The sequence below is a fragment of the Vicugna pacos genome, unplaced genomic scaffold, assembly GCF_048564905.1.
Source record: "Vicugna pacos unplaced genomic scaffold, VicPac4 scaffold_20, whole genome shotgun sequence".
NCBI classification, from domain to species: Eukaryota; Metazoa; Chordata; class Mammalia; order Artiodactyla; family Camelidae; genus Vicugna; species Vicugna pacos.
This window is the reverse complement of record NW_027328741.1, coordinates 95,690,254-95,762,342: the sequence shown is the minus strand read 5'-3', so window position 1 is coordinate 95,762,342 and position 72,089 is coordinate 95,690,254. Positions and strand designations below refer to the sequence as shown.

Here is a 72,089-nt window from a genome sequence, read left to right as displayed (position 1 = left end):
ATGGGACATATTGGTAATCTCAACCACGTGACCAGTTTTGATGCTTTATCATTGGTACACATTTTGGTTTGCTCTCTTGATTCGACCCACCACATCCCACAATGCACTCCAGATCCCTGAGACTCAGCGTGTGCCATCATTCGTAGCCCTATCCCTCACAGAACGTTGCCTCTGCTACCTCAAATGTGGCAGCTGGGATCTTGGACTCCGAATCAACTGTGGGGATATTTTGCGCTGATTTCTTTGAGTTCTGTCAGCCAAGCATCTGCTGTGCACTCTTGTAAATCTCAGCACATCACCTTCTATCCCATGTCTCCTGTCCGCTTGAGAGTGTGCGTCCAAGTTAAACAGAGTTTCACCCTTGTTGCTCCATCACCAGGGGTCAGACCCTCACTGGATTCCATTTCCTGCTTTGCCTTCTCCTGCTTCCAGGTGTCCTGAGGCCTCATCCTGTCTTTGGAAGTAACAGACCTCTCTTCGGCAAGTGTCCTGTGCCAAGGGCTGGGTGAGTGGATGTTTCCATTGCTCTGTTCATGGGAGCGAGTGAGTGCAGGTTGCACTTCTTCTCTGCCAACTGGGCATCGATGAATCAACACTATCCAGATACATTTCACAGAAATGTGATATTTGCTTAGCTCTTTGTTTCTATACAGCCGTGGTGGGAGGGATGGTCCGAATACACCTGTTTTGACATTGTGTTGATATCTCATTTGCAGTCTTTAAGAAGTTTAAAAGAATTCATTTACATGTTTTGGGAGTTATACGGAAATGAAGTTATTTTTTGAAACACACTCAATCGACCTAGAAGCCAGACTTGTCAATTTTGGTAACATTTTGTCAGCTCGACGGAAAACCTAGACAGATAGAATGCAAATTGGCAGTCCAAACTGTTAAAGGGTTCATGTCGGCTCTTTACGGTTGAAGCCTCCGAAACCAACAGGAACCATGAAATAACTATTGGAAACTTGAAATAACCCCCAAACTTGGATACACTTGTGCATTGGTGCCCTTTACTCCCAATGACACCTACTGGCCAATATTGGCATTTCAAGGGGTAACATCCCTCTCTAGGAAAATACAAGAGGAAAGAAACCAAATATATACATTTAGGTTTGAATCCAAAAGCACCTAGAGGCATTCTAGCTAGGAGAACCCTGCTGCAATTATGCTAGTCTATGGAGAACCAGGTGTTCTTCTATCAGTGATGAGAACGCTTAATCATCCGATCATGTTGGGTAAAGCCATTTAACGCAACCAAGTCTGCACCCGCATGATATAGGGCCCACGGGGGCTTGACTCAAGTGAAAGACGATCCACATAAGCTGTGTCTTTTATATCATTGGCGACTTTTACAGTACAGTTCTCTTTCTGACTTGTACTATTTACCTATACTGTCTTGAAAAATTGAGGCCTAATACAGATTCAAGTTCAGTCAGATTCCCCTCTCTTACCACACTCCCTTCACCCCAGGGAAGACATAAACACAACATTTGCTGAATCTAGCGGAAGGCCATCGTTTCTAGGTGTGAGCTAAGTATTCAATTCCTATCTATTTCAGCCAAGTTTATTGGACCTTTAAGGAGTTCACTGTTGTTCACAGAGTGTGAAGCTGGAGGAACTCTGATTCTAGGAGGGGCTTGTTTTACTCGTAATGGCTTCATTGCAGCTCAGCTACTGATCCTTCAAAATGGATGCCTGTGTGGAGGGGAGGGAAGGCAAGTGCTTGCTAGCTAGGCCCAAACCTGGGAAAAGGCTTACCTGGGCTTGGTGAATTCTGGTCTGAATGGCTTGGGAAGGCCCCTTGGGAAGTGTGGATTCCCATGACCTCTTCCAAGAACAGGAGCGTTTTGATCATCTCTGCCATCTCTTCTCTTGCAGACGTCAGGGACCTTGGACCCGTTCTTGGAGAAGAGAATTGAGGAACTTCCTCAAGTCCACGTTGGCACTCCGTATGTTTCTGCCAGTATCAGCGAGGTTCAATATGTCTCATGAATGTCTTTTGAGCCTGGTATCCTCTACAGCTGTCTCCACGCCAGTATTCTCCATTGTAGCAGAACATCTCTCATCCATGTGTTCGCATCTCTCCTCAATCCGTTCAGCCAGCTTTTCGGCCAGCTTCTCTTCGTGTCTCCCCTAAAGTTGACTTCACCAGGACTGGGCAAGTCTGAAAGTACCTCGGAGCCTCACCAGTAAGCTGATGACAGGCAGATCTTCCACTGTCTGCCCTTTCAGGTTCTGGAAACTGACCTGTGACCTCAGGTCTTTGGGCAGCAGCAGTATCTCGAACTTACACAGCTTCCCGGACCAAACACCTAAGCCAAGCTCCACAGAGGGCGGCAGCCCCTCCATCACACTGATCCACCCACAGAACTCTGCCCGGTTACCTAGGATCCAACAGCCACAACAAGCCTCGCGGTACACACCAACATTCCACCTGGAATCCAACCGCTAACTGCCATCCCCAATGGCTGCTGCATCTTGTCAGTGTTGGGGGAGGGGCTGCATCCGACGAGAAGTTCCTAAGGTAAATGTGATTCTACCCACTAGCGTCCCATGGGCCTTTCTTCTTCCCTCTTTCCTTTTGTTCAGATCTCTATGCACAGTACCAATGGAGGGAAGTGTGTCCCTTTTCAGTTGATGGTTTCACACGTCTTTAAACTTTCTAACAGTTCACAGTACACAGAGACCCACTAAAGGAGACTTATGTTCCTATAATATCCGTACACCCGGAATACATATGCGTCACCTGATTTCTGCTGAAACACCCGCACTCTCAGGACATGGATCCATTGGTTTCATGGGGGCTGAAATTCCAAGAAATGAAACCAACCCCAATGTGCACTTTGCTGTCAGTCTCTTTTGCCCTTAGTACACTTTGGCAGAGCTACTTGCCTTTGTTATAGGCTTCTTACAATTCTTCTCTACGTAGCCTAGAATATGGCATTCCTTCATCCTGTTGGAAGACATACAAGTCTACATCACGGACTAGGAATCCATTTGATTCCAAATCGGCATTAGGGTTAGGTCACGATATGTTCTTATGAATCAAAATTTACGAATATGAATGCACGCCTCCGAATACAAGTGTGCTGAGTACATGCAAGCCGCGATAATGGGTCGATGCATGCTGAATGATCCTTGACATCACCTTAAGTATTTTCTTTTGAATAATCATGGTTCCCTTGGTAAATATCAGCCAACCGTACCATTTTGGTGTTTGTTTGTTGGTTTGATTTTTTGTTGGTCTGCTTCTCGCTTGTATTGCAAACACGACAGGCCATGCATCTCTCCTTAAGCTTGAAACAGAGAGTCAAATAAGCTGATTCACTTAAGAGAGTGCTTCCAATCACCTATGATTTCCTGCTTCCCTCTCCCATCTTTAGGGTTTTGATGTCCTCCTTGCCTTCTTCTTGTTTCTTCTTTGCCACTCATGCTCTTCTTGCATTTCCAATAATGGTTTCTTCTTTCCATTTCATCTTGCTGCTTTTCTATTCAGGGTAGATTTCTCAGCCATTCTGGTAGGATAAGTTTTGAACTGCTGAATTCTTTTAAGATTTGCCGGTTTGTGGAATTTTCTAGCTCTGCCGTTATTAGGACTGGCGGTCATGTGGCATAGGCTCCCCTAGGTGGCAGCATTTGGCCATTCAGGATATGGTCTGTGTCCTGGCACTCCTCCCTCTCCTGCAATATTGCTGCCGAGATATCAGCTGAATCCCCTCTTGAGGTTCCCTTGTGAATATGTTGTTTCCTCCAGGTGCATTTTAAATCACTGTGATATTCGTGAGCTTTGTTGATTTGAATCATACAGCTGCTGGTAGGTCTATTGGGATTCCACCTCCTTTGGATGCTGTGTAATTCCTGAATTCGCATACATGATTCTTTCTTGGCTTTCAGGAAGTTTCAGTCTGATTTTTCTACAGATAAATTTTCAGACATTTTTTGTTTCCTTATCTCTTGCTTTTCCATCTGGGACCCTTATGAATTCTAGTCTTTCATGCCCTGTCTTAACCCAGGGTTCAACAGCAATGTTTACATTGCTTTGCACTTGTTTTCCTATGTCTGCTTCTGACCGAGGTTTTTCTGATCCCATGTCTTCACAGTCATTCACGCGTCCCTCTGCATTATCTAGTCTGCTTACGACTAAATTTTAGCCCTGATATTATCACATCCATTGAGTTTCCTGATATTTTTTGGCTCGTCTTTAGACTTTCTCTTCCCCTTTTCCGGTATTCTGCCTTATGTGATTCTGAGACACTGTTGTTTTTCAGTGATTTCCTGACCTCCATTTTCAACACATGGTCTGGATAGCGTTTTGCAGTCTAGTTGTTTGAAAGCTTATCTTTTGGGCCTTCAATATCTTTGGAACTGAAAATGGTACTTCCTGTTTCTTTTACTGTACTTCTTCACCTCTACTGCTCAGGTAATATCAGGTATGTAATGTGGACTTCTAGGGCTTTGTTAAGTGAAAATTTTAGACTTTTGGCTCTACGCAATTCCATGGGATTTCTGTGCGGACAATTTCTCCTAGACATTGATGCCATATCGTGTTCCTGTGTGTGTTGTCTGGTATATCTCCAATTGCTGTTGTTGCATTAGTTTTGATGAAAAACCAATACTATTTCGATTTGCATAACTTCATTTTGATAATGCTTATCTCACAATTCTGAAAGTGCGCAGGACACTTCCTCTTGTGGAAATGAAGCTTTTAAAGGTTCTCAGCTCTGCATTCTGCTCTATGTCATTTTGGAGTGTTTCCAAAACAGCAAACTGAGAGTGCGCTTGTGCTTTGTAGTTCCACGGGAATGTCCCAATGAAAGCAGTTCTTCTCAGAGCTTCTCTGTCTACAGAAACACCAGTGGAAGCATATCTATGGATGTCACATATCAGGGCCTGCTGGAATGATCCCGCAGACCTACCTTGGTGTCCTCGGTGCCGTACCGTGCTGGTGCCATCCAAAATGTAGCATCCGCTTTAGGGAGATAATGCTGTAGGTAATGCTTCCTCTTCTAACGCTGTGGACTTGGACCACTCTTCCTTGTCCTCTCATCCTTGTGGCACGGGTGCACGAAGGCAACCACACAGCTGTTGCGCATCCTGTGCCTCAAACCAAACCATAATCCCAGCCCAGGTTATGAATGTAGCAGATCCTAAGGCTTTTCATTCTGATTTCAAAACCAAGGCCCCCTGGATCCCTCAGACCAGATGAACGATATCTCTGATTCAGCCCCACACGTGCTCTATTGGCAAAATGCCCAATTGGTCCCTGGTCCTGCAGATGCACTGGGTGTGGCCATGGGACATATCGGTAATCTCAACCACGTGACCAGTTTTGATGCTTTATCATTGGTACACATTTTGGTTTGCTCTCTTGATTCGACCCACCACATCCCACAATGCACTCCAGATCCCTGAGACTCAGCGTGTGCCATCATTCGTAGCCCTATCCCTCACAGAACGTTGCCTCTGCTACCTCAAATGTGGCAGCTGGGATCTTGGACTCCGAATCAACTGTGGGGATATTTTGCGCTGGTTTCTTTGAGTTCTGTCAGCCAAGCATCTGCTGTGCACTCTTGTAAATCTCAGCACATCACCTTCTATCCCATGTCTCCTGTCCGCTTGAGAGTGTGCGTCCAAGTTAAACAGAGTTTCACCCTTGTTGCTCCATCACCAGGGGTCAGACCCTCACTGGATTCCATTTCCTGCTTTGCCTTCTCCTGCTTCCAGGTGTCCTGAGGCCTCATCCTGTCTTTGGAAGTAACAGACCTCTCTTCGGCAAGTGTCCTGTGCCAAGGGCTGGGTGAGTGGATGTTTCCATTGCTCTGTTCATGGGAGCGAGTGAGTGCAGGTTGCACTTCTTCTCTGCCAACTGGGCATCGATGAATCAACACTATCCAGATACATTTCACAGAAATGTGATATTTGCTTAGCTCTTTGTTTCTATACAGCCGTGGTGGGAGGGATGGTCCGAATATACCTGTTTTGACATTGTGTTGATATCTCATTTGCAGTCTTTAAGAAGTTTAAAAGAATTCATTTACATGTTTTGGGAGTTATACGGAAATGAAGTTATTTTTTGAAACACACTCAATCGACCTAGAAGCCAGACTTGTCAATTTTGGTAACATTTTGTCAGCTCGACGGAAAACCTAGACAGATAGAATGCAAATTGGCAGTCCAAACTGTTAAAGGGTTCATGTCGGCTCTTTACGGTTGAAGCCTCCGAAACCAACAGGAACCATGAAATAACTATTGGAAACTTGAAATAACCCCCAAACTTGGATACACTTGTGCATTGGTGCCCTTTACTCCCAATGACACCTACTGGCCAATATTGGCATTTCAAGGGGTAACATCCCTCTCTAGGAAAATACAAGAGGAAAGAAACCAAATATATACATTTAGGTTTGAATCCAAAAGCACCTAGAGGCATTCTAGCTAGGAGAACCCTGCTGCAATTATGCTAGTCTATGGAGAACCAGGTGTTCTTCTATCAGTGATGAGAACGCTTAATCATCCGATCATGTTGGGTAAAGCCATTTAACGCAACCAAGTCTGCACCCGCATGATATAGTGCCCACGGGGGCTTGACTCAAGTGAAAGACGATCCACATAAGCTGTGTCTTTTATATCATTGGCGACTTTTACAGTACAGTTCTCTTTCTGACTTGTACTATTTACCTATACTGTCTTGAAAAATTGAGGCCTAATACAGATTCAAGTTCAGTCAGATTCCCCTCTCTTACCACACTCCCTTCACCCCAGGGAAGACATAAGCACAACATTTGCTGAATCTAGCGGAAGGCCATCGTTTCTAGGTGTGAGCTAAGTATTCAATTCCTATCTATTTCAGCCAAGTTTATTGGACCTTTAAGGAGTTCACTGTTGTTCACAGAGTGTGAAGCTGGAGGAACTCTGATTCTAGGAGGGGCTTGTTTTACTCGTAATGGCTTCATTGCAGCTCAGCTACTGATCCTTCAAAATGGATGCCTGTGTGGAGGGGAGGGAAGGCAAGTGCTTGCTAGCTAGGCCCAAACCTGGGAAAAGGCTTACCTGGGCTTGGTGAATTCTGGTCTGAATGGCTTGGGAAGGCCCCTTGGGAAGTGTGGATTCCCATGACCTCTTCCAAGAACAGGAGCGTTTTGATCATCTCGGCCATCTCTTCTCTTGCAGACGTCAGGGACCTTGGACCCGTTCTTGGAGAAGAGAATTGAGGAACTTCCTCAAGTCCACGTTGGCACTCCGTATGTTTCTGCCAGTATCAGCGAGGTTCAATATGTCTCATGAATGTCTTTTGAGCCTGGTATCCTCTACAGCTGTCTCCACGCCAGTATTCTCCATTGTAGCAGAACATCTCTCATCCATGTGTTCGCATCTCTCCTCAATCCGTTCAGCCAGCTTTTCGGCCAGCTTCTCTTCGTGTCTCCCCTAAAGTTGACTTCACCAGGACTGGGCAAGTCTGAAAGTACCTCGGAGCCTCACCAGTAAGCTGATGACAGGCAGATCTTCCACTGTCTGCCCTTTCAGGTTCTGGAAACTGACCTGTGACCTCAGGTCTTTGGGCAGCAGCAGTATCTCGAACTTACACAGCTTCCCGGACCAAACACCTAAGCCAAGCTCCACAGAGGGCGGCAGCCCCTCCATCACACTGATCCACCCACAGAACTCTGCCCGGTTACCTAGGATCCAACAGCCACAACAAGCCTCGCGGTACACACCAACATTCCACCTGGAATCCAACCGCTAACTGCCATCCCCAATGGCTGCTGCATCTTGTCAGTGTTGGGGGAGGGGCTGCATCTGACGAGAAGTTCCTAAGGTAAATGTGATTCTACCCACTAGCGTCCCATGGGCCTTTCTTCTTCCCTCTTTCCTTTTGTTCAGATCTCTATGCACAGTACCAATGGAGGGAAGTGTGTCCCTTTTCAGTTGATGGTTTCACACGTCTTTAAACTTTCTAACAGTTCACAGTACACAGAGACCCACTAAAGGAGACTTATGTTCCTATAATATCCGTACACCCGGAATACATATGCGTCGCCTGATTTCTGCTGAAACACCCGCACTCTCAGGACATGGATCCATTGGTTTCATGGGGGCTGAAATTCCAAGAAATGAAACCAACCCCAATGTGCACTTTGCTGTCAGTCTCTTTTGCTCTTAGTACACTTTGGCAGAGCTACTTGCCTTTGTTATAGGCTTCTTACAATTCTTCTCTACGTAGCCTAGAATATGGCATTCCTTCATCCTGTTGGAAGACATACAAGTCTACATCACGGACTAGGAATCCATTTGATTCCAAATCGGCATTAGGGTTAGGTCACGATATGTTCTTATGAATCAAAATTTACGAATATGAATGCACGCCTCCGAATACAAGTGTGCTGAGTACATGCAAGCCGCGATAATGGGTCGATGCATGCTGAATGATCCTTGACATCACCTTAAGTATTTTCTTTTGAATAATCATGGTTCCCTTGGTAAATATCAGCCAACCGTACCATTTTGGTGTTTGTTTGTTGGTTTGATTCTTTGTTGGTCTGCTTCTCGCTTGTATTGCAAACACGACAGGCCATGCATCTCTCCTTAAGCTTGAAACAGAGAGTCAAATAAGCTGATTCACTTAAGAGAGTGCTTCCAATCACCTATGATTTCCTGCTTCCCTCTCCCATCTTTAGGGTTTTGATGTCCTCCTTGCCTTCTTCTTGTTTCTTCTTTGCCACTCCTGCTCTTCTTGCATTTCCAATAATGGTTTCTTCTTTCCATTTCATCTTGCTGCTTTTCTATTCAGGGTAGATTTCTCAACCATTCTTGTAGGATAAGTTTTGAACTGCTGAATTCTTTTAAGATTTGCCGGTTTGTGGAATTTTCTAGCTCTGCCGTTATTAGGACTGGCGGTCATGTGGCATAGGCTCCCCTAGGTGGCAGCATTTGGCCATTCAGGATATGGTCTGTGTCCTGGCACTCCTCCCTCTCCTGCAATATTGCTGCCGAGATATCAGCTGAATCCCCTCTTGAGGTTCCCTTGTGACGATGTTGTTTCCTCCAGGTGCATTTTAAATCACTGTGATATTCGTGAGCTTTGTTGATTTGAATCATACAGCTGCTGGTAGGTCTATTGGGATTCCACCTCCTTTGGATGCTGTGTAATTCCTGAATTCGCATACATGATTCTTTCTTGGCTTTCAGGAAGTTTCAGTCTGATTTTTCTACAGATAAATTTTCAGACATTTTTTGTTTCCTTATCTCTTGCTTTTCCATCTGGGACCCTTATGAATTCTAGTCTTTCATGCCCTGTCTTAACCCAGGGTTCAACAGCAATGTTTACATTGCTTTGCACTTGCTTTCCTATGTCTGCTTCTGACCGAGGTTTTTCTGATCCCATGTCTTCACAGTCATTCACGCGTCCCTCTGCATTATCTAGTCTGCTTACGACTAAATTTTAGCCCTGATATTATCACATCCATTGAGTTTCCTGATATTTTTTGGCTCGTTTTTAGACTTTCTCTTCCCCTTTTCCGGTATTCTGCCTTATGTGATTCTGAGACACTGTTGTTTTTCAGTGATTTCCTGACCTCCATTTTCAACACATGGTCTGGATAGCGTTTTGCAGTCTAGTTGTTTGAAAGCTTATCTTTTGGGCCTTCAATATCTTTGGAACTGAAAATGGTACTTCCTGTTTCTTTTACTGTACTTCTTCACCTCTACTGCTCAGTTAATATCAGGTATGTAATGTGGATTTCTAGGGCTTTGTTAAGTGAAAATTTTAGACTTTTAGCTCTACGCAATTCCATGGGATTTCTGTGCGGACAATTCCTCCTAGACATTGATGCCATATCGTGTTCCTGTGTGTGTTGTCTGGTATATCTCCAATTGCTGTTGTTGCGTTAGTTTTGATGAAAAACCAATACTATTTCGATTTGCATAACTTCATTTTGATAATGCTTATCTCACAATTCTGAAAGTGCGCAGGACACTTCCTCTTGTGGAAATGAAGCTTTTAAAGGTTCTCAGCTCTGCATTCTGCTCTATGTCATTTTGGAGTGTTTCCAAAACAGCAAACTGAGAGTGCGCTTGTGCTTTGTAGTTCCACGGGAATGTCCCAATGAAAGCAGTTCTTCTCAGAGCTTCTCTGTCTACAGAAACACCAGTGGAAGCATATCTATGGATGTCACATATCAGGGCCTGCTGGAATGATCCCGCAGACCTACCTTGGTGTCCTCGGTGCCGTACCGTGCTGGTGCCATTCAAAATGTAGCATCCGCTTTAGGGAGATAATGCTGTAGGTAATGCTTCCTCTACTAATGCTGTGGACATCGACCACTCTTCCTTCTCCTCTCATCCTTGTGGCACGGGTGCACAAAGGCAACCACACAGCTGTTGCGCATCCTGTGCCTCAAACCAAACCATAATCCCAGCCCAGGTTATGAATGTAGCAGATCCTAAGGCTTTTCATTCTGATTTCAAAACCAAGGCCCCCTGGATCCCTCAGACCAGATGAACGATATCTCTGATTCAGCCCCACACGTGCTCTATTGGCAAAATGCCCAATTGGTCCCTGGTCCTGCAGATGCACTGGGTGTGGCCATGGGACATATTGGTAATCTCAACCACGTGACCAGTTTTGATGCTTTATCATTGGTACACATTTTGGTTTGCTCTCTTGATTCGACCCACCACGTCCCACAATGCACTCCAGATCCCTGAGACTCAGCGTGTGCCATCATTCGTAGCCCTATCCCTCACAGAACGTTGCCTCTGCTACCTCAAATGTGGCAGCTGGGATCTTGGACTCCGAATCAACTGTGGGGATATTTTGCGCTGGTTTCTTTGAGTTCTGTCAGCCAAGCATCTGCTGTGCACTCTTGTAAATCTCAGCACATCACCTTCTATCCCATGTCTCCTGTCCGCTTGAGAGTGTGCGTCCAAGTTAAACAGAGTTTCACCCTTGTTGCTCCATCACCAGGGGTCAGACCCTCACTGGATTCCATTTCCTGCTTTGCCTTCTCCTGCTTCCAGGTGTCCTGAGGCCTCATCCTGTCTTTGGAAGTAACAGACCTCTCTTCGGCAAGTGTCCTGTGCCAAGGGCTGGGTGAGTGGATGTTTCCATTGCTCTGTTCATGGGAGCGAGTGAGTGCAGGTTGCACTTCTTCTCTGCCAACTGGGCATCGATGAATCAACACTATCCAGATACATTTCACAGAAATGTGATATTTGCTTAGCTCTTTGTTTCTATACAGCCGTGGTGGGAGGGATGGTCCGAATACACCTGTTTTGACATTGTGTTGATATCTCATTTGCAGTCTTTAAGAAGTTTAAAAGAATTCATTTACATGTTTTGGGAGTTATACGGAAATGAAATTATTTTTTGAAACACACTCAATCGACCTAGAAGCCAGACTTGTCAATTTTGGTAACATTTTGTCAGCTCGACGGAAAACCTAGACAGATAGAATGCAAATTGGCAGTCCAAACTGTTAAAGGGTTCATGTCGGCTCTTTACGGTTGAAGCCTCCGAAACCAACAGGAACCATGAAATAACTATTGGAAACTTGAAATAACCCCCAAACTTGGATACACTTGTGCATTGGTGCCCTTTACTCCCAATGACACCTACTGGCCAATATTGGCATTTCAAGGGGTAACATCCCTCTCTAGGAAAATACAAGAGGAAAGAAACCAAATATATACATTTAGGTTTGAATCCAAAAGCACCTAGAGGCATTCTAGCTAGGAGAACCCTGCTGCAATTATGCTAGTCTATGGAGAACCAGGTGTTCTTCTATCAGTGATGAGAACGCTTAATCATCCGATCATGTTGGGTAAAGCCATTTAACGCAACCAAGTCTGCACCCGCATGATATAGTGCCCACGGGGGCTTGACTCAAGTGAAAGACGATCCACATAAGCTGTGTCTTTTATATCATTGGCGACTTTTACAGTACAGTTCTCTTTCTGACTTGTACTCTTTACCTATACTGTCTTGAAAAATTGAGGCCTAATACAGATTCAAGTTCAGTCAGATTCCCCTCTCTTACCACACTCCCTTCACCCCAGGGAAGACATAAACACAACATTTGCTGAATCTAGCGGAAGGCCATCGTTTCTAGGTGTGAGCTAAGTATTCAATTCCTATCTATTTCAGCCAAGTTTATTGGACCTTTAAGGAGTTCACTGTTGTTCACAGAGTGTGAAGCTGGAGGAACTCTGATTCTAGGAGGGGCTTGTTTTACTCGTAATGGCTTCATTGCAGCTCAGCTACTGATCCTTCAAAATGGATGCCTGTGTGGAGGGGAGGGAAGGCAAGTGCTTGCTAGCTAGGCCCAAACCTGGGAAAAGGCTTACCTGGGCTTGGTGAATTCTGGTCTGAATGGCTTGGGAAGGCCCCGTGGGAAGTGTGGATTCCCATGACCTCTTCCAAGAACAGGAGCGTTTTGATCATCTCTGCCATCTCTTCTCTTGCAGACGTCAGGGACCTTGGACCCGTTCTTGGAGAAGAGAATTGAGGAACTTCCTCAAGTCCACGTTGGCACTCCGTATGTTTCTGCCAGTATCAGCGAGGTTCAATATGTCTCATGAATGTCTTTTGAGCCTGGTATCCTCTACAGCTGTCTCCACGCCAGTATTCTCCATTGTAGCAGAACATCTCTCATCCATGTGTTCGCATCTCTCCTCAATCCGTTCAGCCAGCTTTTCGGCCAGCTTCTCTTCGTGTCTCCCCTAAAGTTGACTTCACCAGGACTGGGCAAGTCTGAAAGTACCTCGGAGCCTCACCAGTAAGCTGATGACAGGCAGATCTTCCACTGTCTGCCCTTTCAGGTTCTGGAAACTGACCTGTGACCTCAGGTCTTTGGGCAGCAGCAGTATCTCGAACTTACACAGCTTCCCGGACCAAACACCTAAGCCAAGCTCCACAGAGGGCGGCAGCCCCTCCATCACACTGATCCACCCACAGAACTCTGCCCGGTTACCTAGGATCCAACAGCCACAACAAGCCTCGCGGTACACACCAACATTCCACCTGGAATCCAACCGCTAACTGCCATCCCCAATGGCTGCTGCATCTTGTCAGTGTTGGGGGAGGGGCTGCATCCGACGAGAAGTTCCTAAGGTAAATGTGATTCTACCCACTAGCGTCCCATGGGCCTTTCTTCTTCCCTCTTTCCTTTTGTTCAGATCTCTATGCACAGTACCAATGGAGGGAAGTGTGTCCCTTTTCAGTTGATGGTTTCACACGTCTTTAAACTTTCTAACAGTTCACAGTACACAGAGACCCACTAAAGGAGACTTATGTTCCTATAATATCCGTACACCCGGAATACATATGCGTCGCCTGATTTCTGCTGAAACACCCGCACTCTCAGGACATGGATCCATTGGTTTCATGGGGGCTGAAATTCCAAGAAATGAAACCAACCCCAATGTGCACTTTGCTGTCAGTCTCTTTTGCTCTTAGTACACTTTGGCAGAGCTACTTGCCTTTGTTATAGGCTTCTTACAATTCTTCTCTACGTAGCCTAGAATATGGCATTCCTTCATCCTGTTGGAAGACATACAAGTCTACATCACAGACTAGGAATCCATTTGATTCCAAATCGGCATTAGGGTTAGGTCACGATATGTTCTTATGAATCAAAATTTACGAATATGAATGCACGCCTCCGAATACAAGTGTGCTGAGTACATGCAAGCCGCGATAATGGGTCGATGCATGCTGAATGATCCTTGACATCACCTTAAGTATTTTCTTTTGAATAATCATGGTTCCCTTGGTAAATATCAGCCAACCGTACCATTTTGGTGTTTGTTTGTTGGTTTGATTCTTTGTTGGTCTGCTTCTCGCTTGTATTGCAAACACGACAGGCCATGCATCTCTCCTTAAGCTTGAAACAGAGAGTCAAATAAGCTGATTCACTTAAGAGAGTGCTTCCAATCACCTATGATTTCCTGCTTCCCTCTCCCATCTTTAGGGTTTTGATGTCCTCCTTGCCTTCTTCTTGTTTCTTCTTTGCCACTCCTGCTCTTCTTGCATTTCCAATAATGGTTTCTTCTTTCCATTTCATCTTGCTGCTTTTCTATTCAGGGTAGATTTCTCAACCATTCTTGTAGGATAAGTTTTGAACTGCTGAATTCTTTTAAGATTTGCCGGTTTGTGGAATTTTCTAGCTCTGCCGTTATTAGGACTGGCGGTCATGTGGCATAGGCTCCCCTAGGTGGCAGCATTTGGCCATTCAGGATATGGTCTGTGTCCTGGCACTCCTCCCTCTCCTGCAATATTGCTGCCGAGATATCAGCTGAATCCCCGCTTGAGGTTCCCTTGTGACTATGTTGTTTCCTCCAGGTGCATTTTAAATCACTGTGATATTCGTGAGCTTTGTTGATTTGAATCATACAGCTGCTGGTAGGTCTATTGGGATTCCACCTCCTTTGGATGCTGTGTAATTCCTGAATTCGCATACATGATTCTTTCTTGGCTTTCAGGAAGTTTCAGTCTGATTTTTCTACAGATAAATTTTCAGACATTTTTTGTTTCCTTATCTCTTGCTTTTCCATCTGGGACCCTTATGAATTCTAGTCTTTCATGCCCTGTCTTAACCCAGGGTTCAACAGCAATGTTTACATTGCTTTGCACTTGCTTTCCTATGTCTGCTTCTGACCGAGGTTTTTCTGATCCCATGTCTTCACAGTCATTCACGCATCCCTCTGCATTATCTAGTCTGCTTACGACTAAATTTTAGCCCTGATATTATCACATCCATTGAGTTTCCTGATATTTTTTGGCTCGTCTTTAGACTTTCTCTTCCCCTTTTCCGGTATTCTGCCTTATGTGATTCTGAGACACTGTTGTTTTTCAGTGATTTCCTGACCTCCATTTTCAACACATGGTCTGGATAGCGTTTTGCAGTCTAGTTGTTTGAAAGCTTATCTTTTGGGCCTTCAATATCTTTGGAACTGAAAATGGTACTTCCTGTTTCTTTTACTGTACTTCTTCACCTCTACTGCTCAGGTAATATCAGGTATGTAATGTGGATTTCTAGGGCTTTGTTAAGTGAAAATTTTAGACTTTTGGCTCTACGCAATTCCATGGGATTTCTGTGCGGACAATTTCTCCTAGACATTGATGCCATATCGTGTTCCTGTGTGTGTTGTCTGGTATATCTCCAATTGCTGTTGTTGCATTAGTTTTGATGAAAAACCAATACTATTTCGATTTGCATAACTTCATTTTGATAATGCTTATCTCACAATTCTGAAAGTGCGCAGGACACTTCCTCTTGTGGAAATGAAGCTTTTAAAGGTTCTCAGCTCTGCATTCTGCTCTATGTCATTTTGGAGTGTTTCCAAAACAGCAAACTGAGAGTGCGCTTGTGCTTTGTAGTTCCACGGGAATGTCCCAATGAAAGCAGTTCTTCTCAGAGCTTCTCTGTCTACAGAAACACCAGTGGAAGCATATCTATGGATGTCACATATCAGGGCCTGCTGGAATGATCCTGCAGACCTACCTTGGTGTCCTCGGTGCCGTACCGTGCTGGTGCCATCCAAAATGTAGCATCCGCTTTAGGGAGATAATGCTGTAGGTAATGCTTCCTCTTCTAACGCTGTGGACTTGGACCACTCTTCCTTGTCCTCTCATCCTTGTGGCATGGGTGCACGAAGGCAACCACACAGCTGTTGCGCATCCTGTGCCTCAAACCAAACCATAATCCCAGCCCAGGTTATGAATGTAGCAGATCCTAAGGCTTTTCATTCTGATTTCAAAACCAAGGCCCCCTGGATCCCTCAGACCAGATGAACGATATCTCTGATTCAGCCCCACACGTGCTCTATTGGCAAAATGCCCAGTTGGTCCCTGGTCCTGCAGATGCACTGGGTGTGGCCATGGGACATATTGGTAGTCTCAACCACGTGACCAGTTTTGATGCTTTATCATTGGTACACATTTTGGTTTGCTCTCTTGATTCGACCCACCACATCCCACAATGCACTCCAGATCCCTGAGACTCAGCGTGTGCCATCATTCGTAGCCCTATCCCTCACAGAACGTTGCCTCTGCTACCTCAAATGTGGCAGCTGGGATCTTGGACTCCGAATCAACTGTGGGGATATTTTGCGCTGGTTTCTTTGAGTTCTGTCAGCCAAGCATCTGCTGTGCACTCTTGTAAATCTCAGCACATCACCTTCTATCCCATGTCTCCTGTCCGCTTGAGAGTGTGCGTCCAAGTTAAACAGAGTTTCACCCTTGTTGCTCCATCACCAGGGGTCAGACCCTCACTGGATTCCATTTCCTGCTTTGCCTTCTCCTGCTTCCAGGTGTCCTGAGGCCTCATCCTGTCTTTGGAAGTAACAGACCTCTCTTCGGCAAGTGTCCTGTGCCAAGGGCTGGGTGAGTGGATGTTTCCATTGCTCTGTTCATGGGAGCGAGTGAGTGCAGGTTGCACTTCTTCTCTGCCAACTGGGCATCGATGAATCAACACTATCCAGATACATTTCACAGAAATGTGATATTTGCTTAGCTCTTTGTTTCTATACAGCCGTGGTGGGAGGGATGGTCCGAATACACCTGTTTTGACATTGTGTTGATATCTCATTTGCAGTCTTTAAGAAGTTTAAAAGAATTCATTTACATGTTTTGGGAGTTATACGGAAATGAAGTTATTTTTTGAAACACACTCAATCGACCTAGAAGCCAGACTTGTCAATTTTGGTAACATTTTGTCAGCTCGACGGAAAACCTAGACAGATAGAATGCAAATTGGCAGTCCAAACTGTTAAAGGGTTCATGTCGGCTCTTTACGGTTGAAGCCTCCGAAACCAACAGGAACCATGAAATAACTATTGGAAACTTGAAATAACCCCCAAACTTGGATACACTTGTGCATTGGTGCCCTTTACTCCCAATGACACCTACTGGCCAATATTGGCATTTCAAGGGGTAACATCCCTCTCTAGGAAAATACAAGAGGAAAGAAACCAAATATATACATTTAGGTTTGAATCCAAAAGCACCTAGAGGCATTCTAGCTAGGAGAACCCTGCTGCAATTATGCTAGTCTATGGAGAACCAGGTGTTCTTCTATCAGTGATGAGAACGCTTAATCATCCGATCATGTTGGGTAAAGCCATTTAACGCAACCAAGTCTGCACCCGCATGATATAGTGCCCACGGGGGCTTGACTCAAGTGAAAGACGATCCACATAAGCTGTGTCTTTTATATCATTGGCGACTTTTACAGTACAGTTCTCTTTCTGACTTGTACTATTTACCTATACTGTCTTGAAAAATTGAGGCCTAATACAGATTCAAGTTCAGTCAGATTCCCCTCTCTTACCACACTCCCTTCACCCCAGGGAAGACATAAACACAACATTTGCTGAATCTAGCGGAAGGCCATCGTTTCTAGGTGTGAGCTAAGTATTCAATTCCTATCTATTTCAGCCAAGTTTATTGGACCTTTAAGGAGTTCACTGTTGTTCACAGAGTGTGAAGCTGGAGGAACTCTGATTCTAGGAGGGGCTTGTTTTACTCGTAATGGCTTCATTGCAGCTCAGCTACTGATCCTTCAAAATGGATGCCTGTGTGGAGGGGAGGGAAGGCAAGTGCTTGCTAGCTAGGCCCAAACCTGGGAAAAGGCTTACCTGGGCTTGGTGAATTCTGGTCTGAATGGCTTGGGAAGGCCCCTTGGGAAGTGTGGATTCCCATGACCTCTTCCAAGAACAGGAGCGTTTTGATCATCTCGGCCATCTCTTCTCTTGCAGACGTCAGGGACCTTGGACCCGTTCTTGGAGAAGAGAATTGAGGAACTTCCTCAAGTCCACGTTGGCACTCCGTATGTTTCTGCCAGTATCAGCGAGGTTCAATATGTCTCATGAATGTCTTTTGAGCCTGGTATCCTCTACAGCTGTCTCCACGCCAGTATTCTCCATTGTAGCAGAACATCTCTCATCCATGTGTTCGCATCTCTCCTCAATCCGTTCAGCCAGCTTTTCGGCCAGCTTCTCTTCGTGTCTCCCCTAAAGTTGACTTCACCAGGACTGGGCAAGTCTGAAAGTACCTCGGAGCCTGACCAGTAAGCTGATGACAGGCAGATCTTCCACTGTCTGCCCTTTCAGGTTCTGGAAACTGACCTGTGACCTCAGGTCTTTGGGCAGCAGCAGTATCTCGAACTTACACAGCTTCCCGGACCAAACACCTAAGCCAAGCTCCACAGAGGGCGGCAGCCCCTCCATCACACTGATCCACCCACAGAACTCTGCCCGGTTACCTAGGATCCAACAGCCACAACAAGCCTCGCGGTACACACCAACATTCCACCTGGAATCCAACCGCTAACTGCCATCCCCAATGGCTGCTGCATCTTGTCAGTGTTGGGGGAGGGGCTGCATCCGACGAGAAGTTCCTAAGGTAAATGTGATTCTACCCACTAGCGTCCCATGGGCCTTTCTTCTTCCCTCTTTCCTTTTGTTCAGATCTCTATGCACAGTACCAATGGAGGGAAGTGTGTCCCTTTTCAGTTGATGGTTTCACACGTCTTTAAACTTTCTAACAGTTCACAGTACACAGAGACCCACTAAAGGAGACTTATGTTCCTATAATATCCGTACACCCGGAATACATATGCGTCGCCTGATTTCTGCTGAAACACCCGCACTCTCAGGACATGGATCCATTGGTTTCATGGGGGCTGAAATTCCAAGAAATGAAACCAACCCCAATGTGCACTTTGCTGTCAGTCTCTTTTGCTCTTAGTACACTTTGGCAGAGCTACTTGCCTTTGTTATAGGCTTCTTACAATTCTTCTCTACGTAGCCTAGAATATGGCATTCCTTCATCCTGTTGGAAGACATACAAGTCTACATCACGGACTAGGAATCCATTTGATTCCAAATCGGCATTAGGGTTAGGTCACGATATGTTCTTATGAATCAAAATTTACGAATATGAATGCACGCCTCCGAATACAAGTGTGCTGAGTACATGCAAGCCGCGATAATGGGTCGATGCATGCTGAATGATCCTTGACATCACCTTAAGTATTTTCTTTTGAATAATCATGGTTCCCTTGGTAAATATCAGCCAACCGTACCATTTTGGTGTTTGTTTGTTGGTTTGATTCTTTGTTGGTCTGCTTCTCGCTTGTATTGCAAACACGACAGGCCATGCATCTCTCCTTAAGCTTGAAACAGAGAGTCAAATAAGCTGATTCACTTAAGAGAGTGCTTCCAATCACCTATGATTTCCTGCTTCCCTCTCCCATCTTTAGGGTTTTGATGTCCTCCTTGCCTTCTTCTTGTTTCTTCTTTGCCACTCCTGCTCTTCTTGCATTTCCAATAATGGTTTCTTCTTTCCATTTCATCTTGCTGCTTTTCTATTCAGGGTAGATTTCTCAACCATTCTTGTAGGATAAGTTTTGAACTGCTGAATTCTTTTAAGATTTGCCGGTTTGTGGAATTTTCTAGCTCTGCCGTTATTAGGACTGGCGGTCATGTGGCATAGGCTCCCCTAGGTGGCAGCATTTGGCCATTCAGGATATGGTCTGTGTCCTGGCACTCCTCCCTCTCCTGCAATATTGCTGCCGAGATATCAGCTGAATCCCCGCTTGAGGTTCCCTTGTGACTATGTTGTTTCCTCCAGGTGCATTTTAAATCACTGTGATATTCGTGAGCTTTGTTGATTTGAATCATACAGCTGCTGGTAGGTCTATTGGGATTCCACCTCCTTTGGATGCTGTGTAATTCCTGAATTCGCATACATGATTCTTTCTTGGCTTTCAGGAAGTTTCAGTCTGATTTTTCTACAGATAAATTTTCAGACATTTTTTGTTTCCTTATCTCTTGCTTTTCCATCTGGGACCCTTATGAATTCTAGTCTTTCATGCCCTGTCTTAACCCAGGGTTCAACAGCAATGTTTACATTGCTTTGCACTTGCTTTCCTATGTCTGCTTCTGACCGAGGTTTTTCTGATCCCATGTCTTCACAGTCATTCACGCGTCCCTCTGCATTATCTAGTCTGCTTACGACTAAATTTTAGCCCTGATATTATCACATCCATTGAGTTTCCTGATATTTTTTGGCTCGTCTTTAGACTTTCTCTTCCCCTTTTCCGGTATTCTGCCTTATGTGATTCTGAGACACTGTTGTTTTTCAGTGATTTCCTGACCTCCATTTTCAACACATGGTCTGGATAGCGTTTTGCAGTCTAGTTGTTTGAAAGCTTATCTTTTGGGCCTTCAATATCTTTGGAACTGAAAATGGTACTTCCTGTTTCTTTTACTGTACTTCTTCACCTCTACTGCTCAGGTAATATCAGGTATGTAATGTGGACTTCTAGGGCTTTGTTAAGTGAAAATTTTAGACTTTTGGCTCTACGCAATTCCATGGGATTTCTGTGCGGACAATTTCTCCTAGACATTGATGCCATATCGTGTTCCTGTGTGTGTTGTCTGGTATATCTCCAATTGCTGTTGTTGCATTTGTTTTGATGAAAAACCAATACTATTTCGATTTGCATAACTTCATTTTGATAATGCTTATCTCACAATTCTGAAAGTGCGCAGGACACTTCCTCTTGTGGAAATGAAGCTTTTAAAGGTTCTCAGCTCTGCATTCTGCTCTATGTCATTTTGGAGTGTTTCCAAAACAGCAAACTGAGAGTGCGCTTGTGCTTTGTAGTTCCACGGGAATGTCCCAATGAAAGCAGTTCTTCTCAGAGCTTCTCTGTCTACAGAAACACCAGTGGAAGCATATCTATGGATGTCACATATCAGGGCCTGCTGGAATGATCCTGCAGACCTATCTTGGTGTCCTCGGTGCCGTACCGTGCTGGTGCCATCCAAAATGTAGCATCCGCTTTAGGGAGATAATGCTGCAGGTAATGCTTCCTCTTCTAACGCTGTGGACTTGGACCACTCTTCCTTGTCCTCTCATCCTTGTGGCACGGGTGCACGAAGGCAACCACACAGCTGTTGCGCATCCTGTGCCTCAAACCAAACCATAATCCCAGCCCAGGTTATGAATGTAGCAGATCCTAAGTCTTTTCATTCTGATTTCAAAACCAAGGCCCCCTGGATCCCTCAGACCAGATGAACGATATCTCTGATTCAGCCCCACACGTGCTCTATTGGCAACATGCCCAATTGGTCCCTGGTCCTGCAGATGCACTGGGTGTGGCCATGGGACATATTGGTAGTCTCAACCACGTGACCAGTTTTGATGCTTTATCATTGGTACACATTTTGGTTTGCTCTCTTGATTCGACCCACCACATCCCACAATGCACCCCAGATCCCTGAGACTCAGCGTGTGCCATCATTCGTAGCCCTATCCCTCACAGAACGTTGCCTCTGCTACCTCAAATGTGGCAGCTGGGATCTTGGACTCCGAATCAACTGTGGGGATATTTTGCGCTGGTTTCTTTGAGTTCTTTCAGCCAAGCATCTGCTGTGCACTCTTGTAAATCTCAGCACATCACCTTCTATCCCATGTCTCCTGTCCGCTTGAGAGTGTGCGTCCAACTTAAACAGAGTTTCACCCTTGTTGCTCCATCACCAGGGGTCAGACCCTCACTGGATTCCATTTCCTGCTTTGCCTTCTCCTGCTTCCAGGTGTCCTGAGGCCTCATCCTGTCTTTGGAAGTAACAGACCTCTCTTCGGCAAGTGTCCTGTGCCAAGGGCTGGGTGAGTGGATGTTTCCATTGCTCTGTTCATGGGAGCGAGTGAGTGCAGGTTGCACTTCTTCTCTGCCAACTGGGCATCGATGAATCAACACTATCCAGATACATTTCACAGAAATGTGATATTTGCTTAGCTCTTTGTTTCTATACAGCCGTGGTGGGAGGGATGGTCCGAATACACCTGTTTTGACATTGTGTTGATATCTCATTTGCAGTCTTTGAGAAGTTTAAAAGAATTCATTTACATGTTTTGGGAGTTATACGGAAATGAAGTTATTTTTTGAAACACACTCAATCGACCTAGAAGCCAGACTTGTCAATTTTGGTAACATTTTGTCAGCTCGACGGAAAACCTAGACAGATAGAATGCAAATTGGCAGTCCAAACTGTTAAAGGGTTCATGTCGGCTCTTTACGGTTGAAGCCTCCGAAACCAACAGGAACCATGAAATAACTATTGGAAACTTGAAATAACCCCCAAACTTGGATACACTTGTGCATTGGTGCCCTTTACTCCCAATGACACCTACTGGCCAATATTGGCATTTCAAGGGGTAACATCCCTCTCTAGGAAAATACAAGAGGAAAGAAACCAAATATATACATTTAGGTTTGAATCCAAAAGCACCTAGAGGCATTCTAGCTAGGAGAACCCTGCTGCAATTATGCTAGTCTATGGAGAACCAGGTGTTCTTCTATCAGTGATGAGAACGCTTAATCATCCGATCATGTTGGGTAAAGCCATTTAACGCAACCAAGTCTGCACCCGCATGATATAGTGCCCACGGGGGCTTGACTCAAGTGAAAGACGATCCACATAAACTGTGTCTTTTATATCATTGGCGACTTTTACAGTACAGTTCTCTTTCTGACTTGTACTCTTTACCTATACTGTCTTGAAAAATTGAGGCCTAATACAGATTCAAGTTCAGTCAGATTCCCCTCTCTTACCACACTCCCTTCACCCCAGGGAAGACATAAACACAACATTTGCTGAATCTAGCGGAAGGCCATCGTTTCTAGGTGTGAGCTAAGTATTCTATTCCTATCTATTTCAGCCAAGTTTATTGGACCTTTAAGGAGTTCACTGTTGTTCACAGAGTGTGAAGCTGGAGGAACTCTGATTCTAGGAGGGGCTTGTTTTACTCGTAATGGCTTCATTGCAGCTCAGCTACTGATCCTTCAAAATGGATGCCTGTGTGGAGGGGAGGGAAGGCAAGTGCTTGCTAGCTAGGCCCAAACCTGGGAAAAGGCTTACCTGGGCTTGGTGAATTCTGGTCTGAATGGCTTGGGAAGGCCCCTTGGGAAGTGTGGATTCCCATGACCTCTTCCAAGAACAGGAGCGTTTTGATCATCTCGGCCATCTCTTCTCTTGCAGACGTCAGGGACCTTGGACCCGTTCTTGGAGAAGAGAATTGAGGAACTTCTCAAGTCCACGTTGGCACTCCGTATGTTTCTGCCAGTATCAGCGAGGTTCAATATGTCTCATGAATGTCTTTTGAGCCTGGTATCCTCTACAGCTGTCTCCACGCCAGTATTCTCCATTGTAGCAGAACATCTCTCATCCATGTGTTCGCATCTCTCCTCAATCCGTTCAGCCAGCTTTTCGGCCAGCTTCTCTTCGTGTCTCCCCTAAAGTTGACTTCACCAGGACTGGGCAAGTCTGAAAGTACCTCGGAGCCTCACCAGTAAGCTGATGACAGGCAGATCTTCCACTGTCTGCCCTTTCAGGTTCTGGAAACTGACCTGTGACCTCAGGTCTTTGGGCAGCAGCAGTATCTCGAACTTACACAGCTTCCCGGACCAAACACCTAAGCCAAGCTCCACAGAGGGCGGCAGCCCCTCCATCACACTGATCCACCCACAGAACTCTGCCCGGTTACCTAGGATCCAACAGCCACAACAAGCCTCGCGGTACACACCAACATTCCACCTGGAATCCAACCGCTAACTGCCATCCCCAATGGCTGCTGCATCTTGTCAGTGTTGGGGGAGGGGCTGCATCCGACGAGAAGTTCCTAAGGTAAATGTGATTCTACCCACTAGCGTCCCATGGGCCTTTCTTCTTCCCTCTTTCCTTTTGTTCAGATCTCTATGCACAGTACCAATGGAGGGAAGTGTGTCCCTTTTCAGTTGATGGTTTCACACGTCTTTAAACTTTCTAACAGTTCACAGTACACAGAGACCCACTAAAGGAGACTTATGTTCCTATAATATCCGTACACCCGGAATACATATGCGTCGCCTGATTTCTGCTGAAACACCCGCACTCTCAGGACATGGATCCATTGGTTTCATGGGGGCTGAAATTCCAAGAAATGAAACCAACCCCAATGTGCACTTTGCTGTCAGTCTCTTTTGCTCTTAGTACACTTTGGCAGAGCTACTTGCCTTTGTTATAGGCTTCTTACAATTCTTCTCTACGTAGCCTAGAATATGGCATTCCTTCATCCTGTTGGAAGACATACAAGTCTACATCACGGACTAGGAATCCATTTGATTCCAAATCGGCATTAGGGTTAGGTCACGATATGTTCTTATGAATCAAAATTTACGAATATGAATGCACGCCTCCGAATACAAGTGTGCTGAGTACATGCAAGCCGCGATAATGGGTCGATGCATGCTGAATGATCCTTGACATCACCTTAAGTATTTTCTTTTGAATAATCATGGTTCCCTTGGTAAATATCAGCCAACCGTACCATTTTGGTGTTTGTTTGTTGGTTTGATTTTTTGTTGGTCTGCTTCTCGCTTGTATTGCAAACACGACAGGCCATGCATCTCTCCTTAAGCTTGAAACAGAGAGTCAAATAAGCTGATTCACTTAAGAGAGTGCTTCCAATCACCTATGATTTCCTGCTTCCCTCTCCCATCTTTAGGGTTTTGATGTCCTCCTTGCCTTCTTCTTGTTTCTTCTTTGCCACTCCTGCTCTTCTTGCATTTCCAATAATGGTTTCTTCTTTCCATTTCATCTTGCTGCTTTTCTATTCAGGGTAGATTTCTCAACCATTCTTGTAGGATAAGTTTTGAACTGCTGAATTCTTTTAAGATTTGCCGGTTTGTGGAATTTTCTAGCTCTGCCGTTATTAGGACTGGCGGTCATGTGGCATAGGCTCCCCTAGGTGGCAGCATTTGGCCATTCAGGATATGGTCTGTGTCCTGGCACTCCTCCCTCTCCTGCAATATTGCTGCCGAGATATCAGCTGAATCCCCTCTTGAGGTTCCCTTGTGACGATGTTGTTTCCTCCAGGTGCATTTTAAATCACTGTGATATTCGTGAGCTTTGTTGATTTGAATCATACAGCTGCTGGTAGGTCTATTGGGATTCCACCTCCTTTGGATGCTGTGTAATTCCTGAATTCGCATACATGATTCTTTCTTGGCTTTCAGGAAGTTTCAGTCTGATTTTTCTACAGATAAATTTTCAGACATTTTTTGTTTCCTTATCTCTTGCTTTTCCATCTGGGACCCTTATGAATTCTAGTCTTTCATGCCCTGTCTTAACCCAGGGTTCAACAGCAATGTTTACATTGCTTTGCACTTGCTTTCCTATGTCTGCTTCTGACCGAGGTTTTTCTGATCCCATGTCTTCACAGTCATTCACGCGTCCCTCTGCATTATCTAGTCTGCTTACGACTAAATTTTAGCCCTGATATTATCACATCCATTGAGTTTCCTGATATTTTTTGGCTCGTCTTTAGACTTTCTCTTCCCCTTTTCCGGTATTCTGCCTTATGTGATTCTGAGACACTGTTGTTTTTCAGTGATTTCCTGACCTCCATTTTCAACACATGGTCTGGATAGCGTTTTGCAGTCTAGTTGTTTGAAAGCTTATCTTTTGGGCCTTCAATATCTTTGGAACTGAAAATGGTACTTCCTGTTTCTTTTACTGTACTTCTTCACCTCTACTGCTCAGGTAATATCAGGTATGTAATGTGGACTTCTAGGGCTTTGTTAAGTGAAAATTTTAGACTTTTGGCTCTACGCAATTCCATGGGATTTCTGTGCGGACAATTTCTCCTAGACATTGATGCCATATCGTGTTCCTGTGTGTGTTGTCTGGTATATCTCCAATTGCTGTTGTTGCATTAGTTTTGATGAAAAACCAATACTATTTCGATTTGCATAACTTCATTTTGATAATGCTTATCTCACAATTCTGAAAGTGCGCAGGACACTTCCTCTTGTGGAAATGAAGCTTTTAAAGGTTCTCAGCTCTGCATTCTGCTCTATGTCATTTTGGAGTGTTTCCAAAACAGCAAACTGAGAGTGCGCTTGTGCTTTGTAGTTCCACGGGAATGTCCCAATGAAAGCAGTTCTTCTCAGAGCTTCTCTGTCTACAGAAACACCAGTGGAAGCATATCTATGGATGTCACATATCAGGGCCTGCTGGAATGATCCCGCAGACCTACCTTGGTGTCCTCGGTGCCGTACCGTGCTGGTGCCATCCAAAATGTAGCATCCGCTTTAGGGAGATAATGCTGTAGGTAATGCTTCCTCTTCTAACGCTGTGGACTTGGACCACTCTTCCTTGTCCTCTCATCCTTGTGGCACGGGTGCACGAAGGCAACCACACAGCTGTTGCGCATCCTGTGCCTCAAACCAAACCATAATCCCAGCCCAGGTTATGAATGTAGCAGATCCTAAGGCTTTTCATTCTGATTTCAAAACCAAGGCCCCCTGGATCCCTCAGACCAGATGAACGATATCTCTGATTCAGCCCCACACGTGCTCTATTGGCAAAATGCCCAATTGGTCCCTGGTCCTGCAGATGCACTGGGTGTGGCCATGGGACATATTGGTAATCTCAACCACGTGACCAGTTTTGATGCTTTATCATTGGTACACATTTTGGTTTGCTCTCTTGATTCGACCCACCACGTCCCACAATGCACTCCAGATCCCTGAGACTCAGCGTGTGCCATCATTCGTAGCCCTATCCCTCACAGAACGTTGCCTCTGCTACCTCAAATGTGGCAGCTGGGATCTTGGACTCCGAATCAACTGTGGGGATATTTTGCGCTGGTTTCTTTGAGTTCTGTCAGCCAAGCATCTGCTGTGCACTCTTGTAAATCTCAGCACATCACCTTCTATCCCATGTCTCCTGTCCGCTTGAGAGTGTGCGTCCAAGTTAAACAGAGTTTCACCCTTGTTGCTCCATCACCAGGGGTCAGACCCTCACTGGATTCCATTTCCTGCTTTGCCTTCTCCTGCTTCCAGGTGTCCTGAGGCCTCATCCTGTCTTTGGAAGTAACAGACCTCTCTTCGGCAAGTGTCCTGTGCCAAGGGCTGGGTGAGTGGATGTTTCCATTGCTCTGTTCATGGGAGCGAGTGAGTGCAGGTTGCACTTCTTCTCTGCCAACTGGGCATCGATGAATCAACACTATCCAGATACATTTCACAGAAATGTGATATTTGCTTAGCTCTTTGTTTCTATACAGCCGTGGTGGGAGGGATGGTCCGAATACACCTGTTTTGACATTGTGTTGATATCTCATTTGCAGTCTTTAAGAAGTTTAAAAGAATTCATTTACATGTTTTGGGAGTTATACGGAAATGAAGTTATTTTTTGAAACACACTCAATCGACCTAGAAGCCAGACTTGTCAATTTTGGTAACATTTTGTCAGCTCGACGGAAAACCTAGACAGATAGAATGCAAATTGGCAGTCCAAACTGTTAAAGGGTTCATGTCGGCTCTTTACGGTTGAAGCCTCCGAAACCAACAGGAACCATGAAATAACTATTGGAAACTTGAAATAACCCCCAAACTTGGATACACTTGTGCATTGGTGCCCTTTACTCCCAATGACACCTACTGGCCAATATTGGCATTTCAAGGGGTAACATCCCTCTCTAGGAAAATACAAGAGGAAAGAAACCAAATATATACATTTAGGTTTGAATCCAAAAGCACCTAGAGGCATTCTAGCTAGGAGAACCCTGCTGCAATTATGCTAGTCTATGGAGAACCAGGTGTTCTTCTATCAGTGATGAGAACGCTTAATCATCCGATCATGTTGGGTAAAGCCATTTAACGCAACCAAGTCTGCACCCGCATGATATAGTGCCCACGGGGGCTTGACTCAAGTGAAAGACGATCCACATAAGCTGTGTCTTTTATATCATTGGCGACTTTTACAGTACAGTTCTCTTTCTGACTTGTACTCTTTACCTATACTGTCTTGAAAAATTGAGGCCTAATACAGATTCAAGTTCAGTCAGATTCCCCTCTCTTACCACACTCCCTTCACCCCAGGGAAGACATAAACACAACATTTGCTGAATCTAGCGGAAGGCCATCGTTTCTAGGTGTGAGCTAAGTATTCAATTCCTATCTATTTCAGCCAAGTTTATTGGACCTTTAAGGAGTTCACTGTTGTTCACAGAGTGTGAAGCTGGAGGAACTCTGATTCTAGGAGGGGCTTGTTTTACTCGTAATGGCTTCATTGCAGCTCAGCTACTGATCCTTCAAAATGGATGCCTGTGTGGAGGGGAGGGAAGGCAAGTGCTTGCTAGCTAGGCCCAAACCTGGGAAAAGGCTTACCTGGGCTTGGTGAATTCTGGTCTGAATGGCTTGGGAAGGCCCCGTGGGAAGTGTGGATTCCCATGACCTCTTCCAAGAACAGGAGCGTTTTGATCATCTCTGCCATCTCTTCTCTTGCAGACGTCAGGGACCTTGGACCCGTTCTTGGAGAAGAGAATTGAGGAACTTCCTCAAGTCCACGTTGGCACTCCGTATGTTTCTGCCAGTATCAGCGAGGTTCAATATGTCTCATGAATGTCTTTTGAGCCTGGTATCCTCTACAGCTGTCTCCACGCCAGTATTCTCCATTGTAGCAGAACATCTCTCATCCATGTGTTCGCATCTCTCCTCAATCCGTTCAGCCAGCTTTTCGGCCAGCTTCTCTTCGTGTCTCCCCTAAAGTTGACTTCACCAGGACTGGGCAAGTCTGAAAGTACCTCGGAGCCTCACCAGTAAGCTGATGACAGGCAGATCTTCCACTGTCTGCCCTTTCAGGTTCTGGAAACTGACCTGTGACCTCAGGTCTTTGGGCAGCAGCAGTATCTCGAACTTACACAGCTTCCCGGACCAAACACCTAAGCCAAGCTCCACAGAGGGCGGCAGCCCCTCCATCACACTGATCCACCCACAGAACTCTGCCCGGTTACCTAGGATCCAACAGCCACAACAAGCCTCGCGGTACACACCAACATTCCACCTGGAATCCAACCGCTAACTGCCATCCCCAATGGCTGCTGCATCTTGTCAGTGTTGGGGGAGGGGCTGCATCCGACGAGAAGTTCCTAAGGTAAATGTGATTCTACCCACTAGCGTCCCATGGGCCTTTCTTCTTCCCTCTTTCCTTTTGTTCAGATCTCTATGCACAGTACCAATGGAGGGAAGTGTGTCCCTTTTCAGTTGATGGTTTCACACGTCTTTAAACTTTCTAACAGTTCACAGTACACAGAGACCCACTAAAGGAGACTTATGTTCCTATAATATCCGTACACCCGGAATACATATGCGTCGCCTGATTTCTGCTGAAACACCCGCACTCTCAGGACATGGATCCATTGGTTTCATGGGGGCTGAAATTCCAAGAAATGAAACCAACCCCAATGTGCACTTTGCTGTCAGTCTCTTTTGCTCTTAGTACACTTTGGCAGAGCTACTTGCCTTTGTTATAGGCTTCTTACAATTCTTCTCTACGTAGCCTAGAATATGGCATTCCTTCATCCTGTTGGAAGACATACAAGTCTACATCACGGACTAGGAATCCATTTGATTCCAAATCGGCATTAGGGTTAGGTCACGATATGTTCTTATGAATCAAAATTTACGAATATGAATGCACGCCTCCGAATACAAGTGTGCTGAGTACATGCAAGCCGCGATAATGGGTCGATGCATGCTGAATGATCCTTGACATCACCTTAAGTATTTTCTTTTGAATAATCATGGTTCCCTTGGTAAATATCAGCCAACCGTACCATTTTGGTGTTTGTTTGTTGGTTTGATTCTTTGTTGGTCTGCTTCTCGCTTGTATTGCAAACACGACAGGCCATGCATCTCTCCTTAAGCTTGAAACAGAGAGTCAAATAAGCTGATTCACTTAAGAGAGTGCTTCCAATCACCTATGATTTCCTGCTTCCCTCTCCCATCTTTAGGGTTTTGATGTCCTCCTTGCCTTCTTCTTGTTTCTTCTTTGCCACTCCTGCTCTTCTTGCATTTCCAATAATGGTTTCTTCTTTCCATTTCATCTTGCTGCTTTTCTATTCAGGGTAGATTTCTCAACCATTCTTGTAGGATAAGTTTTGAACTGCTGAATTCTTTTAAGATTTGCCGGTTTGTGGAATTTTCTAGCTCTGCCGTTATTAGGACTGGCGGTCATGTGGCATAGGCTCCCCTAGGTGGCAGCATTTGGCCATTCAGGATATGGTCTGTGTCCTGGCACTCCTCCCTCTCCTGCAATATTGCTGCCGAGATATCAGCTGAATCCCCGCTTGAGGTTCCCTTGTGACTATGTTGTTTCCTCCAGGTGCATTTTAAATCACTGTGATATTCGTGAGCTTTGTTGATTTGAATCATACAGCTGCTGGTAGGTCTATTGGGATTCCACCTCCTTTGGATGCTGTGTAATTCCTGAATTCGCATACATGATTCTTTCTTGGCTTTCAGGAAGTTTCAGTCTGATTTTTCTACAGATAAATTTTCAGACATTTTTTGTTTCCTTATCTCTTGCTTTTCCATCTGGGACCCTTATGAATTCTAGTCTTTCATGCCCTGTCTTAACCCAGGGTTCAACAGCAATGTTTACATTGCTTTGCACTTGCTTTCCTATGTCTGCTTCTGACCGAGGTTTTTCTGATCCCATGTCTTCACAGTCATTCACGCATCCCTCTGCATTATCTAGTCTGCTTACGACAAAATTTTAGCCCTGATATTATCACATCCATTGAGTTTCCTGATATTTTTTGGCTCGTCTTTAGACTTTCTCTTCCCCTTTTCCGGTATTCTGCCTTATGTGATTCTGAGACACTGTTGTTTTTCAGTGATTTCCTGACCTCCATTTTCAACACATGGTCTGGATAGCGTTTTGCAGTCTAGTTGTTTGAAAGCTTATCTTTTGGGCCTTCAATATCTTTGGAACTGAAAATGGTACTTCCTGTTTCTTTTACTGTACTTCTTCACCTCTACTGCTCAGGTAATATCAGGTATGTAATGTGGATTTCTAGGGCTTTGTTAAGTGAAAATTTTAGACTTTTGGCTCTACGCAATTCCATGGGATTTCTGTGCGGACAATTTCTCCTAGACATTGATGCCATATCGTGTTCCTGTGTGTGTTGTCTGGTATATCTCCAATTGCTGTTGTTGCATTAGTTTTGATGAAAAACCAATACTATTTCGATTTGCATAACTTCATTTTGATAATGCTTATCTCACAATTCTGAAAGTGCGCAGGACACTTCCTCTTGTGGAAATGAAGCTTTTAAAGGTTCTCAGCTCTGCATTCTGCTCTATGTCATTTTGGAGTGTTTCCAAAACAGCAAACTGAGAGTGCGCTTGTGCTTTGTAGTTCCACGGGAATGTCCCAATGAAAGCAGTTCTTCTCAGAGCTTCTCTGTCTACAGAAACACCAGTGGAAGCATATCTATGGATGTCACATATCAGGGCCTGCTGGAATGATCCTGCAGACCTACCTTGGTGTCCTCGGTGCCGTACCGTGCTGGTGCCATCCAAAATGTAGCATCCGCTTTAGGGAGATAATGCTGTAGGTAATGCTTCCTCTTCTAACGCTGTGGACTTGGACCACTCTTCCTTGTCCTCTCATCCTTGTGGCATGGGTGCACGAAGGCAACCACACAGCTGTTGCGCATCCTGTGCCTCAAACCAAACCATAATCCCAGCCCAGGTTATGAATGTAGCAGATCCTAAGGCTTTTCATTCTGATTTCAAAACCAAGGCCCCCTGGATCCCTCAGACCAGATGAACGATATCTCTGATTCAGCCCCACACGTGCTCTATTGGCAAAATGCCCAGTTGGTCCCTGGTCCTGCAGATGCACTGGGTGTGGCCATGGGACATATTGGTAGTCTCAACCACGTGACCAGTTTTGATGCTTTATCATTGGTACACATTTTGGTTTGCTCTCTTGATTCGACCCACCACATCCCACAATGCACTCCAGATCCCTGAGACTCAGCGTGTGCCATCATTCGTAGCCCTATCCCTCACAGAACGTTGCCTCTGCTACCTCAAATGTGGCAGCTGGGATCTTGGACTCCGAATCAACTGTGGGGATATTTTGCGCTGGTTTCTTTGAGTTCTGTCAGCCAAGCATCTGCTGTGCACTCTTGTAAATCTCAGCACATCACCTTCTATCCCATGTCTCCTGTCCGCTTGAGAGTGTGCGTCCAAGTTAAACAGAGTTTCACCCTTGTTGCTCCATCACCAGGGGTCAGACCCTCACTGGATTCCATTTCCTGCTTTGCCTTCTCCTGCTTCCAGGTGTCCTGAGGCCTCATCCTGTCTTTGGAAGTAACAGACCTCTCTTCGGCAAGTGTCCTGTGCCAAGGGCTGGGTGAGTGGATGTTTCCATTGCTCTGTTCATGGGAGCGAGTGAGTGCAGGTTGCACTTCTTCTCTGCCAACTGGGCATCGATGAATCAACACTATCCAGATACATTTCACAGAAATGTGATATTTGCTTAGCTCTTTGTTTCTATACAGCCGTGGTGGGAGGGATGGTCCGAATACACCTGTTTTGACATTGTGTTGATATCTCATTTGCAGTCTTTAAGAAGTTTAAAAGAATTCATTTACATGTTTTGGGAGTTATACGGAAATGAAGTTATTTTTTGAAACACACTCAATCGACCTAGAAGCCAGACTTGTCAATTTTGGTAACATTTTGTCAGCTCGACGGAAAACCTAGACAGATAGAATGCAAATTGGCAGTCCAAACTGTTAAAGGGTTCATGTCGGCTCTTTACGGTTGAAGCCTCCGAAACCAACAGGAACCATGAAATAACTATTGGAAACTTGAAATAACCCCCAAACTTGGATACACTTGTGCATTGGTGCCCTTTACTCCCAATGACACCTACTGGCCAATATTGGCATTTCAAGGGGTAACATCCCTCTCTAGGAAAATACAAGAGGAAAGAAACCAAATATATACATTTAGGTTTGAATCCAAAAGCACCTAGAGGCATTCTAGCTAGGAGAACCCTGCTGCAATTATGCTAGTCTATGGAGAACCAGGTGTTCTTCTATCAGTGATGAGAACGCTTAATCATCCGATCATGTTGGGTAAAGCCATTTAACGCAACCAAGTCTGCACCCGCATGATATAGTGCCCACGGGGGCTTGACTCAAGTGAAAGACGATCCACATAAGCTGTGTCTTTTATATCATTGGCGACTTTTACAGTACAGTTCTCTTTCTGACTTGTACTCTTTACCTATACTGTCTTGAAAAATTGAGGCCTAATACAGATTCAAGTTCAGTCAGATTCCCCTCTCTTACCACACTCCCTTCACCCCAGGGAAGACATAAACACAACATTTGCTGAATCTAGCGGAAGGCCATCGTTTCTAGGTGTGAGCTAAGTATTCAATTCCTATCTATTTCAGCCAAGTTTATTGGACCTTTAAGGAGTTCACTGTTGTTCACAGAGTGTGAAGCTGGAGGAACTCTGATTCTAGGAGGGGCTTGTTTTACTCGTAATGGCTTCATTGCAGCTCAGCTACTGATCCTTCAAAATGGATGCCTGTGTGGAGGGGAGGGAAGGCAAGTGCTTGCTAGCTAGGCCCAAACCTGGGAAAAGGCTTACCTGGGCTTGGTGAATTCTGGTCTGAATGGCTTGGGAAGGCCCCGTGGGAAGTGTGGATTCCCATGACCTCTTCCAAGAACAGGAGCGTTTTGATCATCTCTGCCATCTCTTCTCTTGCAGACGTCAGGGACCTTGGACCCGTTCTTGGAGAAGAGAATTGAGGAACTTCCTCAAGTCCACGTTGGCACTCCGTATGTTTCTGCCAGTATCAGCGAGGTTCAATATGTCTCATGAATGTCTTTTGAGCCTGGTATCCTCTACAGCTGTCTCCACGCCAGTATTCTCCATTGTAGCAGAACATCTCTCATCCATGTGTTCGCATCTCTCCTCAATCCGTTCAGCCAGCTTTTCGGCCAGCTTCTCTTCGTGTCTCCCCTAAAGTTGACTTCACCAGGACTGGGCAAGTCTGAAAGTACCTCGGAGCCTGACCAGTAAGCTGATGACAGGCAGATCTTCCACTGTCTGCCCTTTCAGGTTCTGGAAACTGACCTGTGACCTCAGGTCTTTGGGCAGCAGCAGTATCTCGAACTTACACAGCTTCCCGGACCAAACACCTAAGCCAAGCTCCACAGAGGGCGGCAGCCCCTCCATCACACTGATCCACCCACAGAACTCTGCCCGGTTACCTAGGATCCAACAGCCACAACAAGCCTCGCGGTACACACCAACATTCCACCTGGAATCCAACCGCTAACTGCCATCCCCAATGGCTGCTGCATCTTGTCAGTGTTGGGGGAGGGGCTGCATCCGACGAGAAGTTCCTAAGGTAAATGTGATTCTACCCACTAGCGTCCCATGGGCCTTTCTTCTTCCCTCTTTCCTTTTGTTCAGATCTCTATGCACAGTACCAATGGAGGGAAGTGTGTCCCTTTTCAGTTGATGGTTTCACACGTCTTTAAACTTTCTAACAGTTCACAGTACACAGAGACCCACTAAAGGAGACTTATGTTCCTATAATATCCGTACACCCGGAATACATATGCGTCGCCTGATTTCTGCTGAAACACCCGCACTCTCAGGACATGGATCCATTGGTTTCATGGGGGCTGAAATTCCAAGAAATGAAACCAACCCCAATGTGCACTTTGCTGTCAGTCTCTTTTGCTCTTAGTACACTTTGGCAGAGCTACTTGCCTTTGTTATAGGCTTCTTACAATTCTTCTCTACGTAGCCTAGAATATGGCATTCCTTCATCCTGTTGGAAGACATACAAGTCTACATCACAGACTAGGAATCCATTTGATTCCAAATCGGCATTAGGGTTAGGTCACGATATGTTCTTATGAATCAAAATTTACGAATATGAATGCACGCCTCCGAATACAAGTGTGCTGAGTACATGCAAGCCGCGATAATGGGTCGATGCATGCTGAATGATCCTTGACATCACCTTAAGTATTTTCTTTTGAATAATCATGGTTCCCTTGGTAAATATCAGCCAACCGTACCATTTTGGTGTTTGTTTGTTGGTTTGATTCTTTGTTGGTCTGCTTCTCGCTTGTATTGCAAACACGACAGGCCATGCATCTCTCCTTAAGCTTGAAACAGAGAGTCAAATAAGCTGATTCACTTAAGAGAGTGCTTCCAATCACCTATGATTTCCTGCTTCCCTCTCCCATCTTTAGGGTTTTGATGTCCTCCTTGCCTTCTTCTTGTTTCTTCTTTGCCACTCCTGCTCTTCTTGCATTTCCAATAATGGTTTCTTCTTTCCATTTCATCTTGCTGCTTTTCTATTCAGGGTAGATTTCTCAACCATTCTTGTAGGATAAGTTTTGAACTGCTGAATTCTTTTAAGATTTGCCGGTTTGTGGAATTTTCTAGCTCTGCCGTTATTAGGACTGGCGGTCATGTGGCATAGGCTCCCCTAGGTGGCAGCATTTGGCCATTCAGGATATGGTCTGTGTCCTGGCACTCCTCCCTCTCCTGCAATATTGCTGCCGAGATATCAGCTGAATCCCCGCTTGAGGTTCCCTTGTGACTATGTTGTTTCCTCCAGGTGCATTTTAAATCACTGTGATATTCGTGAGCTTTGTTGATTTGAATCATACAGCTGCTGGTAGGTCTATTGGGATTCCACCTCCTTTGGATGCTGTGTAATTCCTGAATTCGCATACATGATTCTTTCTTGGCTTTCAGGAAGTTTCAGTCTGATTTTTCTACAGATAAATTTTCAGACATTTTTTGTTTCCTTATCTCTTGCTTTTCCATCTGGGACCCTTATGAATTCTAGTCTTTCATGCCCTGTCTTAACCCAGGGTTCAACAGCAATGTTTACATTGCTTTGCACTTGCTTTCCTATGTCTGCTTCTGACCGAGGTTTTTCTGATCCCATGTCTTCACAGTCATTCACGCATCCCTCTGCATTATCTAGTCTGCTTACGACTAAATTTTAGCCCTGATATTATCACATCCATTGAGTTTCCTGATATTTTTTGGCTCGTCTTTAGACTTTCTCTTCCCCTTTTCCGGTATTCTGCCTTATGTGATTCTGAGACACTGTTGTTTTTCAGTGATTTCCTGACCTCCATTTTCAACACATGGTCTGGATAGCGTTTTGCAGTCTAGTTGTTTGAAAGCTTATCTTTTGGGCCTTCAATATCTTTGGAACTGAAAATGGTACTTCCTGTTTCTTTTACTGTACTTCTTCACCTCTACTGCTCAGGTAATATCAGGTATGTAATGTGGATTTCTAGGGCTTTGTTAAGTGAAAATTTTAGACTTTTGGCTCTACGCAATTCCATGGGATTTCTGTGCGGACAATTTCTCCTAGACATTGATGCCATATCGTGTTCCTGTGTGTGTTGTCTGGTATATCTCCAATTGCTGTTGTTGCATTAGTTTTGATGAAAAACCAATACTATTTCGATTTGCATAACTTCATTTTGATAATGCTTATCTCACAATTCTGAAAGTGCGCAGGACACTTCCTCTTGTGGAAATGAAGCTTTTAAAGGTTCTCAGCTCTGCATTCTGCTCTATGTCATTTTGGAGTGTTTCCAAAACAGCAAACTGAGAGTGCGCTTGTGCTTTGTAGTTCCACGGGAATGTCCCAATGAAAGCAGTTCTTCTCAGAGCTTCTCTGTCTACAGAAACACCAGTGGAAGCATATCTATGGATGTCACATATCAGGGCCTGCTGGAATGATCCTGCAGACCTACCTTGGTGTCCTCGGTGCCGTACCGTGCTGGTGCCATCCAAAATGTAGCATCCGCTTTAGGGAGATAATGCTGTAGGTAATGCTTCCTCTTCTAACGCTGTGGACTTGGACCACTCTTCCTTGTCCTCTCATCCTTGTGGCATGGGTGCACGAAGGCAACCACACAGCTGTTGCGCATCCTGTGCCTCAAACCAAACCATAATCCCAGCCCAGGTTATGAATGTAGCAGATCCTAAGGCTTTTCATTCTGATTTCAAAACCAAGGCCCCCTGGATCCCTCAGACCAGATGAACGATATCTCTGATTCAGCCCCACACGTGCTCTATTGGCAAAATGCCCAGTTGGTCCCTGGTCCTGCAGATGCACTGGGTGTGGCCATGGGACATATTGGTAGTCTCAACCACGTGACCAGTTTTGATGCTTTATCATTGGTACACATTTTGGTTTGCTCTCTTGATTCGACCCACCACATCCCACAATGCACTCCAGATCCCTGAGACTCAGCGTGTGCCATCATTCGTAGCCCTATCCCTCACAGAACGTTGCCTCTGCTACCTCAAATGTGGCAGCTGGGATCTTGGACTCCGAATCAACTGTGGGGATATTTTGCGCTGGTTTCTTTGAGTTCTGTCAGCCAAGCATCTGCTGTGCACTCTTGTAAATCTCAGCACATCACCTTCTATCCCATGTCTCCTGTCCGCTTGAGAGTGTGCGTCCAAGTTAAACAGAGTTTCACCCTTGTTGCTCCATCACCAGGGGTCAGACCCTCACTGGATTCCATTTCCTGCTTTGCCTTCTCCTGCTTCCAGGTGTCCTGAGGCCTCATCCTGTCTTTGGAAGTAACAGACCTCTCTTCGGCAAGTGTCCTGTGCCAAGGGCTGGGTGAGTGGATGTTTCCATTGCTCTGTTCATGGGAGCGAGTGAGTGCAGGTTGCACTTCTTCTCTGCCAACTGGGCATCGATGAATCAACACTATCCAGATACATTTCACAGAAATGTGATATTTGCTTAGCTCTTTGTTTCTATACAGCCGTGGTGGGAGGGATGGTCCGAATACACCTGTTTTGACATTGTGTTGATATCTCATTTGCAGTCTTTAAGAAGTTTAAAAGAATTCATTTACATGTTTTGGGAGTTATACGGAAATGAAGTTATTTTTTGAAACACACTCAATCGACCTAGAAGCCAGACTTGTCAATTTTGGTAACATTTTGTCAGCTCGACGGAAAACCTAGACAGATAGAATGCAAATTGGCAGTCCAAACTGTTAAAGGGTTCATGTCGGCTCTTTACGGTTGAAGCCTCCGAAACCAACAGGAACCATGAAATAACTATTGGAAACTTGAAATAACCCCCAAACTTGGATACACTTGTGCATTGGTGCCCTTTACTCCCAATGACACCTACTGGCCAATATTGGCATTTCAAGGGGTAACATCCCTCTCTAGGAAAATACAAGAGGAAAGAAACCAAATATATACATTTAGGTTTGAATCCAAAAGCACCTAGAGGCATTCTAGCTAGGAGAACCCTGCTGCAATTATGCTAGTCTATGGAGAACCAGGTGTTCTTCTATCAGTGATGAGAACGCTTAATCATCCGATCATGTTGGGTAAAGCCATTTAACGCAACCAAGTCTGCACCCGCATGATATAGTGCCCACGGGGGCTTGACTCAAGTGAAAGACGATCCACATAAGCTGTGTCTTTTATATCATTGGCGACTTTTACAGTACAGTTCTCTTTCTGACTTGTACTATTTACCTATACTGTCTTGAAAAATTGAGGCCTAATACAGATTCAAGTTCAGTCAGATTCCCCTCTCTTACCACACTCCCTTCACCCCAGGGAAGACATAAACACAACATTTGCTGAATCTAGCGGAAGGCCATCGTTTCTAGGTGTGAGCTAAGTATTCAATTCCTATCTATTTCAGCCAAGTTTATTGGACCTTTAAGGAGTTCACTGTTGTTCACAGAGTGTGAAGCTGGAGGAACTCTGATTCTAGGAGGGGCTTGTTTTACTCGTAATGGCTTCATTGCAGCTCAGCTACTGATCCTTCAAAATGGATGCCTGTGTGGAGGGGAGGGAAGGCAAGTGCTTGCTAGCTAGGCCCAAACCTGGGAAAAGGCTTACCTGGGCTTGGTGAATTCTGGTCTGAATGGCTTGGGAAGGCCCCTTGGGAAGTGTGGATTCCCATGACCTCTTCCAAGAACAGGAGCGTTTTGATCATCTCGGCCATCTCTTCTCTTGCAGACGTCAGGGACCTTGGACCCGTTCTTGGAGAAGAGAATTGAGGAACTTCCTCAAGTCCACGTTGGCACTCCGTATGTTTCTGCCAGTATCAGCGAGGTTCAATATGTCTCATGAATGTCTTTTGAGCCTGGTATCCTCTACAGCTGTCTCCACGCCAGTATTCTCCATTGTAGCAGAACATCTCTCATCCATGTGTTCGCATCTCTCCTCAATCCGTTCAGCCAGCTTTTCGGCCAGCTTCTCTTCGTGTCTCCCCTAAAGTTGACTTCACCAGGACTGGGCAAGTCTGAAAGTACCTCGGAGCCTGACCAGTAAGCTGATGACAGGCAGATCTTCCACTGTCTGCCCTTTCAGGTTCTGGAAACTGACCTGTGACCTCAGGTCTTTGGGCAGCAGCAGTATCTCGAACTTACACAGCTTCCCGGACCAAACACCTAAGCCAAGCTCCACAGAGGGCGGCAGCCCCTCCATCACACTGATCCACCCACAGAACTCTGCCCGGTTACCTAGGATCCAACAGCCACAACAAGCCTCGCGGTACACACCAACATTCCACCTGGAATCCAACCGCTAACTGCCATCCGCAATGGCTGCTGCATCTTGTCAGTGTTGGGGGAGGGGCTGCATCCGACGAGAAGTTCCTAAGGTAAATGTGATTCTACCCACTAGCGTCCCATGGGCCTTTCTTCTTCCCTCTTTCCTTTTGTTCAGATCTCTATGCACAGTACCAATGGAGGGAAGTGTGTCCCTTTTCAGTTGATGGTTTCACACGTCTTTAAACTTTCTAACAGTTCACAGTACACAGAGACCCACTAAAGGAGACTTATGTTCCTATAATATCCGTACACCCGGAATACATATGCGTCGCCTGATTTCTGCTGAAACACCCGCACTCTCAGGACATGGATCCATTGGTTTCATGGGGGCTGAAATTCCAAGAAATGAAACCAACCCCAATGTGCACTTTGCTGTCAGTCTCTTTTGCTCTTAGTACACTTTGGCAGAGCTACTTGCCTTTGTTATAGGCTTCTTACAATTCTTCTCTACGTAGCCTAGAATATGGCATTCCTTCATCCTGTTGGAAGACATACAAGTCTACATCACGGACTAGGAATCCATTTGATTCCAAATCGGCATTAGGGTTAGGTCACGATATGTTCTTATGAATCAAAATTTACGAATATGAATGCACGCCTCCGAATACAAGTGTGCTGAGTACATGCAAGCCGCGATAATGGGTCGATGCATGCTGAATGATCCTTGACATCACCTTAAGTATTTTCTTTTGAATAATCATGGTTCCCTTGGTAAATATCAGCCAACCGTACCATTTTGGTGTTTGTTTGTTGGTTTGATTCTTTGTTGGTCTGCTTCTCGCTTGTATTGCAAACACGACAGGCCATGCATCTCTCCTTAAGCTTGAAACAGAGAGTCAAATAAGCTGATTCACTTAAGAGAGTGCTTCCAATCACCTATGATTTCCTGCTTCCCTCTCCCATCTTTAGGGTTTTGATGTCCTCCTTGCCTTCTTCTTGTTTCTTCTTTGCCACTCCTGCTCTTCTTGCATTTCCAATAATGGTTTCTTCTTTCCATTTCATCTTGCTGCTTTTCTATTCAGGGTAGATTTCTCAACCATTCTTGTAGGATAAGTTTTGAACTGCTGAATTCTTTTAAGATTTGCCGGTTTGTGGAATTTTCTAGCTCTGCCGTTATTAGGACTGGCGGTCATGTGGCATAGGCTCCCCTAGGTGGCAGCATTTGGCCATTCAGGATATGGTCTGTGTCCTGGCACTCCTCCCTCTCCTGCAATATTGCTGCCGAGATATCAGCTGAATCCCCGCTTGAGGTTCCCTTGTGACTATGTTGTTTCCTCCAGGTGCATTTTAAATCACTGTGATATTCGTGAGCTTTGTTGATTTGAATCATACAGCTGCTGGTAGGTCTATTGGGATTCCACCTCCTTTGGATGCTGTGTAATTCCTGAATTCGCATACATGATTCTTTCTTGGCTTTCAGGAAGTTTCAGTCTGATTTTTCTACAGATAAATTTTCAGACATTTTTTGTTTCCTTATCTCTTGCTTTTCCATCTGGGACCCTTATGAATTCTAGTCTTTCATGCCCTGTCTTAACCCAGGGTTCAACAGCAATGTTTACATTGCTTTGCACTTGCTTTCCTATGTCTGCTTCTGACCGAGGTTTTTCTGATCCCATGTCTTCACAGTCATTCACGCGTCCCTCTGCATTATCTAGTCTGCTTACGACTAAATTTTAGCCCTGATATTATCACATCCATTGAGTTTCCTGATATTTTTTGGCTCGTCTTTAGACTTTCTCTTCCCCTTTTCCGGTATTCTGCCTTATGTGATTCTGAGACACTGTTGTTTTTCAGTGATTTCCTGACCTCCATTTTCAACACATGGTCTGGATAGCGTTTTGCAGTCTAGTTGTTTGAAAGCTTATCTTTTGGGCCTTCAATATCTTTGGAACTGAAAATGGTACTTCCTGTTTCTTTTACTGTACTTCTTCACCTCTACTGCTCAGGTAATATCAGGTATGTAATGTGGACTTCTAGGGCTTTGTTAAGTGAAAATTTTAGACTTTTGGCTCTACGCAATTCCATGGGATTTCTGTGCGGACAATTTCTCCTAGACATTGATGCCATATCGTGTTCCTGTGTGTGTTGTCTGGTATATCTCCAATTGCTGTTGTTGCATTTGTTTTGATGAAAAACCAATACTATTTCGATTTGCATAACTTCATTTTGATAATGCTTATCTCACAATTCTGAAAGTGCGCAGGACACTTCCTCTTGTGGAAATGAAGCTTTTAAAGGTTCTCAGCTCTGCATTCTGCTCTATGTCATTTTGGAGTGTTTCCAAAACAGCAAACTGAGAGTGCGCTTGTGCTTTGTAGTTCCACGGGAATGTCCCAATGAAAGCAGTTCTTCTCAGAGCTTCTCTGTCTACAGAAACACCAGTGGAAGCATATCTATGGATGTCACATATCAGGGCCTGCTGGAATGATCCTGCAGACCTACCTTGGTGTCCTCGGTGCCGTACCGTGCTGGTGCCATCCAAAATGTAGCATCCGCTTTAGGGAGATAATGCTGCAGGTAATGCTTCCTCTTCTAACGCTGTGGACTTGGACCACTCTTCCTTGTCCTCTCATCCTTGTGGCACGGGTGCACGAAGGCAACCACACAGCTGTTGCGCATCCTGTGCCTCAAACCAAACCATAATCCCAGCCCAGGTTATGAATGTAGCAGATCCTAAGTCTTTTCATTCTGATTTCAAAACCAAGGCCCCCTGGATCCCTCAGACCAGATGAACGATATCTCTGATTCAGCCCCACACGTGCTCTATTGGCAAAATGCCCAATTGGTCCCTGGTCCTGCAGATGCACTGGGTGTGGCCATGGGACATATTGGTAGTCTCAACCACGTGACCAGTTTTGATGCTTTATCATTGGTACACATTTTGGTTTGCTCTCTTGATTCGACCCACCACATCCCACAATGCACCCCAGATCCCTGAGACTCAGCGTGTGCCATCATTCGTAGCCCTATCCCTCACAGAACGTTGCCTCTGCTACCTCAAATGTGGCAGCTGGGATCTTGGACTCCGAATCAACTGTGGGGATATTTTGCGCTGGTTTCTTTGAGTTCTTTCAGCCAAGCATCTGCTGTGCACTCTTGTAAATCTCAGCACATCACCTTCTATCCCATGTCTCCTGTCCGCTTGAGAGTGTGCGTCCAACTTAAACAGAGTTTCACCCTTGTTGCTCCATCACCAGGGGTCAGACCCTCACTGGATTCCATTTCCTGCTTTGCCTTCTCCTGCTTCCAGGTGTCCTGAGGCCTCATCCTGTCTTTGGAAGTAACAGACCTCTCTTCGGCAAGTGTCCTGTGCCAAGGGCTGGGTGAGTGGATGTTTCCATTGCTCTGTTCATGGGAGCGAGTGAGTGCAGGTTGCACTTCTTCTCTGCCAACTGGGCATCGATGAATCAACACTATCCAGATACATTTCACAGAAATGTGATATTTGCTTAGCTCTTTGTTTCTATACAGCCGTGGTGGGAGGGATGGTCCGAATACACCTGTTTTGACATTGTGTTGATATCTCATTTGCAGTCTTTGAGAAGTTTAAAAGAATTCATTTACATGTTTTGGGAGTTATACGGAAATGAAGTTATTTTTTGAAACACACTCAATCGACCTAGAAGCCAGACTTGTCAATTTTGGTAACATTTTGTCAGCTCGACGGAAAACCTAGACAGATAGAATGCAAATTGGCAGTCCAAACTGTTAAAGGGTTCATGTCGGCTCTTTACGGTTGAAGCCTCCGAAACCAACAGGAACCATGAAATAACTATTGGAAACTTGAAATAACCCCCAAACTTGGATACACTTGTGCATTGGTGCCCTTTACTCCCAATGACACCTACTGGCCAATATTGGCATTTCAAGGGGTAACATCCCTCTCTAGGAAAATACAAGAGGAAAGAAACCAAATATATACATTTAGGTTTGAATCCAAAAGCACCTAGAGGCATTCTAGCTAGGAGAACCCTGCTGCAATTATGCTAGTCTATGGAGAACCAGGTGTTCTTCTATCAGTGATGAGAACGCTTAATCATCCGATCATGTTGGGTAAAGCCATTTAACGCAACCAAGTCTGCACCCGCATGATATAGTGCCCACGGGGGCTTGACTCAAGTGAAAGACGATCCACATAAGCTGTGTCTTTTATATCATTGGCGACTTTTACAGTACAGTTCTCTTTCTGACTTGTACTATTTACCTATACTGTCTTGAAAAATTGAGGCCTAATACAGATTCAAGTTCAGTCAGATTCCCCTCTCTTACCACACTCCCTTCACCCCAGGGAAGACATAAACACAACATTTGCTGAATCTAGCGGAAGGCCATCGTTTCTAGGTGTGAGCTAAGTATTCTATTCCTATCTATTTCAGCCAAGTTTATTGGACCTTTAAGGAGTTCACTGTTGTTCACAGAGTGTGAAGCTGGAGGAACTCTGATTCTAGGAGGGGCTTGTTTTACTCGTAATGGCTTCATTGCAGCTCAGCTACTGATCCTTCAAAATGGATGCCTGTGTGGAGGGGAGGGAAGGCAAGTGCTTGCTAGCTAGGCCCAAACCTGGGAAAAGGCTTACCTGGGCTTGGTGAATTCTGGTCTGAATGGCTTGGGAAGGCCCCTTGGGAAGTGTGGATTCCCATGACCTCTTCCAAGAACAGGAGCGTTTTGATCATCTCGGCCATCTCTTCTCTTGCAGACGTCAGGGACCTTGGACCCGTTCTTGGAGAAGAGAATTGAGGAACTTCTCAAGTCCACGTTGGCACTCCGTATGTTTCTGCCAGTATCAGCGAGGTTCAATATGTCTCATGAATGTCTTTTGAGCCTGGTATCCTCTACAGCTGTCTCCACGCCAGTATTCTCCATTGTAGCAGAACATCTCTCATCCATGTGTTCGCATCTCTCCTCAATCCGTTCAGCCAGCTTTTCGGCCAGCTTCTCTTCGTGTCTCCCCTAAAGTTGACTTCACCAGGACTGGGCAAGTCTGAAAGTACCTCGGAGCCTCACCAGTAAGCTGATGACAGGCAGATCTTCCACTGTCTGCCCTTTCAGGTTCTGGAAACTGACCTGTGACCTCAGGTCTTTGGGCAGCAGCAGTATCTCGAACTTACACAGCTTCCCGGACCAAACACCTAAGCCAAGCTCCACAGAGGGCGGCAGCCCCTCCATCACACTGATCCACCCACAGAACTCTGCCCGGTTACCTAGGATCCAACAGCCACAACAAGCCTCGCGGTACACACCAACATTCCACCTGGAATCCAACCGCTAACTGCCATCCCCAATGGCTGCTGCATCTTGTCAGTGTTGGGGGAGGGGCTGCATCCGACGAGAAGTTCCTAAGGTAAATGTGATTCTACCCACTAGCGTCCCATGGGCCTTTCTTCTTCCCTCTTTCCTTTTGTTCAGATCTCTATGCACAGTACCAATGGAGGGAAGTGTGTCCCTTTTCAGTTGATGGTTTCACACGTCTTTAAACTTTCTAACAGTTCACAGTACACAGAGACCCACTAAAGGAGACTTATGTTCCTATAATATCCGTACACCCGGAATACATATGCGTCGCCTGATTTCTGCTGAAACACCCGCACTCTCAGGACATGGATCCATTGGTTTCATGGGGGCTGAAATTCCAAGAAATGAAACCAACCCCAATGTGCACTTTGCTGTCAGTCTCTTTTGCTCTTAGTACACTTTGGCAGAGCTACTTGCCTTTGTTATAGGCTTCTTACAATTCTTCTCTACGTAGCCTAGAATATGGCATTCCTTCATCCTGTTGGAAGACATACAAGTCTACATCACGGACTAGGAATCCATTTGATTCCAAATCGGCATTAGGGTTAGGTCACGATATGTTCTTATGAATCAAAATTTACGAATATGAATGCACGCCTCCGAATACAAGTGTGCTGAGTACATGCAAGCCGCGATAATGGGTCGATGCATGCTGAATGATCCTTGACATCACCTTAAGTATTTTCTTTTGAATAATCATGGTTCCCTTGGTAAATATCAGCCAACCGTACCATTTTGGTGTTTGTTTGTTGGTTTGATTCTTTGTTGGTCTGCTTCTCGCTTGTATTGCAAACACGACAGGCCATGCATCTCTCCTTAAGCTTGAAACAGAGAGTCAAATAAGCTGATTCACTTAAGAGAGTGCTTCCAATCACCTATGATTTCCTGCTTCCCTCTCCCATCTTTAGGGTTTTGATGTCCTCCTTGCCTTCTTCTTGTTTCTTCTTTGCCACTCCTGCTCTTCTTGCATTTCCAATAATGGTTTCTTCTTTCCATTTCATCTTGCTGCTTTTCTATTCAGGGTAGATTTCTCAACCATTCTTGTAGGATAAGTTTTGAACTGCTGAATTCTTTTAAGATTTGCCGGTTTGTGGAATTTTCTAGCTCTGCCGTTATTAGGACTGGCGGTCATGTGGCATAGGCTCCCCTAGGTGGCAGCATTTGGCCATTCAGGATATGGTCTGTGTCCTGGCACTCCTCCCTCTCCTGCAATATTGCTGCCGAGATATCAGCTGAATCCCCTCTTGAGGTTCCCTTGTGACGATGTTGTTTCCTCCAGGTGCATTTTAAATCACTGTGATATTCGTGAGCTTTGTTGATTTGAATCATACAGCTGCTGGTAGGTCTATTGGGATTCCACCTCCTTTGGATGCTGTGTAATTCCTGAATTCGCATACATGATTCTTTCTTGGCTTTCAGGAAGTTTCAGTCTGATTTTTCTACAGATAAATTTTCAGACATTTTTTGTTTCCTTATCTCTTGCTTTTCCATCTGGGACCCTTATGAATTCTAGTCTTTCATGCCCTGTCTTAACCCAGGGTTCAACAGCAATGTTTACATTGCTTTGCACTTGCTTTCCTATGTCTGCTTCTGACCGAGGTTTTTCTGATCCCATGTCTTCACAGTCATTCACGCGTCCCTCTGCATTATCTAGTCTGCTTACGACTAAATTTTAGCCCTGATATTATCACATCCATTGAGTTTCCTGATATTTTTTGGCTCGTCTTTAGACTTTCTCTTCCCCTTTTCCGGTATTCTGCCTTATGTGATTCTGAGACACTGTTGTTTTTCAGTGATTTCCTGACCTCCATTTTCAACACATGGTCTGGATAGCGTTTTGCAGTCTAGTTGTTTGAAAGCTTATCTTTTGGGCCTTCAATATCTTTGGAACTGAAAATGGTACTTCCTGTTTCTTTTACTGTACTTCTTCACCTCTACTGCTCAGGTAATATCAGGTATGTAATGTGGACTTCTAGGGCTTTGTTAAGTGAAAATTTTAGACTTTTGGCTCTACGCAATTCCATGGGATTTCTGTGCGGACAATTTCTCCTAGACATTGATGCCATATCGTGTTCCTGTGTGTGTTGTCTGGTATATCTCCAATTGCTGTTGTTGCATTAGTTTTGATGAAAAACCAATACTATTTCGATTTGCATAACTTCATTTTGATAATGCTTATCTCACAATTCTGAAAGTGCGCAGGACACTTCCTCTTGTGGAAATGAAGCTTTTAAAGGTTCTCAGCTCTGCATTCTGCTCTATGTCATTTTGGAGTGTTTCCAAAACAGCAAACTGAGAGTGCGCTTGTGCTTTGTAGTTCCACGGGAATGTCCCAATGAAAGCAGTTCTTCTCAGAGCTTCTCTGTCTACAGAAACACCAGTGGAAGCATATCTATGGATGTCACATATCAGGGCCTGCTGGAATGATCCCGCAGACCTACCTTGGTGTCCTCGGTGCCGTACCGTGCTGGTGCCATCCAAAATGTAGCATCCGCTTTAGGGAGATAATGCTGTAGGTAATGCTTCCTCTTCTAACGCTGTGGACTTGGACCACTCTTCCTTGTCCTCTCATCCTTGTGGCACGGGTGCACGAAGGCAACCACACAGCTGTTGCGCATCCTGTGCCTCAAACCAAACCATAATCCCAGCCCAGGTTATGAATGTAGCAGATCCTAAGGCTTTTCATTCTGATTTCAAAACCAAGGCCACCTGGATCCCTCAGACCAGATGAACGATATCTCTGATTCAGCCCCACACGTGCTCTATTGGCAAAATGCCCAATTGGTCCCTGGTCCTGCAGATGCACTGGGTGTGGCCATGGGACATATTGGTAGTCTCAACCACGTGACCAGTTTTTATGCTTTATCATTGGTACACATTTTGGTTTGCTCTCTTGATTCGACCCACCACATCCCACAATGCACCCCAGATCCCTGAGACTCAGCGTGTGCCATCATTCGTAGCCCTATCCCTCACAGAACGTTGCCTCTGCTACCTCAAATGTGGCAGCTGGGATCTTGGACTCCGAATCAACTGTGGGGATATTTTGCGCTGGTTTCTTTGAGTTCTTTCAGCCAAGCATCTGCTGTGCACTCTTGTAAATCTCAGCACATCACCTTCTATCCCATGTCTCCTGTCCGCTTGAGAGTGTGCGTCCAACTTAAACAGAGTTTCACCCTTGTTGCTCCATCACCAGGGGTCAGACCCTCACTGGATTCCATTTCCTGCTTTGCCTTCTCCTGCTTCCAGGTGTCCTGAGGCCTCATCCTGTCTTTGGAAGTAACAGACCTCTCTTCGGCAAGTGTCCTGTGCCAAGGGCTGGGTGAGTGGATGTTTCCATTGCTCTGTTCATGGGAGCGAGTGAGTGCAGGTTGCACTTCTTCTCTGCCAACTGGGCATCGATGAATCAACACTATCCAGATACATTTCACAGAAATGTGATATTTGCTTAGCTCTTTGTTTCTATACAGCCGTGGTGGGAGGGATGGTCCGAATACACCTGTTTTGACATTGTGTTGATATCTCATTTGCAGTCTTTGAGAAGTTTAAAAGAATTCATTTACATGTTTTGGGAGTTATACGGAAATGAAGTTATTTTTTGAAACACACTCAATCGACCTAGAAGCCAGACTTGTCAATTTTGGTAACATTTTGTCAGCTCGACGGAAAACCTAGACAGATAGAATGCAAATTGGCAGTCCAAACTGTTAAAGGGTTCATGTCGGCTCTTTACGGTTGAAGCCTCCGAAACCAACAGGAACCATGAAATAACTATTGGAAACTTGAAATAACCCCCAAACTTGGATACACTTGTGCATTGGTGCCCTTTACTCCCAATGACACCTACTGGCCAATATTGGCATTTCAAGGGGTAACATCCCTCTCTAGGAAAATACAAGAGGAAAGAAACCAAATATATACATTTAGGTTTGAATCCAAAAGCACCTAGAGGCATTCTAGCTAGGAGAACCCTGCTGCAATTATGCTAGTCTATGGAGAACCAGGTGTTCTTCTATCAGTGATGAGAACGCTTAATCATCCGATCATGTTGGGTAAAGCCATTTAACGCAACCAAGTCTGCACCCGCATGATATAGTGCCCACGGGGGCTTGACTCAAGTGAAAGACGATCCACATAAACTGTGTCTTTTATATCATTGGCGACTTTTACAGTACAGTTCTCTTTCTGACTTGTACTATTTACCTATACTGTCTTGAAAAATTGAGGCCTAATACAGATTCAAGTTCAGTCAGATTCCCCTCTCTTACCACACTCCCTTCACCCCAGGGAAGACATAAACACAACATTTGCTGAATCTAGCGGAAGGCCATCGTTTCTAGGTGTGAGCTAAGTATTCTATTCCTATCTATTTCAGCCAAGTTTATTGGACCTTTAAGGAGTTCACTGTTGTTCACAGAGTGTGAAGCTGGAGGAACTCTGATTCTAGGAGGGGCTTGTTTTACTCGTAATGGCTTCATTGCAGCTCAGCTACTGATCCTTCAAAATGGATGCCTGTGTGGAGGGGAGGGAAGGCAAGTGCTTGCTAGCTAGGCCCAAACCTGGGAAAAGGCTTACCTGGGCTTGGTGAATTCTGGTCTGAATGGCTTGGGAAGGCCCCTTGGGAAGTGTGGATTCCCATGACCTCTTCCAAGAACAGGAGCGTTTTGATCATCTCGGCCATCTCTTCTCTTGCAGACGTCAGGGACCTTGGACCCGTTCTTGGAGAAGAGAATTGAGGAACTTCTCAAGTCCACGTTGGCACTCCGTATGTTTCTGCCAGTATCAGCGAGGTTCAATATGTCTCATGAATGTCTTTTGAGCCTGGTATCCTCTACAGCTGTCTCCACGCCAGTATTCTCCATTGTAGCAGAACATCTCTCATCCATGTGTTCGCATCTCTCCTCAATCCGTTCAGCCAGCTTTTCGGCCAGCTTCTCTTCGTGTCTCCCCTAAAGTTGACTTCACCAGGACTGGGCAAGTCTGAAAGTACCTCGGAGCCTCACCAGTAAGCTGATGACAGGCAGATCTTCCACTGTCTGCCCTTTCAGGTTCTGGAAACTGACCTGTGACCTCAGGTCTTTGGGCAGCAGCAGTATCTCGAACTTACACAGCTTCCCGGACCAAACACCTAAGCCAAGCTCCACAGAGGGCGGCAGCCCCTCCATCACACTGATCCACCCACAGAACTCTGCCCGGTTACCTAGGATCCAACAGCCACAACAAGCCTCGCGGTACACACCAACATTCCACCTGGAATCCAACCGCTAACTGCCATCCCCAATGGCTGCTGCATCTTGTCAGTGTTGGGGGAGGGGCTGCATCCGACGAGAAGTTCCTAAGGTAAATGTGATTCTACCCACTAGCGTCCCATGGGCCTTTCTTCTTCCCTCTTTCCTTTTGTTCAGATCTCTATGCACAGTACCAATGGAGGGAAGTGTGTCCCTTTTCAGTTGATGGTTTCACACGTCTTTAAACTTTCTAACAGTTCACAGTACACAGAGACCCACTAAAGGAGACTTATGTTCCTATAATATCCGTACACCCGGAATACATATGCGTCGCCTGATTTCTGCTGAAACACCCGCACTCTCAGGACATGGATCCATTGGTTTCATGGGGGCTGAAATTCCAAGAAATGAAACCAACCCCAATGTGCACTTTGCTGTCAGTCTCTTTTGCTCTTAGTACACTTTGGCAGAGCTACTTGCCTTTGTTATAGGCTTCTTACAATTCTTCTCTACGTAGCCTAGAATATGGCATTCCTTCATCCTGTTGGAAGACATACAAGTCTACATCACGGACTAGGAATCCATTTGATTCCAAATCGGCATTAGGGTTAGGTCACGATATGTTCTTATGAATCAAAATTTACGAATATGAATGCACGCCTCCGAATACAAGTGTGCTGAGTACATGCAAGCCGCGATAATGGGTCGATGCATGCTGAATGATCCTTGACATCACCTTAAGTATTTTCTTTTGAATAATCATGGTTCCCTTGGTAAATATCAGCCAACCGTACCATTTTGGTGTTTGTTTGTTGGTTTGATTCTTTGTTGGTCTGCTTCTCGCTTGTATTGCAAACACGACAGGCCATGCATCTCTCCTTAAGCTTGAAACAGAGAGTCAAATAAGCTGATTCACTTAAGAGAGTGCTTCCAATCACCTATGATTTCCTGCTTCCCTCTCCCATCTTTAGGGTTTTGATGTCCTCCTTGCCTTCTTCTTGTTTCTTCTTTGCCACTCCTGCTCTTCTTGCATTTCCAATAATGGTTTCTTCTTTCCATTTCATCTTGCTGCTTTTCTATTCAGGGTAGATTTCTCAACCATTCTTGTAGGATAAGTTTTGAACTGCTGAATTCTTTTAAGATTTGCCGGTTTGTGGAATTTTCTAGCTCTGCCGTTATTAGGACTGGCGGTCATGTGGCATAGGCTCCCCTAGGTGGCAGCATTTGGCCATTCAGGATATGGTCTGTGTCCTGGCACTCCTCCCTCTCCTGCAATATTGCTGCCGAGATATCAGCTGAATCCCCTCTTGAGGTTCCCTTGTGACGATGTTGTTTCCTCCAGGTGCATTTTAAATCACTGTGATATTCGTGAGCTTTGTTGATTTGAATCATACAGCTGCTGGTAGGTCTATTGGGATTCCACCTCCTTTGGATGCTGTGTAATTCCTGAATTCGCATACATGATTCTTTCTTGGCTTTCAGGAAGTTTCAGTCTGATTTTTCTACAGATAAATTTTCAGACATTTTTTGTTTCCTTATCTCTTGCTTTTCCATCTGGGACCCTTATGAATTCTAGTCTTTCATGCCCTGTCTTAACCCAGGGTTCAACAGCAATGTTTACATTGCTTTGCACTTGCTTTCCTATGTCTGCTTCTGACCGAGGTTTTTCTGATCCCATGTCTTCACAGTCATTCACGCGTCCCTCTGCATTATCTAGTCTGCTTACGACTAAATTTTAGCCCTGATATTATCACATCCATTGAGTTTCCTGATATTTTTTGGCTCGTCTTTAGACTTTCTCTTCCCCTTTTCCGGTATTCTGCCTTATGTGATTCTGAGACACTGTTGTTTTTCAGTGATTTCCTGACCTCCATTTTCAACACATGGTCTGGATAGCGTTTTGCAGTCTAGTTGTTTGAAAGCTTATCTTTTGGGCCTTCAATATCTTTGGAACTGAAAATGGTACTTCCTGTTTCTTTTACTGTACTTCTTCACCTCTACTGCTCAGGTAATATCAGGTATGTAATGTGGACTTCTAGGGCTTTGTTAAGTGAAAATTTTAGACTTTTGGCTCTACGCAATTCCATGGGATTTCTGTGCGGACAATTTCTCCTAGACATTGATGCCATATCGTGTTCCTGTGTGTGTTGTCTGGTATATCTCCAATTGCTGTTGTTGCATTAGTTTTGATGAAAAACCAATACTATTTCGATTTGCATAACTTCATTTTGATAATGCTTATCTCACAATTCTGAAAGTGCGCAGGACACTTCCTCTTGTGGAAATGAAGCTTTTAAAGGTTCTCAGCTCTGCATTCTGCTCTATGTCATTTTGGAGTGTTTCCAAAACAGCAAACTGAGAGTGCGCTTGTGCTTTGTAGTTCCACGGGAATGTCCCAATGAAAGCAGTTCTTCTCAGAGCTTCTCTGTCTACAGAAACACCAGTGGAAGCATATCTATGGATGTCACATATCAGGGCCTGCTGGAATGATCCCGCAGACCTACCTTGGTGTCCTCGGTGCCGTACCGTGCTGGTGCCATCCAAAATGTAGCATCCGCTTTAGGGAGATAATGCTGTAGGTAATGCTTCCTCTTCTAACGCTGTGGACTTGGACCACTCTTCCTTGTCCTCTCATCCTTGTGGCACGGGTGCACGAAGGCAACCACACAGCTGTTGCGCATCCTGTGCCTCAAACCAAACCATAATCCCAGCCCAGGTTATGAATGTAGCAGATCCTAAGGCTTTTCATTCTGATTTCAAAACCAAGGCCCCCTGGATCCCTCAGACCAGATGAACGATATCTCTGATTCAGCCCCACACGTGCTCTATTGGCAAAATGCCCAATTGGTCCCTGGTCCTGCAGATGCACTGGGTGTGGCCATGGGACATATTGGTAATCTCAACCACGTGACCAGTTTTGATGCTTTATCATTGGTACACATTTTGGTTTGCTCTCTTGATTCGACCCACCACGTCCCACAATGCACTCCAGATCCCTGAGACTCAGCGTGTGCCATCATTCGTAGCCCTATCCCTCACAGAACGTTGCCTCTGCTACCTCAAATGTGGCAGCTGGGATCTTGGACTCCGAATCAACTGTGGGGATATTTTGCGCTGGTTTCTTTGAGTTCTTTCAGCCAAGCATCTGCTGTGCACTCTTGTAAATCTCAGCACATCACCTTCTATCCCATGTCTCCTGTCCGCTTGAGAGTGTGCGTCCAAGTTAAACAGAGTTTCACCCTTGTTGCTCCATCACCAGGGGTCAGACCCTCACTGGATTCCATTTCCTGCTTTGCCTTCTCCTGCTTCCAGGTGTCCTGAGGCCTCATCCTGTCTTTGGAAGTAACAGACCTCTCTTCGGCAAGTGTCCTGTGCCAAGGGCTGGGTGAGTGGATGTTTCCATTGCTCTGTTCATGGGAGCGAGTGAGTGCAGGTTGCACTTCTTCTCTGCCAACTGGGCATCGATGAATCAACACTATCCAGATACATTTCACAGAAATGTGATATTTGCTTAGCTCTTTGTTTCTATACAGCCGTGGTGGGAGGGATGGTCCGAATACACCTGTTTTGACATTGTGTTGATATCTCATTTGCAGTCTTTAAGAAGTTTAAAAGAATTCATTTACATGTTTTGGGAGTTATACGGAAATGAAGTTATTTTTTGAAACACACTCAATCGACCTAGAAGCCAGACTTGTCAATTTTGGTAACATTTTGTCAGCTCGACGGAAAACCTAGACAGATAGAATGCAAATTGGCAGTCCAAACTGTTAAAGGGTTCATGTCGGCTCTTTACGGTTGAAGCCTCCGAAACCAACAGGAACCATGAAATAACTATTGGAAACTTGAAATAACCCCCAAACTTGGATACACTTGTGCATTGGTGCCCTTTACTCCCAATGACACCTACTGGCCAATATTGGCATTTCAAGGGGTAACATCCCTCTCTAGGAAAATACAAGAGGAAAGAAACCAAATATATACATTTAGGTTTGAATCCAAAAGCACCTAGAGGCATTCTAGCTAGGAGAACCCTGCTGCAATTATGCTAGTCTATGGAGAACCAGGTGTTCTTCTATCAGTGATGAGAACGCTTAATCATCCGATCATGTTGGGTAAAGCCATTTAACGCAACCAAGTCTGCACCCGCATGATATAGTGCCCACGGGGGCTTGACTCAAGTGAAAGACGATCCACATAAGCTGTGTCTTTTATATCATTGGCGACTTTTACAGTACAGTTCTCTTTCTGACTTGTACTATTTACCTATACTGTCTTGAAAAATTGAGGCCTAATACAGATTCAAGTTCAGTCAGATTCCCCTCTCTTACCACACTCCCTTCACCCCAGGGAAGACATAAACACAACATTTGCTGAATCTAGCGGAAGGCCATCGTTTCTAGGTGTGAGCTAAGTATTCAATTCCTATCTATTTCAGCCAAGTTTATTGGACCTTTAAGGAGTTCACTGTTGTTCACAGAGTGTGAAGCTGGAGGAACTCTGATTCTAGGAGGGGCTTGTTTTACTCGTAATGGCTTCATTGCAGCTCAGCTACTGATCCTTCAAAATGGATGCCTGTGTGGAGGGGAGGGAAGGCAAGTGCTTGCTAGCTAGGCCCAAACCTGGGAAAAGGCTTACCTGGGCTTGGTGAATTCTGGTCTGAATGGCTTGGGAAGGCCCCTTGGGAAGTGTGGATTCCCATGACCTCTTCCAAGAACAGGAGCGTTTTGATCATCTCGGCCATCTCTTCTCTTGCAGACGTCAGGGACCTTGGACCCGTTCTTGGAGAAGAGAATTGAGGAACTTCCTCAAATCCACGTTGGCACTCCGTATGTTTCTGCCAGTATCAGCGAGGTTCAATATGTCTCATGAATGTCTTTTGAGCCTGGTATCCTCTACAGCTGTCTCCACGCCAGTATTCTCCATTGTAGCAGAACATCTCTCATCCATGTGTTCGCATCTCTCCTCAATCCGTTCAGCCAGCTTTTCGGCCAGCTTCTCTTCGTGTCTCCCCTAAAGTTGACTTCACCAGGACTGGGCAAGTCTGAAAGTACCTCGGAGCCTCACCAGTAAGCTGATGACAGGCAGATCTTCCACTGTCTGCCCTTTCAGGTTCTGGAAACTGACCTGTGACCTCAGGTCTTTGGGCAGCAGCAGTATCTCGAACTTACACAGCTTCCCGGACCAAACACCTAAGCCAAGCTCCACAGAGGGCGGCAGCCCCTCCATCACACTGATCCACCCACAGAACTCTGCCCGGTTACCTAGGATCCAACAGCCACAACAAGCCTCGCGGTACACACCAACATTCCACCTGGAATCCAACCGCTAACTGCCATCCCCAATGGCTGCTGCATCTTGTCAGTGTTGGGGGAGGGGCTGCATCCGACGAGAAGTTCCTAAGGTAAATGTGATTCTACCCACTAGCGTCCCATGGGCCTTTCTTCTTCCCTCTTTCCTTTTGTTCAGATCTCTATGCACAGTACCAATGGAGGGAAGTGTGTCCCTTTTCAGTTGATGGTTTCACACGTCTTTAAACTTTCTAACAGTTCACAGTACACAGAGACCCACTAAAGGAGACTTATGTTCCTATAATATCCGTACACCCGGAATACATATGCGTCGCCTGATTTCTGCTGAAACACCCGCACTCTCAGGACATGGATCCATTGGTTTCATGGGGGCTGAAATTCCAAGAAATGAAACCAACCCCAATGTGCACTTTGCTGTCAGTCTCTTTTGCTCTTAGTACACTTTGGCAGAGCTACTTGCCTTTGTTATAGGCTTCTTACAATTCTTCTCTACGTAGCCTAGAATATGGCATTCCTTCATCCTGTTGGAAGACATACAAGTCTACATCACGGACTAGGAATCCATTTGATTCCAAATCGGCATTAGGGTTAGGTCACGATATGTTCTTATGAATCAAAATTTACGAATATGAATGCACGCCTCCGAATACAAGTGTGCTGAGTACATGCAAGCCGCGATAATGGGTCGATGCATGCTGAATGATCCTTGACATCACCTTAAGTATTTTCTTTTGAATAATCATGGTTCCCTTGGTAAATATCAGCCAACCGTACCATTTTGGTGTTTGTTTGTTGGTTTGATTCTTTGTTGGTCTGCTTCTCGCTTGTATTGCAAACACGACAGGCCATGCATCTCTCCTTAAGCTTGAAACAGAGAGTCAAATAAGCTGATTCACTTAAGAGAGTGCTTCCAATCACCTATGATTTCCTGCTTCCCTCTCCCATCTTTAGGGTTTTGATGTCCTCCTTGCCTTCTTCTTGTTTCTTCTTTGCCACTCCTGCTCTTCTTGCATTTCCAATAATGGTTTCTTCTTTCCATTTCATCTTGCTGCTTTTCTATTCAGGGTAGATTTCTCAACCATTCTTGTAGGATAAGTTTTGAACTGCTGAATTCTTTTAAGATTTGCCGGTTTGTGGAATTTTCTAGCTCTGCCGTTATTAGGACTGGCGGTCATGTGGCATAGGCTCCCCTAGGTGGCAGCATTTGGCCATTCAGGATATGGTCTGTGTCCTGGCACTCCTCCCTCTCCTGCAATATTGCTGCCGAGATATCAGCTGAATCCCCTCTTGAGGTTCCCTTGTGACGATGTTGTTTCCTCCAGGTGCATTTTAAATCACTGTGATATTCGTGAGCTTTGTTGATTTGAATCATACAGCTGCTGGTAGGTCTATTGGGATTCCACCTCCTTTGGATGCTGTGTAATTCCTGAATTCGCATACATGATTCTTTCTTGGCTTTCAGGAAGTTTCAGTCTGATTTTTCTACAGATAAATTTTCAGACATTTTTTGTTTCCTTATCTCTTGCTTTTCCATCTGGGACCCTTATGAATTCTAGTCTTTCATGCCCTGTCTTAACCCAGGGTTCAACAGCAATGTTTACATTGCTTTGCACTTGCTTTCCTATGTCTGCTTCTGACCGAGGTTTTTCTGATCCCATGTCTTCACAGTCATTCACGCGTCCCTCTGCATTATCTAGTCTGCTTACGACTAAATTTTAGCCCTGATATTATCACATTCATTGAGTTTCCTGATATTTTTTGGCTCGTCTTTAGACTTTCTCTTCCCCTTTTCCGGTATTCTGCCTTATGTGATTCTGAGACACTGTTGTTTTTCAGTGATTTCCTGACCTCCATTTTCAACACATGGTCTGGATAGCGTTTTGCAGTCTAGTTGTTTGAAAGCTTATCTTTTGGGCCTTCAATATCTTTGGAACTGAAAATGGTACTTCCTGTTTCTTTTACTGTACTTCTTCACCTCTACTGCTCAGTTAATATCAGGTATGTAATGTGGATTTCTAGGGCTTTGTTAAGTGAAAATTTTAGACTTTTAGCTCTACGCAATTCCATGGGATTTCTGTGCGGACAATTTCTCCTAGACATTGATGCCATATCGTGTTCCTGTGTGTGTTGTCTGGTATATCTCCAATTGCTGTTGTTGCGTTAGTTTTGATGAAAAACCAATACTATTTCGATTTGCATAACTTCATTTTGATAATGCTTATCTCACAATTCTGAAAGTGCGCAGGACACTTCCTCTTGTGGAAATGAAGCTTTTAAAGGTTCTCAGCTCTGCATTCTGCTCTATGTCATTTTGGAGTGTTTCCAAAACAGCAAACTGAGAGTGCGCTTGTGCTTTGTAGTTCCACGGGAATGTCCCAATGAAAGCAGTTCTTCTCAGAGCTTCTCTGTCTACAGAAACACCAGTGGAAGCATATCTATGGATGTCACATATCAGGGCCTGCTGGAATGATCCCGCAGACCTACCTTGGTGTCCTCGGTGCCGTACCGTGCTGGTGCCATCCAAAATGTAGCATCCGCTTTAGGGAGATAATGCTGTAGATAATGCTTCCTCTTCTAACGCTGCGGACTTGGCCCACTCTTCCTTGTCCTCTAATCCTTGTGGCATGGGTGCACGAAGGCAACCACACAGCTGTTGCGCATCCTGTGCCTCAAACCAAACCATAATCCCAGCCCAGGTTATGAATGTAGCAGATCCTAAGTCTTTTCATTCTGATTTCAAAACCAAGGCCCCCTGGATCCCTCAGACCAGATGAACGATATCTCTGATTCAGCCCCACACGTGCTCTATTGGCAAAATGCCCAATTGGTCCCTGGTCCTGCAGATGCACTGGGTGTGGCCATGGGACATATTGGTAGTCTCAACCACGTGACCAGTTTTGATGCTTTATCATTGGTACACATTTTGGTTTACTCTCTTGATTCGACCCACCACATCCCACAATGCACTCCAGATCCCTGAGACTCAGCGTGTGCCATCATTCGTAGCCCTATCCCTCACAGAACGTTGCCTCTGCTACCTCAAATGTGGCAGCTGGGATCTTGGACTCCGAATCAACTGTGGGGATATTTTGCTCTGGTTTCTTTGAGTTCTTTCAGCCAAGCATCTGCTGTGCACTCTTGTAAATCTCAGCACATCACCTTCTATCCCATGTCTCCTGTCCGCTTGAGAGTGTGCGTCCAAGTTAAACAGAGTTTCACCCTTGTTGCTCCATCACCAGGGGTCAGACCCTCACTGGATTCCATTTCCTGCTTTGCCTTCTCCTGCTTCCAGGTGTCCTGAGGCCTCATCCTGTCTTTGGAAGTAACAGACCTCTCTTCGGCAAGTGTCCTGTGCCAAGGGCTGGGTGAGTGGATGTTTCCATTGCTCTGTTCATGGGAGCGAGTGAGTGCAGGTTGCACTTCTTCTCTGCCAACTGGGCATCGATGAATCAACACTATCCAGATACATTTCACAGAAATGTGATATTTGCTTAGCTCTTTGTTTCTATACAGCCGTGGTGGGAGGGATGGTCCGAATACACCTGTTTTGACATTGTGTTGATATCTCATTTGCAGTCTTTAAGAAGTTTAAAAGAATTCATTTACATGTTTTGGGAGTTATACGAAAATGAAGTTATTTTTTGAAACACACTCAATCGACCTAGAAGCCAGACTTGTCAATTTTGGTAACATTTTGTCAGCTCGACGGAAAACCTAGACAGATAGAATGCAAATTGGCAGTCCAAACTGTTAAAGGGTTCATGTCGGCTCTTTACGGTTGAAGCCTCCGAAACCAACAGGAACCATGAAATAACTATTGGAAACTTGAAATAACCCCCAAACTTGGATACACTTGTGCATTGGTGCCCTTTACTCCCAATGACACCTACTGGCCAATATTGGCATTTCAAGGGGTAACATCCCTCTCTAGGAAAATACAAGAGGAAAGAAACCAAATATATACATTTAGGTTTGAATCCAAAAGCACCTAGAGGCATTCTAGCTAGGAGAACCCTGCTGCAATTATGCTAGTCTATGGAGAACCAGGTGTTCTTCTATCAGTGATGAGAACGCTTAATCATCCGATCATGTTGGGTAAAGCCATTTAACGCAACCAAGTCTGCACCCGCATGATATAGTGCCCACGGGGGCTTGACTCAAGTGAAAGACGATCCACATAAGCTGTGTCTTTTATATCATTGGCGACTTTTACAGTACAGTTCTCTTTCTGACTTGTACTATTTACCTATACTGTCTTGAAAAATTGAGGCCTAATACAGATTCAAGTTCAGTCAGATTCCCCTCTCTTACCACACTCCCTTCACCCCAGGGAAGACATAAGCACAACATTTGCTGAATCTAGCGGAAGGCCATCGTTTCTAGGTGTGAGCTAAGTATTCAATTCCTATCTATTTCAGCCAAGTTTATTGGACCTTTAAGGAGTTCACTGTTGTTCACAGAGTGTGAAGCTGGAGGAACTCTGATTCTAGGAGGGGCTTGTTTTACTCGTAATGGCTTCATTGCAGCTCAGCTACTGATCCTTCAAAATGGATGCCTGTGTGGAGGGGAGGGAAGGCAAGTGCTTGCTAGCTAGGCCCAAACCTGGGAAAAAGCTTACCTGGGCTTGGTGAATTCTGGTCTGAATGGCTTGGGAAGGCCCCGTGGGAAGTGTGGATTCCCATGACCTCTTCCAAGAACAGGAGCGTTTTGATCATCTCTGCCATCTCTTCTCTTGCAGACGTCAGGGACCTTGGACCCGTTCTTGGAGAAGAGAATTGAGGAACTTCCTCAAGTCCACGTTGGCACTCCGTATGTTTCTGCCAGTATCAGCGAGGTTCAATATGTCTCATGAATGTCTTTTGAGCCTGGTATCCTCTACAGCTGTCTCCACGCCAGTATTCTCCATTGTAGCAGAACATCTCTCATCCATGTGTTCGCATCTCTCCTCAATCCGTGCAGCCAGCTTTTCGGCCAGCTTCTCTTCGTGTCTCCCCTAAAGTTGACTTCACCAGGACTGGGCAAGTCTGAAAGTACCTCGGAGCCTCACCAGTAAGCTGATGACAGGCAGATCTTCCACTGTCTGCCCTTTCAGGTTCTGGAAACTGACCTGTGACCTCAGGTCTTTGGGCAGCAGCAGTATCTCGAACTTACACAGCTTCCCGGACCAAAGACCTAAGCCAAGCTCCACAGAGGGCGGCAGCCCCTCCATCACACTGATCCACCCACAGAACTCTGCCCGGTTACCTAGGATCCAACAGCCACAACAAGCCTCGCGGTACACACCAACATTCCACCTGGAATCCAACCGCTAACTGCCATCCCCAATGGCTGCTGCATCTTGTCAGTGTTGGGGGAGGGGCTGCATCCGACGAGAAGTTCCTAAGGTAAATGTGATTCTACCCACTAGCGTCCCATGGGCCTTTCTTCTTCCCTCTTTCCTTTTGTTCAGATCTCTATGCACAGTACCAATGGAGGGAAGTGTGTCCCTTTTCAGTTGATGGTTTCACACGTCTTTAAACTTTCTAACAGTTCACAGTACACAGAGACCCACTAAAGGAGACTTATGTTCCTATAATATCCGTACACCCGGAATACATATGCGTCGCCTGATTTCTGCTGAAACACCCGCACTCTCAGGACATGGATCCATTGGTTTCATGGGGGCTGAAATTCCAAGAAATGAAACCAACCCCAATGTGCACTTTGCTGTCAGTCTCTTTTGCTCTTAGTACACTTTGGCAGAGCTACTTGCCTTTGTTATAGGCTTCTTACAATTCTTCTCTACGTAGCCTAGAATATGGCATTCCTTCATCCTGTTGGAAGACATACAAGTCTACATCACGGACTAGGAATCCATTTGATTCCAAATCGGCATTAGGGTTAGGTCACGATATGTTCTTATGAATCAAAATTTACGAATATGAATGCACGCCTCCGAATACAAGTGTGCTGAGTACATGCAAGCCGCGATAATGGGTCGATGCATGCTGAATGATCCTTGACATCACCTTAAGTATTTTCTTTTGAATAATCATGGTTCCCTTGGTAAATATCAGCCAACCGTACCATTTTGGTGTTTGTTTGTTGGTTTGATTCTTTGTTGGTCTGCTTCTCGCTTGTATTGCAAACACGACAGGCCATGCATCTCTCCTTAAGCTTGAAACAGAGAGTCAAATAAGCTGATTCACTTAAGAGAGTGCTTCCAATCACCTATGATTTCCTGCTTCCCTCTCCCATCTTTAGGGTTTTGATGTCCTCCTTGCCTTCTTCTTGTTTCTTCTTTGCCACTCATGCTCTTCTTGCATTTCCAATAATGGTTTCTTCTTTCCATTTCATCTTGCTGCTTTTCTATTCAGGGTAGATTTCTCAACCATTCTTGTAGGATAAGTTTTGAACTGCTGAATTCTTTTAAGATTTGCCGGTTTGTGGAATTTTCTAGCTCTGCCGTTATTAGGACTGGCGGTCATGTGGCATAGGCTCCCCTAGGTGGCAGCATTTGGCCATTCAGGATATGGTCTGTGTCCTGGCACTCCTCCCTCTCCTGCAATATTGCTGCCGAGATATCAGCTGAATCCCCTCTTGAGGTTCCCTTGTGACGATGTTGTTTCCTCCAGGTGCATTTTAAATCACTGTGATATTCGTGAGCTTTGTTGATTTGAATCATACAGCTGCTGGTAGGTCTATTGGGATTCCACCTCCTTTGGATGCTGTGTAATTCCTGAATTCGCATACATGATTCTTTCTTGGCTTTCAGGAAGTTTCAGTCTGATTTTTCTACAGATAAATTTTCAGACATTTTTTGTTTCCTTATCTCTTGCTTTTCCATCTGGGACCCTTATGAATTCTAGTCTTTCATGCCCTGTCTTAACCCAGGGTTCAACAGCAATGTTTACATTGCTTTGCCCTTCCTTTCCTATGTCTGCTTCTGACCGAGGTTTTTCTGATCCCATGTCTTCACAGTCATTCACGCGTCCCTCTGCATTATCTAGTCTGCTTACGACTAAATTTTAGCCCTGATATTATCACATCCATTGAGTTTCCTGATATTTTTTGGCTCGTCTTTAGACTTTCTCTTCCCCTTTTCCGGTATTCGGCCTTATGTGATTCTGAGACACTGTTGTTTTTCAGTGATTTCCTGACCTCCATTTTCAACACATGGTCTGGATAGCGTTTTGCAGTCTAGTTGTTTGAAAGCTTATCTTTTGGGCCTTCAATATCTTTGGAACTGAAAATGGTACTTCCTGTTTCTTTTACTGTACTTCTTCACCTCTACTGCTCAGGTAATATCAGGTATGTAATGTGGACTTCTAGGGCTTTGTTAAGTGAAAATTTTAGACTTTTGGCTCTACGCAATTCCATGGGATTTCTGTGCGGACAATTTCTCCTAGACATTGATGCCATATCGTGTTCCTGTGTGTGTTGTCTGGTATATCTCCAATTGCTGTTGTTGCATTAGTTTTGATGAAAAACCAATACTATTTCGATTTGCATAACTTCATTTTGATAATGCTTATCTCACAATTCTGAAAGTGCGCAGGACACTTCCTCTTGTGGAAATGAAGCTTTTAAAGGTTCTCAGCTCTGCATTCTGCTCTATGTCATTTTGGAGTGTTTCCAAAACAGCAAACTGAGAGTGCGCTTGTGCTTTGTAGTTCCACGGGAATGTCCCAATGAAAGCAGTTCTTCTCAGAGCTTCTCTGTCTACAGAAACACCAGTGGAAGCATATCTATGGATGTCACATATCAGGGCCTGCTGGAATGATCCCGCAGACCTACCTTGGTGTCCTCGGTGCCGTACCGTGCTGGTGCCATCCAAAATGTAGCATCCGCTTTAGGGAGATAATGCTGTAGATAATGCTTCCTCTTCTAACGCTGCGGACTTGGCCCACTCTTCCTTGTCCTCTAATCCTTGTGGCATGGGTGCACGAAGGCAACCACACAGCTGTTGCGCATCCTGTGCCTCAAACCAAACCATAATCCCAGCCCAGGTTATGAATGTAGCAGATCCTAAGTCTTTTCATTCTGATTTCAAAACCAAGGCCCCCTGGATCCCTCAGACCAGATGAACGATATCTCTGATTCAGCCCCACACGTGCTCTATTGGCAAAATGCCCAATTGGTCCCTGGTCCTGCAGATGCACTGGGTGTGGCCATGGGACATATTGGTAGTCTCAACCACGTGACCAGTTTTGATGCTTTATCATTGGTACACATTTTGGTTTGCTCTCTTGATTCGACCCACCACATCCCACAATGCACTCCAGATCCCTGAGACTCAGCGTGTGCCATCATTCGTAGCCCTATCCCTCACAGAACGTTGCCTCTGCTACCTCAAATGTGGCAGCTGGGATCTTGGACTCCGAATCAACTGTGGGGATATTTTGCTCTGGTTTCTTTGAGTTCTTTCAGCCAAGCATCTGCTGTGCACTCTTGTAAATCTCAGCACATCACCTTCTATCCCATGTCTCCTGTCCGCTTGAGAGTGTGCGTCCAAGTTAAACAGAGTTTCACCCTTGTTGCTCCATCACCAGGGGTCAGACCCTCACTGGATTCCATTTCCTGCTTTGCCTTCTCCTGCTTCCAGGTGTCCTGAGGCCTCATCCTGTCTTTGGAAGTAACAGACCTCTCTTCGGCAAGTGTCCTGTGCCAAGGGCTGGGTGAGTGGATGTTTCCATTGCTCTGTTCATGGGAGCGAGTGAGTGCAGGTTGCACTTCTTCTCTGCCAACTGGGCATCGATGAATCAACACTATCCAGATACATTTCACAGAAATGTGATATTTGCTTAGCTCTTTGTTTCTATACAGCCGTGGTGGGAGGGATGGTCCGAATACACCTGTTTTGACATTGTGTTGATATCTCATTTGCAGTCTTTAAGAAGTTTAAAAGAATTCATTTACATGTTTTGGGAGTTATACGAAAATGAAGTTATTTTTTGAAACACACTCAATCGACCTAGAAGCCAGACTTGTCAATTTTGGTAACATTTTGTCAGCTCGACGGAAAACCTAGACAGATAGAATGCAAATTGGCAGTCCAAACTGTTAAAGGGTTCATGTCGGCTCTTTACGGTTGAAGCCTCCGAAACCAACAGGAACCATGAAATAACTATTGGAAACTTGAAATAACCCCCAAACTTGGATACACTTGTGCATTGGTGCCCTTTACTCCCAATGACACCTACTGGCCAATATTGGCATTTCAAGGGGTAACATCCCTCTCTAGGAAAATACAAGAGGAAAGAAACCAAATATATACATTTAGGTTTGAATCCAAAAGCACCTAGAGGCATTCTAGCTAGGAGAACCCTGCTGCAATTATGCTAGTCTATGGAGAACCAGGTGTTCTTCTATCAGTGATGAGAACGCTTAATCATCCGATCATGTTGGGTAAAGCCATTTAACGCAACCAAGTCTGCACCCGCATGATATAGTGCCCACGGGGGCTTGACTCAAGTGAAAGACGATCCACATAAGCTGTGTCTTTTATATCATTGGCGACTTTTACAGTACAGTTCTCTTTCTGACTTGTACTATTTACCTATACTGTCTTGAAAAATTGAGGCCTAATACAGATTCAAGTTCAGTCAGATTCCCCTCTCTTACCACACTCCCTTCACCCCAGGGAAGACATAAGCACAACATTTGCTGAATCTAGCGGAAGGCCATCGTTTCTAGGTGTGAGCTAAGTATTCAATTCCTATCTATTTCAGCCAAGTTTATTGGACCTTTAAGGAGTTCACTGTTGTTCACAGAGTGTGAAGCTGGAGGAACTCTGATTCTAGGAGGGGCTTGTTTTACTCGTAATGGCTTCATTGCAGCTCAGCTACTGATCCTTCAAAATGGATGCCTGTGTGGAGGGGAGGGAAGGCAAGTGCTTGCTAGCTAGGCCCAAACCTGGGAAAAAGCTTACCTGGGCTTGGTGAATTCTGGTCTGAATGGCTTGGGAAGGCCCCGTGGGAAGTGTGGATTCCCATGACCTCTTCCAAGAACAGGAGCGTTTTGATCATCTCTGCCATCTCTTCTCTTGCAGACGTCAGGGACCTTGGACCCGTTCTTGGAGAAGAGAATTGAGGAACTTCCTCAAGTCCACGTTGGCACTCCATATGTTTCTGCCAGTATCAGCGAGGTTCAATATGTCTCATGAATGTCTTTTGAGCCTGGTATCCTCTACAGCTGTCTCCACGCCAGTATTCTCCATTGTAGCAGAACATCTCTCATCCATGTGTTCGCATCTCTCCTCAATCCGTGCAGCCAGCTTTTCGGCCAGCTTCTCTTCGTGTCTCCCCTAAAGTTGACTTCACCAGGACTGGGCAAGTCTGAAAGTACCTCGGAGCCTCACCAGTAAGCTGATGACAGGCAGATCTTCCACTGTCTGCCCTTTCAGGTTCTGGAAACTGACCTGTGACCTCAGGTCTTTGGGCAGCAGCAGTATCTCGAACTTACACAGCTTCCCGGACCAAACACCTAAGCCAAGCTCCACAGAGGGCGGCAGCCCCTCCATCACACTGATCCACCCACAGAACTCTGCCCGGTTACCTAGGATCCAACAGCCACAACAAGCCTCGCGGTACACACCAACATTCCACCTGGAATCCAACCGCTAACTGCCATCCCCAATGGCTGCTGCATCTTGTCAGTGTTGGGGGAGGGGCTGCATCCGACGAGAAGTTCCTAAGGTAAATGTGATTCTACCCACTAGCGTCCCATGGGCCTTTCTTCTTCCCTCTTTCCTTTTGTTCAGATCTCTATGCACAGTACCAATGGAGGGAAGTGTGTCCCTTTTCAGTTGATGGTTTCACACGTCTTTAAACTTTCTAACAGTTCACAGTACACAGAGACCCACTAAAGGAGACTTATGTTCCTATAATATCCGTACACCCGGAATACATATGCGTCGCCTGATTTCTGCTGAAACACCCGCACTCTCAGGACATGGATCCATTGGTTTCATGGGGGCTGAAATTCCAAGAAATGAAACCAACCCCAATGTGCACTTTGCTGTCAGTCTCTTTTGCTCTTAGTACACTTTGGCAGAGCTACTTGCCTTTGTTATAGGCTTCTTACAATTCTTCTCTACGTAGCCTAGAATATGGCATTCCTTCATCCTGTTGGAAGACATACAAGTCTACATCACGGACTAGGAATCCATTTGATTCCAAATCGGCATTAGGGTTAGGTCACGATATGTTCTTATGAATCAAAATTTACGAATATGAATGCACGCCTCCGAATACAAGTGTGCTGAGTACATGCAAGCCGCGATAATGGGTCGATGCATGCTGAATGATCCTTGACATCACCTTAAGTATTTTCTTTTGAATAATCATGGTTCCCTTGGTAAATATCAGCCAACCGTACCATTTTGGTGTTTGTTTGTTGGTTTGATTCTTTGTTGGTCTGCTTCTCGCTTGTATTGCAAACACGACAGGCCATGCATCTCTCCTTAAGCTTGAAACAGAGAGTCAAATAAGCTGATTCACTTAAGAGAGTGCTTCCAATCACCTATGATTTCCTGCTTCCCTCTCCCATCTTTAGGGTTTTGATGTCCTCCTTGCCTTCTTCTTGTTTCTTCTTTGCCACTCATGCTCTTCTTGCATTTCCAATAATGGTTTCTTCTTTCCATTTCATCTTGCTGCTTTTCTATTCAGGGTAGATTTCTCAACCATTCTTGTAGGATAAGTGTTGAACTGCTGAATTCTTTTAAGATTTGCCGGTTTGTGGAATTTTCTAGCTCTGCCGTTATTAGGACTGGCGGTCATGTGGCATAGGCTCCCCTAGGTGGCAGCATTTGGCCATTCAGGATATGGTCTGTGTCCTGGCACTCCTCCCTCTCCTGCAATATTGCTGCCGAGATATCAGCTGAATCCCCTCTTGAGGTTCCCTTGTGACGATGTTGTTTCCTCCAGGTGCATTTTAAATCACTGTGATATTCGTGAGCTTTGTTGATTTGAATCATACAGCTGCTGGTAGGTCTATTGGGATTCCACCTCCTTTGGATGCTGTGTAATTCCTGAATTCGCATACATGATTCTTTCTTGGCTTTCAGGAAGTTTCAGTCTGATTTTTCTACAGATAAATTTTCAGACATTTTTTGTTTCCTTATCTCTTGCTTTTCCATCTGGGACCCTTATGAATTCTAGTCTTTCATGCCCTGTCTTAACCCAGGGTTCAACAGCAATGTTTACATTGCTTTGCCCTTCCTTTCCTATGTCTGCTTCTGACCGAGGTTTTTCTGATCCCATGTCTTCACAGTCATTCACGCGTCCCTCTGCATTATCTAGTCTGCTTACGACTAAATTTTAGCCCTGATATTATCACATCCATTGAGTTTCCTGATATTTTTTGGCTCGTCTTTAGACTTTCTCTTCCCCTTTTCCGGTATTCGGCCTTATGTGATTCTGAGACACTGTTGTTTTTCAGTGATTTCCTGACCTCCATTTTCAACACATGGTCTGGATAGCGTTTTGCAGTCTAGTTGTTTGAAAGCTTATCTTTTGGGCCTTCAATATCTTTGGAACTGAAAATGGTACTTCCTGTTTCTTTTACTGTACTTCTTCACCTCTACTGCTCAGGTAATATCAGGTATGTAATGTGGACTTCTAGGGCTTTGTTAAGTGAAAATTTTAGACTTTTGGCTCTACGCAATTCCATGGGATTTCTGTGCGGACAATTTCTCCTAGACATTGATGCCATATCGTGTTCCTGTGTGTGTTGTCTGGTATATCTCCAATTGCTGTTGTTGCATTAGTTTTGATGAAAAACCAATACTATTTCGATTTGCATAACTTCATTTTGATAATGCTTATCTCACAATTCTGAAAGTGCGCAGGACACTTCCTCTTGTGGAAATGAAGCTTTTAAAGGTTCTCAGCTCTGCATTCTGCTCTATGTCATTTTGGAGTGTTTCCAAAACAGCAAACTGAGAGTGCGCTTGTGCTTTGTAGTTCCACGGGAATGTCCCAATGAAAGCAGTTCTTCTCAGAGCTTCTCTGTCTACAGAAACACCAGTGGAAGCATATCTATGGATGTCACATATCAGGGCCTGCTGGAATGATCTCGCAGACCTACCTTGGTGTCCTCGGTGCCGTACCGTGCTGGTGCCATCCAAAATGTAGCATCCGCTTTAGGGAGATAATGCTGTAGGTAATGCTTCCTCTTCTAACGCTGTGGACTTGGACCACTCTTTCTTGTCCTCTCATCCTTGTGGCACGGGTGCACGAAGGCAACCACACAGCTGTTGCGCATCCTGTGCCTCAAACCAAACCATAATCCCAGCCCAGGTTATGAATGTAGCAGATCCTAAGGCTTTTCATTCTGATTTCAAAACCAAGGCCCCCTGGATCCCTCAGACCAGATGAACGATATCTCTGATTCAGCCCCACACGTGCTCTATTGGCAAAATGCCGAATTGGTCCCTGGTCCTGCAGATGCACTGGGTGTGGCCATGGGACATATTGGTAGTCTCAACCACGTGACCAGTTTTGATGCTTTATCATTGGTACACATTTTGGTTTGCTCTCTTGATTCGACCCACCACATCCCACAATGCACCCCAGATCCCTGAGACTCAGCGTGTGCCATCATTCGTAGCCCTATCCCTCACAGAACGTTGCCTCTGCTACCTCAAATGTGGCAGCTGGGATCTTGGACTCCGAATCAACTGTGGGGATATTTTGCGCTGGTTTCTTTGAGTTCTGTCAGCCAAGCATCTGCTGTGCACTCTTGTAAATCTCAGCACATCACCTTCTATCCCATGTCTCCTGTCCGCTTGAGAGTGTGCGTCCAAGTTAAACAGAGTTTCACCCTTGTTGCTCCATCACCAGGGGTCAGACCCTCACTGGATTCCATTTCCTGCTTTGCCTTCTCCTGCTTCCAGGTGTCTTGAGGCCACATCCTGTCTTTGGAAGTAACAGACCTCTCTTCGGCAAGTGTCCTGTGCCAAGGGCTGGGTGAGTGGATGTTTCCATTGCTCTGTTCATGGGAGCGAGTGAGTGCAGGTTGCACTTCTTCTCTGCCAACTGGGCATCGATGAATCAACACTATCCAGATACATTTCACAGAAATGTGATATTTGCTTAGCTCTTTGTTTCTATACAGCCGTGGTGGGAGGGATGGTCCGAATACACCTGTTTTGACATTGTGTTGATATCTCATTTGCAGTCTTTAAGAAGTTTAAAAGAATTCATTTACATGTTTTGGGAGTTATACGGAAATGAAGTTATTTTTTGAAACACACTCAATCGACCTAGAAGCCAGACTTGTCAATTTTGGTAACATTTTGTCAGCTCGACGGAAAACCTAGACAGATAGAATGCAAATTGGCAGTCCAAACTGTTAAAGGGTTCATGTCGGCTCTTTACGGTTGAAGCCTCCGAAACCAACAGGAACCATGAAATAACTATTGGAAACTTGAAATAACCCCCAAACTTGGATACACTTGTGCATTGGTGCCCTTTACTCCCAATGACACCTACTGGCCAATATTGGCATTTCAAGGGGTAACATCCCTCTCTAGGAAAATACAAGAGGAAAGAAACCAAATATATACATTTAGGTTTGAATCCAAAAGCACCTAGAGGCATTCTAGCTAGGAGAACCCTGCTGCAATTATGCTAGTCTATGGAGAACCAGGTGTTCTTCTATCAGTGATGAGAACGCTTAATCATCCGATCATGTTGGGTAAAGCCATTTAACGCAACCAAGTCTGCACCCGCATGATATAGTGCCCACGGGGGCTTGACTCAAGTGAAAGACGATCCACATAAGCTGTGTCTTTTATATCATTGGCGACTTTTACAGTACAGTTCTCTTTCTGACTTTTACTATTTACCTATACTGTCTTGAAAAATTGAGGCCTAATACAGATTCAAGTTCAGTCAGATTCCCCTCTCTTACCACACTCCCTTCACCCCAGGGAAGACATAAACACAACATTTGCTGAATCTAGCGGAAGGCCATCGTTTCTAGGTGTGAGCTAAGTATTCAATTCCTATCTATTTCAGCCAAGTTTATTGGACCTTTAAGGAGTTCACTGTTGTTCACAGAGTGTGAAGCTGGAGGAACTCTGATTCTAGGAGGGGCTTGTTTTACTCGTAATGGCTTCATTGCAGCTCAGCTACTGATCCTTCAAAATGGATGCCTGTGTGGAGGGGAGGGAAGGCAAGTGCTTGCTAGCTAGGCCCAAACCTGGGAAAAGGCTTACCTGGGCTTGGTGAATTCTGGTCTGAATGGCTTGGGAAGGCCCCGTGGGAAGTGTGGATTCCCATGACCTCTTCCAAGAACAGGAGCGTTTTGATCATCTCTGCCATCTCTTCTCTTGCAGACGTCAGGGACCTTGGACCCGTTCTTGGAGAAGAGAATTGAGGAACTTCCTCAAGTCCACGTTGGCACTCCGTATGTTTCTGCCAGTATCAGCGAGGTTCAATATGTCTCATGAATGTCTTTTGAGCCTGGTATCCTCTACAGCTGTCTCCACGCCAGTATTCTCCATTGTAGCAGAACATCTCTCATCCATGTGTTCGCATCTCTCCTCAATCCGTTCAGCCAGCTTTTCGGCCAGCTTCTCTTCGTGTCTCCCCTAAAGTTGACTTCACCAGGACTGGGCAAGTCTGAAAGTACCTCGGAGCCTCACCAGTAAGCTGATGACAGGCAGATCTTCCACTGTCTGCCCTTTCAGGTTCTGGAAACTGACCTGTGACCTCAGGTCTTTGGGCAGCAGCAGTATCTCGAACTTACACAGCTTCCCGGACCAAAGACCTAAGCCAAGCTCCACAGAGGGCGGCAGCCCCTCCATCACACTGATCCACCCACAGAACTCTGCCCGGTTACCTAGGATCCAACAGCCACAACAAGCCTCGCGGTACACACCAACATTCCACCTGGAATCCAACCGCTAACTGCCATCCCCAATGGCTGCTGCATCTTGTCAGTGTTGGGGGAGGGGCTGCATCCGACGAGAAGTTCCTAAGGTAAATGTGATTCTACCCACTAGCGTCCCATGGGCCTTTCTTCTTCCCTCTTTCCTTTTGTTCAGATCTCTATGCACAGTACCAATGGAGGGAAGTGTGTCCCTTTTCAGTTGATGGTTTCACACGTCTTTAAACTTTCTAACAGTTCACAGTACACAGAGACCCACTAAAGGAGACTTATGTTCCTATAATATCCGTACACCCGGAATACATATGCGTCGCCTGATTTCTGCTGAAACACCCGCACTCTCAGGACATGGATCCATTGGTTTCATGGGGGCTGAAATTCCAAGAAATGAAACCAACCCCAATGTGCACTTTGCTGTCAGTCTCTTTTGCTCTTAGTACACTTTGGCAGAGCTACTTGCCTTTGTTATAGGCTTCTTACAATTCTTCTCTACGTAGCCTAGAATATGGCATTCCTTCATCCTGTTGGAAGACATACAAGTCTACATCACGGACTAGGAATCCATTTGATTCCAAATCGGCATTAGGGTTAGGTCACGATATGTTCTTATGAATCAAAATTTACGAATATGAATGCACGCCTCCGAATACAAGTGTGCTGAGTACATGCAAGCCGCGATAATGGGTCGATGCATGCTGAATGATCCTTGACATCACCTTAAGTATTTTCTTTTGAATAATCATGGTTCCCTTGGTAAATATCAGCCAACCGTACCATTTTGGTGTTTGTTTGTTGGTTTGATTCTTTGTTGGTCTGCTTCTCGCTTGTATTGCAAACACGACAGGCCATGCATCTCTCCTTAAG

The 72,089-nt window shown here is 45.2% G+C and overlaps 3 long non-coding RNA genes across 3 annotated transcripts; all 3 read left to right on the top strand.

Moving 5' to 3' along the window:
- The first annotated feature begins 18,254 nt into the window (after positions 1-18,254).
- On the top strand, positions 18,255-23,232 carry LOC140693859 (uncharacterized). Its single transcript, XR_012069562.1, has 3 exons — positions 18,255-18,400; positions 21,601-21,673; positions 23,047-23,232. It is a non-coding gene; the product is annotated as an uncharacterized lncRNA (long non-coding RNA).
- A 21,480-nt stretch (positions 23,233-44,712) lies between these two features.
- On the top strand, positions 44,713-49,690 carry LOC140693860 (uncharacterized). The gene is made up of 3 exons (XR_012069563.1): positions 44,713-44,858; positions 48,059-48,131; positions 49,505-49,690. It is a non-coding gene; the product is annotated as an uncharacterized lncRNA (long non-coding RNA).
- Positions 49,691-60,607: 10,917 nt separating this feature from the next.
- LOC140693861 (uncharacterized) lies at positions 60,608-65,573 on the top strand. Its single transcript, XR_012069564.1, has 3 exons — positions 60,608-60,733; positions 63,934-64,006; positions 65,380-65,573. It is a non-coding gene; the product is annotated as an uncharacterized lncRNA (long non-coding RNA).
- The last annotated feature ends 6,516 nt before the right edge of the window (positions 65,574-72,089 follow it).